Source organism: Triticum urartu, chromosome 3 (assembly GCF_003073215.2).
Source record: "Triticum urartu cultivar G1812 chromosome 3, Tu2.1, whole genome shotgun sequence".
NCBI classification, from domain to species: Eukaryota; Viridiplantae; Streptophyta; class Magnoliopsida; order Poales; family Poaceae; genus Triticum; species Triticum urartu.
The window spans coordinates 567,984,887-568,056,975 of record NC_053024.1 but is presented as its reverse complement, the minus strand read 5'-3'; the positions used below and the strand labels follow the sequence as shown (position 1 = coordinate 568,056,975).

General features: G+C 45.4%; 2 protein-coding genes, 1 long non-coding RNA gene and 2 pseudogenes across 3 annotated transcripts; 4 read left to right on the top strand and 1 right to left on the bottom strand.

The window, feature by feature from the left end:
* The first annotated feature begins 27,488 nt into the window (after positions 1-27,488).
* LOC125546966 lies at positions 27,489-28,159 on the top strand (annotated as a pseudogene).
* Positions 28,160-28,205: 46 nt separating this feature from the next.
* LOC125548725 (protein FAR1-RELATED SEQUENCE 5-like) lies at positions 28,206-30,192 on the top strand. The gene is made up of 3 exons (XM_048712273.1): positions 28,206-29,057; positions 29,139-29,312; positions 29,880-30,192. Exons 1-2 carry the CDS (start codon positions 28,206-28,208, stop codon positions 29,160-29,162), a joined length of 876 nt encoding a protein of 291 aa, XP_048568230.1. The 3' UTR covers positions 29,163-29,312; positions 29,880-30,192.
* A 9,758-nt stretch (positions 30,193-39,950) lies between these two features.
* LOC125545045 lies at positions 39,951-42,729 on the top strand. Its single transcript, XM_048708892.1, has 3 exons — positions 39,951-40,357; positions 41,476-41,696; positions 41,868-42,729. Exons 1-3 carry the CDS (start codon positions 40,042-40,044, stop codon positions 42,546-42,548), a joined length of 1,218 nt encoding a protein of 405 aa, XP_048564849.1. The 5' UTR covers positions 39,951-40,041; the 3' UTR covers positions 42,549-42,729.
* Positions 42,730-42,834: 105 nt separating this feature from the next.
* LOC125546965 lies at positions 42,835-48,122 on the bottom strand (annotated as a pseudogene).
* Positions 48,123-58,195: 10,073 nt separating this feature from the next.
* LOC125548724 lies at positions 58,196-59,342 on the top strand. The gene is made up of 3 exons (XR_007301152.1): positions 58,196-58,360; positions 58,442-58,615; positions 59,183-59,342. It is a non-coding gene; the product is annotated as an uncharacterized LOC125548724 (long non-coding RNA).
* The last annotated feature ends 12,747 nt before the right edge of the window (positions 59,343-72,089 follow it).

Genomic DNA, 72,089 nt, shown 5'->3' with positions numbered 1-72,089 from the left:
TGTTGAATCCGCTTCTCCCTCATCTTCTTCAACTTAACCACGTGTTGCTTCTGTCGTTGTTCTGCCTCATGTGGGACGCGGATCGGCTTGGTAAAGCACTGACACGTGGGACCGCATGTTAGCAAACCGCCAGGACAACGTCCTCCGAAAATAAGAAGCCTAATCCTAGACTTACAAAGGGCTACGTAGCTGCTACGTATACTTTCCATCTAATCTATATATGCCCCCCTGATTTTCAGGTGGGGTGGGCCTAATCCTCTCCTTTAATCCAATCAAATAGTCCCACATCACATCAGTTCGTAACTTTACGTAAACCATTACGTGGATGTAGCATTGCTCAAATAAGAAACCTCCCCCGCCATCCGCGCGGCAAAATCACCTCCTTTTTACTAATCTTGATTCTATAATTTTTTAGATCAATATAATTGAGATTTGTATAGATAGCACACAGGAGCAAAACCAAGTGGTACGGTTAAGGGCATCCACAATGTGTAGCCAAATGTGAAAATAGCTTTTGGCATCGTGGGAACCATTGTGGACGGTGTTGCCAAAGCGAAAAAGATGGAACCAAAGCTCCGTGATTGATTGATTGAAGGAATAGAAAAATGCAACGTCTCTCCTCTTTCTCCCATGCTTGGACACATGTAGTACTACAGTATAGAGCATAGAGTCTACTCCCCTATCCCTTCTATCACAAATCACAAAGCAGTGAGGCGTCAAATCACAAAAGCACGGACGAAGCAACCATCATTTCACTCTTCGCTGACTCCGCTTCTCCATCGTCTTCTTCGAGAAGCCATCTCACCGCATTAGTTACTCCTAGTAGTACTAGTAAAGGACTTCCTGGATGCAAATGGTGTTCTCCGTCAAACGCACTTCGCCAAACCACCACACACAAAATATCATCGACGTCACTGCAATGGGGAAGGAAGTCAAATATAGTTACTACCTCCATTTGTTTTGTACACAAGGCTAGTATATCAAAATTACAATTTGGAAAGGGCCACTAACACTAATCGAGGCAAAATTGATGGGGTTAGCAACCAAGGACATTAATATCCCCTGCATGCATGCGGAAGTGAGAAGGTTGGTTTGCATGGCGCTGCATTAATCAAGCGATGAGGAGTGAGATGGTTAGCTCTTTGGTCTTTGGAGAAGAAAATACGCATTAATTGACACGTGAAACGAGGATTTGTATCGATTAAATCCCGCGAAGGAAAACCCAGCCTTTCTTTTTTAACACTAGTAATCCTAGTACGTACTAAAAAGAAACGGAGGGAGTACATACTTATCATGTTTGGGTCTAGGCCTTGCATTGCCAAACTTCGTCACACATTTTTGCCAAGCTTGCCTAAAGTTTTCAAAATGAGGAGGTACACTTGCGCACGGCTATCGCGGTCGCACCGCACCCTCACACGGTCGCTCCTGCACGCCGCGGTCGCACCGCACCCTCACACAGTCGCTCCTGCACGCCGCAAACCCAACCAAGGGAACACACCCTCACTGACACGTGTTGTCGCATGTGAACACACCAAAATCAGCCATCCTATCGCGGACACATAATTTTCGTTCATAGAGTATGTTTATCCAACTGCATGTTGGGGAGTATCCGTACGGCCCATGCGGTGGTCTGTTGGGGAAGAAGAAGAGGTGAGGAAGAAGGAAAGAAGGGTCAGGAGACGTAGGATATTCATCCAACCGCCTGAAATGGTAGACTGACCCAAGTCAGGCGACTTGCATAACAAATATATGTTTTTACACAGCAAAAGATTCATGAAAACAACAACATAAAGAAAAACTATCACTACTCGCAGAAAGAGACGGCCTCGTCGTCTTTGGATGCCGGCGCAAACCAGCCGTCGCTGCCGACGTGTGTCTCCGCATCGTGGTTGTCCTCGGCCTCCAACTACTCATTCAAGCGAAGCATGCTGGCGCTCTGCACGGACGAGAGCACAACCCGGTTCAAGTCGAGGACGTCCGGTTCCGCCTTCAGGAGGGCCTCGATGGCAGCGGCATCCGCGCGCTCTGCGTCGAGTCAAGCCTCCGCTGCCTGGTTCAAGTCCAGGACGTCCGGTTCCGCCTGCAAGAGGGCATCGATGAGAGCGGCATCCGCGCGCTCTGTGTCGAGTCGAGCCTCTGCCGCCCGGTTCAAGTCCAGGACGTCCGGCTCCGCCTGCAGGAGGGCCTTGATGGCAGCGGCATCCGCGCGCTCCGCCTCAAGTTGAGCCTCCGCCGCCCGGTTCACATCCACGACATCCCGTTCCGCCTGCAGGAGAGCCTCAATGGCAGCGGCATGCGCGCGCTCCGCGTCGAGTTTAGCCTCTGCCTCCCGGTCCTCCTTTAGTATCGCCATGTTGAACCGATGGTCCGCCTGCACCATGCGGGACTCGGACGCCGGCACGAAGTCGACGTCCATCGTCTCATACCCATCGGGGGCCTTCTGCGCCGTGACCTCCTCCATGAACATTGGATCGGCTTCCTCCTCCTCGTAGCTTGGCTCTAGAGAACTTGGGGATTGGCCCGCCGCAAAGTGAGCTTGGGAACGGAGGTCTGTGGCGCCGACCGCCACCGCGATTTTTGCGCGGCGCTCCGGCGTCAGCATCTTGTAGTAAGTGATCTTGCGGCGCACCATGGCATTCCGGTGAACTAGGGGACGCTTGATGCGGGCTAGGGGATCGAAAGGTGGGGGAATGGGCTGGAGATTTGGTGTGGTTTTAGGGCAGTGGCTGGCGTAGGCCGAGCAGCGAAGGTTCTGGTGTGAATAGTGGTTCCGGTGGCGACCGGTCAATCGGTTTTGACTGTACATCACTCTTGTCGCGTTCGCGTTGCAGCCCGGCACGCTGGACCCTCCACGTCGCCCACCGAATGGAACGTGCTTCGTCTTGCGTTTTCGCTCGCTTGTGGGACTGCAGTTGAGAGAAAACCGACGTCCCTCCCCCTCCCCCGCCCGCGTCATTTATTATACCACCACTCCCTCCGTTTTATGTGGAGTAAATAAAAACAGAGGGAGTATTACTACGGATGAGGATCCCCTGACGTGGCCGAACCCATTGAGTAACTGACATGCGGGGCCTAGCAAGCATGGGGTCCGCCAGTAAGTGACCAAAAGGGAGGGTAAGGCAAGGATACCTACGTCAGAGGATCCACTTCCACTATACTACTTTGACCAAATGTTAGAGTAATAATATATGACATGCAACTTACACAAATGTTAGAGTAATAATATATGACATGCAACTTACACAAAGGATACAGGGTCTAATGCATTTTTCGAGGCTAACTTTGACCAAATGTTAGAGTAATAATATATGACATGCAACTTACACAAAGCATACGGTCAAATTCGTATGTGAAAGGAGTTTCCAATGATATAATTTTCACATTATACATCTCATGTACTATTAATCTTGTCAATAGTCAAATTGGAAACCATCTCGAGTACAAATCTAGGAGTACGTATGAATCTAACAATATTGATTGGGCATTGTTGAATGTTGATACCTTTTTTATCAAAGTAGATATACTTTGACTACACATAAAACTTATATGTAAACTACTCCCTCCTTCCATGTGTATAGGGCCTAATGCGTTTTCGAGGCTAACTTTGACCAAAAGGTAGAGCAATAATATATGACATGCAACTTAAATAAAGCATACCATCAAATTCGTATGTGAAAGGAGCTTCCAATGATATAATTTTCGCATTATACATGTCATGTACTATTAATCTTGTCAATAGTCAAAGGCGGTCTTGAAAAATGCATTAGGCCCAATATAGATGGAAGGAGGGAGTAGAAAGGATAGGAGGGAGTATATTGTATGTTCAAAAATGAAACGAACATTGAATACCCTTTATGATTTGCGGATGCTATGATCACCGGTTCAAAATTTTGAATCCTCCTTAGGTATCACGTGCCCCCACTCGTTCCCTCTCGATTTCATCTCGGGGTCCGGAGATCTATTGAAAGAGGACTAGGGTGGGTACATGTGAATGATACTCGGCGGAATGTTCAAATGAGGCATGCGGGAGGATGGACTCGACTGGAGGGTGACATGATCGATGGAGGAGAGGGTTGGGGAGGAATGAGGAATAAGCAAATGCCACATGATTATACTTGAACGGCTCAAATAAACAATAAGTTGTCTCGCTTGGCCTACATAGTGCAAGGCCTAATGCGCAATGCGGAGCACTGACGCTCGAATATGGCCGGGAAAACAGGGAAACAGACATGTGGGGCACACCCGCCGGGACGACGTAGCGCAGACTAGTCCAATGGAGGAGCTGGCCCACGACCTCCTCGCCACCGACAACCGTTCATGTGGGTCGTTGGGGCCAACAACGGGGCGCAGCTCTAGCACCGCCTCTGGACACAGCGACCGCGGTGAGCGACACGCTCATATCGTCGCTAGACACGGTCGGTTTCAGTTTGCCGAGGGTGGTGTTAGTGCTGTGGCACGACCAACGGTATGTTTGGTTTGTGCCCAAGGTTAGCCCATCAAAGCATTGGGTAGCCAAAATTTTGGTTGAGGTATTGGTTGCCCATGATTTGGCCGACATTGGCAAGAAAAATGAACTTGAGTTGGCTAGAGTTCATTGGCATGCCAAAGAAATGGCAACCATCCAAACAAAGACCAATCTTTGGGTCATGACCAAAATTTTGGTTGAGGTATTGGTTGCCCATGATTTGGCCGACATTGGCAAGAAAAATGAACTAGAGTTGGCTAGAGTTCATTGGCATGCCAAAAAAAAGGCAACCATCCAAACAAAGACCAATCTTTTGGTCATGACCAAAATTTTGGCAAGGTGCACTTTGGCCACAATCCAAACACACCCCAACACCCGGCTCGTCGAGGATGCACGGGGCGCCGCGACGCGTCCACGGAGTGGTGTAGCGCGGCCAACTGCATCCTCTGGACCTGAGACCATGCCGGGTCGTCTTGCTTTTTCAATGACATGCTGGGGTCGCATGTGAGCAAAGGGCATCTCCAACGTTGCCACGACCGCAGCTGACTACCCTAGCACACCAAAACCCTCGTCCCTCGCGCCGTCGCGCGGTGCGTTCCCAGCCGGCACCAGCTGCCCGCATTCATGTCGTCCATTCGTATGTCGTCATTAAGAGGCTCGGTGCCCGAGGAACAACTCCGGCAACTTAATGACGCACTCGGACGCTTGGCCTCACCGGAATGCGCTACTTAAAGCGGCAACGCCCAGCTAACCTCCACACCATAGAGCATCGTCCTCCTACCTGGAACCACATCCGCCATGACCGCAAGCGCGAACGCTCTGCGGGAGAGCTTGTCTTCGGGGATGGAGCTCGAGGTCGCCGCCCTCGCTGAAGTCGCCGCACAAGCGGTGGCCACGCTGGCGGCCGACGATGGGAGCACCACCAGCCACGCGTCCTACTTGTCGCCATCCAACGTCCGGCACCGCCGAGGTAGGGGACTCCTCCGAAGATGAGTAGGGCATGGGAGGCGGCAGGGCATGGTGTGCCAACTGGCTGGTCTGTCTCCCGTGTTCTACTTTTCCTCGCCGGAGACCGCACCTTCACTTCACGGGTCTTGAACCCCGCCCCCGTACATGGAGATCACAGATGGAGGACGTCGGTCGCCGCCGTAGAATAGGTTTAGGGTCGGGTTTCCTTTATTTTTTTGTCCTATAAAAGTTCGAAATGTAATGAAAATCTGTCGTGTTTGCATTAATCTCGGCCAGTGTATATGAACTTTCACAATAATATACATATTGTAGGAGTTCTAGCAAGATGCTCGTGCGTTGCACGGAAGATCAAGATCTTGTGGGAGAAAAGGATGAACGAGGGAAAGCCTTATCTGCAAATGTGGAGAGGAGTGCAGGTAAATTGTCATAGTTTCCTTCCTATCCGTTAGATATAGATCGGACGGCCTATATTGCAGGATCGGACACATCTTTCTACATCTACGGGAACCTACGAAAGGGTTAACGTAAATTGCCTCTCTCTCTCCTCCCCTGATTTTCATGGTGGTGGGCCCCTCCCTCCCCCCCAATCTACAAGCAACAGCTCACACGTTTCACATTACATTAATTACGTAACTGGGATTACGTAGGTGTAGCATTACTCGTCCTAAAAAACCCAACTAAGCCAACCTCCCAGCATATCGCGCGGGAAAAGACCCGGCCACGCCGTTTTAGTCGGGATTACTGGATTACTAGTAGTAGTATCGATGGATCGTGCGAAGCAACAGCTTTTTTTGTGGGGGCGAAGCACCTAGTTTAAAAGGAAAAAATGTGGTACACTCACAGCACTCCTGTCGCGGTCGCATTGCACCCCACACACGTTCGGTCCTGCACACGGCTCACCCAAACGGAACGCGCTTCAGCTTGCCTCTTCACTAACACGTGGGACTGCACTTGGAGAAACCGACCATGCACCAAACTCCCCCCGCCCACCGCGCGAAAATCCCCCCCCCCACACACACACCCAAAAATTCCCCCCAAATCCGATTCAACCGCCCTTCGGCCAACTAGCCAATAATATTCCCCAAACCCCCTCCCCCGTGTCCCCCTCCACTCCATTCGCTCCAGCAAAGCCGCCCTCCCCACCGTGCCGATACGTCGGCGCCGCGGTTCGACGATCCTCTCGCTCGCACAGTACGCTCTCGTAGACTGTCGTCCTCTAGCCGCGCCGCCACCTCTGGCTACGTTCTTGTGGAGGCACACGGCGGTCAGCGCCGCCACCGCTGGCGACGTTCGTGTGGAGACACACGGCGGTCAGCTTCTCCCATGGTACGCGCATTCTAGACTGAGGCCCCGTTCATGTCGGTGTAGCGATGAATGTTAGCTGATAGACGTTGTTAATCTCACTGTTTGCCGAAGTAGTTTACTGTCAATATGCTCTGCTTAAGAAGCTTCCTTGCCCTGTTCTGCACTCAATCTGCTTAGTTGAGATGGCATGCCAAGGCCGATTAGTTGCTAAAATATCCTGACATATATTTATTGTGACGTAGATTGCCATGGTCTAGTAGCCAATCTGTTAGGTGAAATAGCTCTACACCGTTTTATACTCGATCTTTGTTGCTGCGATGGCCTTCGATAGTTCGATGGCTGTGTGCTCGGCCTCATTGACTGCTGAAACAGCCTGCCATAATTTGGCACTCAAATCTATTTGTTGAATTAGCTTTACATATATTTCGTTACTTAGATCTGCTCATCCAAATATCTTGCCATAGCTTTAGACATCGACCTAGGTATTTTTTTTTTCTGGACTTCATAAAAAAGCATATATGTTTTTCCTGTAATATCTAGTAGAAGAACTAATTTGTATGTCTAACAGATGGACAGGACTTGGATAACTTCTGCTCGAAGATTCTCCGCTGCATATGTCGAGGGCGTTGAAAACTTCATGAACTTTATCAGAGCTGAGTACGGTGGTCCGAAATCAGATGTGCTCTGCCCGTGTAGCAGTTGTATGAATTCAGTTACAAGACCCCAGTCAACCGTGCAAAATCATCTACACTTGTATGGGATGTCGGTCACATATACTAGGTGGGTTCATCATGGTGAAGCTGTGAACGTCAATGTTATTGACTACGTGGAAGCAGTAGATCACCATCTTGATCTGCCTGATGCTCAGGTGGAAGAGGAGGAGTAGGTGGTGATGGCGGAGCCAGTGAGTTTGACCAACATTGAAACAATGCTACGAAATGCTCGTGCATTCCGTGAACTTTCACCTGCAGAAGAAAAACGGTGGGCCCACATGTTGGAACAATGCAACGTTGCTGTCACCCCAGGAAATAAGCTGTCAGTATTCTCAGCTATGGTCACATTTCTTCAGGTGAAGACATCTGAGCGGATGACCAACAAATCATTTGATGCGATCTTGGCTGCTTTCCGTGAATCTTTCCCAGATGCGTCTGAGCTGCCACACACCTACAGTAAAATGAAGAATTTCCTTCGTGCAGTTGGAATTGGATATGATATGATCCATGTTTGTAAGAATAATTGTGTTCTGTTCCGGAAGGATTATGCCAACTTAAGTGAATGCCCGAAATGCAAATCATCAAGATGGAAAGATGGCGATGCTGTGAAGAGGATTCCTCATAATGTTCTGAGACATTTTCCAATTACACCAAGATTGCAGAGGTTGTTTCATGATGCTGAAACAAGAGAGGATGTACTGTGGCATTCTAGGAACCAGGAGTACAGAGATCAGAATGTAATGAGCCATCCATCTCATGGTAGTGAGTGGAAAAGCTTCAATGATAAACACAAAGAGTTTGCTGCTGACCCGAGAAACATTAGACTTGGCTTAGCTTCAAATGGATTTAACCCATTTGGCCACCAGAGCGCCACATATAGCATGTGGCCAGTGCTTGTTATCCCTTACAACATGCCTCCAAATGTTTGCACCAAAGAATCAAACTACATGATGGCCTTGCTCATCCCAGGTCCAAAAAGTCCTGAAAAGGATTTTGATTTGTTCATGGAGCCTCTTGTGGAGGAACTTCAATAGCTATGTAAGGGTGTTCTCACTCGAGACCTATATAGCAGCCCACCAGCTGATTTCTTTCTGCGTGCTGTTATAATTTGGTGCATCCATGATTATCCGGCTTTGGACACTATGTCAGGGCGAACGACACATGGTTACAATGCATGTGTTCGCTGTGACAGGAATCCGCTGTCATACGCAATACTTAGCAAGATCTGTTATATTGGACACCGTCGTTTCCTTGCCAAGGACAAGCCTCTTCCTAGAAAATACCAAAGACATGTGTTCAATGCAAAGCATGAAAACCGTGATGTGCCAAAGAGGCTCACCGCCGATGAGTTGCAAGTGGAATTAGAGAAGGTCAGGCATATTACACTAGGAAACCATCTTGATAATGGTGGCGGGAAAAGGAAGCATGGCAGGGCAGAAGAGAGATTATTGTTTACCCGCAGGTCCACTTTGTGGGACTTGGAGTATTGGAAAGATTTGGATCTGCGGCATAATCTTGATGTGATGCACATCGAGAAAAATATATGTGACAGCATTATCGGCACACTTCTTAATATTGAAGGCAAGACGAAAGATACCTTAAAATCTAGGATTGATTTGACACACCTAGGTATCAGACATGATTTGCAGGTGCAAGATGAAGGTAAACCACGGGATATGGCACCAGCTGTGTACATCTTGGACAGGGTAAAAAGAAAAGAATTCTGCGAGGTCCTGTCACGTGTGAGATTCCCACATGAATTTGCTTTGAACCCTGAAAGGAGATTCAGTGCATATGGAAACAAGGTACAAGGGTTGAAAACTCATGACTGCCACGTCCTACTTCAAAGGGTTTTACCTGTTATCCTTAGAGGATTGGGCCGCCCTGACTTATACAGAGCAGTTGCAGAGTTGGGACAATTCTTCAGGGAACTCTACAGTAGGAATATTAGGATAGATGCTTTGGAGCGTCTTAGAGACAAGATACCAACTATCCTATGCGACCTTGAGAAGATATATCCTCCAGCCTTCTTTGATGTGATGGTGCATTTGGCTGTTCATCTACCTGATGAGGCACTACTTAGAGGTCCAGTACAGTATGGCTGGATGTACCCTATTGAAAGGCGGCTAGGCACTTTCAAGGGCTATGTTAGGAACAGAGCTAGACCCGAGGGTCCCATTGCAGAGGCCTACATTGCTACAGAAGCGTTGACATTCTGCTCAAAATACATTGAAACAGCTAATCATCTTAGCAAAGAGGTGGGTGAAGACAATCCCGGACTCAATGTTTTCGATTATTCTGTTCGAGTTACAGGGAAGAGTCGACAAGAGGACAAACCTAAAGATTTGGAAAAAATGGTTTGGTATGTGTTGAATAACTGTCCTGAGATACTACCTTATATCAAGTAAGTGCAGTACTGCAGCTTATACATCGTAATCTACCAAACTTGCAGCACATTCTTATATATTTAGATGTTTTACGCGATCACTATGTTGTGCAGCATCTACAAAGAGGAGTTACTGCCGCAAAATCCAAGAAACATTGACAAACTGGTTATGGCAGGATTTGCGAAATGGTTCAAGAACCATGTAAGCTTTTGAAGTGCACTGTCAGTTTTTTTAATATATTGAGTACATAAGATGATCAGCTTGTCTATTTTCTAACCATAGGTTAAGAAGATGCGGGAGGATGGGCAGGCAGTTGATGATGCCCTTTACTCACTAGCAATGGGTCCTGATACTCGGGTAAGACATTATGAATCTTGCGTTGTTGGAGATGTGCGCTACAACACCCTTGCACGAGACGAAGGCAGGAAGACACAAAACAGTGCCATCATGAGCACAGATACGTATGACAAAGAGACAACTGAAATGTATGCTAACATAACAGACATTGTTCAGTTGCAGTATATCTCCAGTTTCGAGGATCATCGGTGTGTGGTTCTGTTGTGCTGTCGTTGGTATAACCTGTTTTCCAGGATCGCAAAACCCGGAGCTGATGATTATTTCAAATCCATCAATGTCAAGGCGGCGTACCAGACCAACGAGCCTTTTATTTTGGCAAATCAAGCAACACAGATATTTTTCTTGGAAGACACATTTGCACGCAGCGATGACTGGAGAGTATTGCAAAGGTTTGAGGAGAGGAATTCGTTTAATGAAGTTGCACAACAAGATGATGCATACACTGCTCCTGATGTACAAGATAACATAGATGTTCCTAATATCTTTGAGAACCATCACGTCGGCGAAAATATTGCCTGTCATGCTGTGGACATACAAGAGTTGATCAAGAAGAAGCCAACGTTCGAGAACGTTGAGGACGAAGAAGAAGATGACACCATGGGGAATTACGATTCAGACTGATACACATGGCGAAGATGTTGACGCTACTGCTGCGGATGATGATTACATTGCTTTTATCGTATTTGCGTGTCAGAAGACATTTTTTATCTACTATGTGAAATTGTGTTTGCTATGACAATTGAAACCTGATGAACATGTTGTTTAGTATTTTGCTGTGAGAACATCACTTGTTATGTATGCTGATTTGTGTTTGGTGATTGTATGACAACTAAAACATGATGACATTGTTGTTTAGTTGTACTCATATTTGGCTGTGAAACTTGAATTTGATGATATAGTTTGCTATTGGACTGCAATTTGCTCGACGTCTTCGAATGAGAACAAAGCTGACCCGACGGGGCCTCTGCTATTTATTTATTTATATGAGCAAAAGGGGATACCCCCTGATTTCCGTTAATAGAAATCATTAGATGTTCAAAACACTACGTCCAGCCTGCTACACAAGTTTCATTCATTACTAGTTTCAGCAAAGTGCTCATGTCATAGCCACTGAATACATCACGAGTGCTACATACACTGCAAATAAAGAGACAGTCATCCTACAGAGCACATCGATTTAGCCCATTATCTTCACAAGCTCTTTCATCTCCTCATTGCTGTCAAGGCCGTTCAACAGCTGTTGCTTGTCCATGATCAGAGGAACTGCATCTTTAACCTTCTGCTCTGCATCTTCCTCTTCTGTCGTTCCTTCAGTTACTTGTCCAACACCCCAACCTGCTGGTATTGGGATTCCTCGGCTAACCAAATAATCAGCGTAGTTGCATTCCCCCACATCAACAACTTCCCAGAAAAACAAATCACATGAATCTTCCCTTTTTTGCACGAATCAAATTGGTAGATCATCAACCAAACTATTAAAAAATCAGCAACTGAAAGCAGCAGAACAACACTTAAACATATTATTACCCCATGAATCGAGCATTTGTAGAAGACTCGGCCAGGGTTGCGGATTGTGGTTGAGATGCGACGGATGACTCTGCGTGATTTGCAGCAGTGGCACCACACCAACGACAGCGGGTTGCGATGAGCAATTGGCTGCGGTGCACGTGCCGGGGAGGGTGTGATGAGACCCACAGGCGATGGTACGGGTTGCGACTTGGCGCATATCTGGTTGTTTCCTGCTGAAGAGCAGGTGGACGAGAAGCTAGCATACATGGTTGCTATGGACAGAGCTTCTGATGCTAGGCAGAGTAAGTAGAGAAGAGGAGAAGCGAACATTGGATATGTCAGTTTCATTACTTGCAGAGTAGCATAGCACCATATATAGTCATAGTCTAGGTTTGGATTCGAACCAGCTACAGGAGCACGTCTTTCTTTTTTCTAAAACTCGGCAACGTCTCTTTACTGGTACACTAGCTTGTTCTGTACGCCTTCCCAAGTCTTTGATTTTCTTTCCCTTTTTTTGCAAGGACCTGACAGCTGGGACCCACCGGAAGGGCCTCTGTATTTCACGAAAAAAACGTTCCCCCCGCTGACATGTCAGACCCACCAGCTATATCTTCGCACGCAAGGAAGTGCCTCCTTATTACGCACAAAAAAATGAATACTCCCCCGGCTAGCTGGGACCCACCTTGGTGGGAGGCTGACTTGTGGGCCAACAAAGTTGACGGGGACGGAGGGCTTTGTCAACTTAGTCAATATGAACGATTCTAGCTCCAGTGACTGTACGATGTCCATCCAACGGGCGTAGTGCTTCTTCAACCTCTGGTCTTCTTGCTCCAGCCGCCCAAAGCAGCGCCGGTCGTGCCGCATGCTCCTGCCTCCCGTGGCCGACTGTGCTGCCGCAGAGGCCTCACCGCCCCTACTATTCCCACCGCTGGCCAGGCCTTGCGGCGACAGCAGCCTCACACCGCAGCCGAACCAGTGAACCCTCGTACTCCTCTCCGCGCGGGCTTCCACTGCCGCGTCTTCCCCGGCTCCGCGTCGTCCCCTTCCTAGGCCTCGCCATCTTCCACCGTCGTGGTGCTCTCCGCGCGGCGTGGTCAACGTGGTCAAGGAACGACTTCCATCGGAAGAGTACTGTACGTGGAGAGGCTGACAACTGGGTCCACGGCCACAGCTCGGTTTTTTGTGATTTACCAAGTAAGTCGCTTTGTCAGGCCTGTTGGGCTGCAAATCTTTCAAGACGAGGAGAGCTTTCATTCGGTTGGCCGAGAAAATGGCCCATCAGTAATGAGAAATGGGCTGTACATTTTTAAAACACATCAAACCGGCAATTAGTTTCAAATATCTTTTTTTTATTTCAAGATTTTAAATTACATTAATTTTTATGCGTGGAGAATTTGTTGGATTTTATATTGATATACATTTATTTTTAAAATCAGTTTGAATGTGAGTCGAAATTTCGGGATTAAAAACAGTTCGGACCGCACTGAAATATGCAAAATTTCATATAATTTTTTAACCGTGGCCACAATTTGGGCTGTAATGCTAACAAAAAGAATATGGGCTCCAAAAAAACCTTAAGAATTAGCAAATGGGCTGAAAATTATTAGAAATAATGGCAGATGGGTTGTATGCTGTTTTGCACAAATTTGAGGCTTTCCTAAAAAAGGTTGACGCACAAGCAGTGACTGTTGGATGTCCATCCAACGGCCGTCGTGCTTCTTCAATCTCTGCTCTTCCTGCTCCAGCCGCTCAAACAAGCGCCGGCGGGACTGCCTGCTCCCTCCTCCTCGCGGCCGGCTCTGCTGCCGCGCAGGCCTCACCGCCCCACCGTACTCCCATCGCTGGCCTAGCCATCCCTCTACTCACCCACACCTGCTGTTATTCTCCGGCGACGGCAGACGAACCAGTAAACCCTCATACAGTCGTACTCCCCTCCGCGTGGGAAACAACTGCCGAGTCTTCCCTGCCTCCGTGTCGTTCCCTTCCTAGGCCTCGCCGTCGTCCACCGCCCTGGTGCTCTCGGCGCGGCCTGGTCAACATGGTCAACGACCGACATGCATCTGAAGTGGACTGTACATGGAGAGGCCGACAGCTGGGTCCACGGCCGCATGCAAGGAAATGCCTCCTTATTACGCGCAAAATAATGATTCCTCCACCTGACATCAGGGACCCACCGAAAGGGCCTCTGTATTTCGCAAAAAAGAAAATGTTACCGCCGCTGACAGCTCGGACCCACCAGCTATATCTTCGCACGCAAGGAAGTGCCTCCTTTTTACGCACAAAAAAATGAATACTCCCCCTGTTAGCTGGGACCCAGTATAGTGGCAGGCTGACTTGTGGGCCTACTAAGTTGACGGGGACGGAGGGCTTTGTCAACTTAGTCAATAATGGACGATTCTAGCTCCAGTGACCGTACGATGTCCATCCAACGGTCGTAGTGCTTCTTCAACCTCTGGTCTTCTTGCTCCAGCCGCCCAAACCAGCGCCGGTCGTGCCTCGTGCTCCTGCCTCCCGTGGCCGGCTGCGATGCGGCGGAGGCCTCACCGCACCCTACTACTCCCACCGCTGGCCAGGCCATCCCTCTACTCACCCACACCCCCTGTTACTCTGCGGCGACGGCAGCCTCACACCGCAGCGAACCAGTGCCCTCGTACTCCTCTACGCGTGGGCATCCACTGCCGCGTCTTCCCCGGCTCCGCTTCGTCCCCTTCCTAGGCCTCGCCGTCGTCCACCGCCCTCGTGCGCTCGGCGCGGCATAGTCAACGTGGTCAAGGAACGGCTTCCATCGGATGTGGACTGTACGTGGAGAGGCTGACAGCTGGGTCCACGGCCGCAGCAAGGAAGTGCCTCCTTATTACGTGCAAAATAATTATTTCTCCACCTGACAGCAGGGATCCACCGGACGGGCCACCAGTATTTTGCAAAAAAAATTGTTTCCCCCTGACTGCTGGGACCCACCGGACGGGCCACCATATTTCGCGAAAAAATGTTCCCCCCGCTATCAGCTCGGACCCACCGGAAGTGCCTCCTTATTACGCACAAAAAAATGAATACTCCCCCGGCTAGCTGGGACCCACCTTGGTGGGAGGCTGACTTGTGGGCCTACTAAGTTGACGGGGACGAAGGGCTTTGTCAACTTAGTCAATATGAACGATTCTAGCTCCATTGACTGTATGATGTCCATCCAACAGCCGTAGTGCTTCTTCAACATCTGGTCTTCTTGCTCCAGCCGCCCAAAGCAGCGCCGGTCATGCCGCCTGCTCCTGCCTCCCGTGGCCGGCTGTGCTGCCGCGGAGGCCTCACCGCCCCCTACTATTCCCACCGCTGGCCAGGCCCTGCGGCGACGGCAGTCTCACACCGCAGCCGAACCAGTGAACCCTCGTACTCCTCTCCACATGGCGGGCTTCCACTGCCGCGTCTTCCCCGGCTCCCCATTGTCCCCTTCCTAGGCCTCGCCATCGTCCACCGCCCTGGTGCTCTCGGCGCGGCGTGGTCAACGTGGTCAAGGAACGACTTCCATCGGACGTGGACTGTACGTGGAGAGGCTGATAGCTGGGTCCACGGCGGCAGCAAGGAAGTGCCTCCTTATTACGCGGAAAATAATGATTCCTCCACCTGACAGTAGGGACCCACCAGACGGGCCACTGTATTTCACAAAAAAAATGTTTCCCCCCTGACTGTTGGGACCCACCAGCTACACCTTCGCACGCAAGGAAGTGCTTGACAGTCGGGACCCACCTGGTCGAAGCGTACGTAGCGTTGTCATTCTGGTCGCGAACGTGTACGTACATATATACTGGTGGATGTAGAGGCGCGCACGTGTCGTAATAGAGGCGCGCACGTAACATGTACACGTACATACAGCGGCCAGGGTGCAAGGAAGAAAATACGGCCACGTATGTGTACATACGGGCGGGGTCTCGAACGCCTACTCGCGCATACATATGGCGAGGGCTCGTGTACATGGCTGGGTCGGAACGGAGAAACAGCGTCGTCGTCGTGTTCATGGGGAGGCAACGGAATGCGTCATGTTCATCGGGAGGCAACGCGGCTGGGTCGGAACGAAATGCGTGGTTGTGTTCATCGGGAGGGCTTGGACGGAAGAGGCGATGGAAACGAGGCCTGGCGTACCGCACAACGGAGGAAACGGACCTCCTACGGTCGAAACGGGGGTCCTGTTGATCGGGAGGGGTGTGGCGTACCGCAAAACGGAGGAAACGGACCTCCTACGGTCGAAATGGGGGTCCTGTTGATCGGGAGGGGTGTGGCGTACCGCAAAACAGAGGAAACAGACCTCCTACGGTCGAAACGGGGGTCCTGTTGATCGGGAGGGGTGTGGCATACCACAAAACGGAGGAAACGGACTTGTGTTGGAGCGCTACGGTCGAAATGGGGGTCCTGTTCATCGGGAGGGGTGTGGCGTACCGCAAAACGGGACTCCACGGGATACTGTTCATCTCCACCGTCGACCCCCTCCAGCCTCCACGAGCTACTGTTCATCCACCGTCGACCTCCTCCAGCCTCCACGGGCTCCTATTCATCCAGCCTCCACCGCGCGCTACTCCACCGGCTACTGTTCAACCACCCCTCCACCGTCTACTGTTCATCCAGCCCTCCACACCACGGGGTCCTGTTCAACCACCCCTCCATGGGCACCCCTCCACCATCTACTGTTCATCCTGCCCTCCACACCACGGGGTCCTGTTCATCCACCCCTCCACGGGCCCCCTCCATCGTATACTGTTCATCCAGCCCTCCACCACACCACGGGGTCTTGTTCATCCAGAGGCAACGCCACCGCTCACTGTTCATCCACCCCCCCCCCCCCCCCCCCCCCCACCCCCCCCCCCCCCCGCCCCCCCGCAACGCTCACTGTTCATCCCATCGATCGGCTTCAGTTAGCAGCAGTAGCCAAGGAATCGCTCGATCAGGTTCAGTTAACAGCCATCGATCGATCGCTCGGGTTCAGTAATGCGTAGCCTGCAGTGCAATTGCTCTGGTTCAGTTAAAGCCCAATGCCTCGCTCGGGTTCAGTTAGAGCCAACGCCTCGCACACACGCGCGTACGTGTACGAGAGAAACGTGCATCGCTCGGCCCCCGACCTCCCACCGTAACCGGGAACTCCCCGAAATTTTCCTCCCCCTCGGTTCTACCATGGTTTTTTCCGTCATGGATGGCCCAAAGAATGCCATGCAGCTGCGTCTCCGGCCCGCCCAGGACGAAAAGCCCATATTTTGTCATGATTTTTTGTCATAGAAGTATGAGCCCACCACATCTATGATGATACCGGGTTTTGTCACAATTATCGTCATAGAAGTGTCATATGTATGACAGAAAAAAAATTCGTTCGGCCCAAAATGTCACGGATGTGTCTTTTTTTGTAGTGAAGGCAAGAGTCCTTCTCAGACTCCAGGGCCAGATGCCGGGAACCGCCAGGGACCCTGGCGTCTGGCCCGTGGACTCGGCAAAACTTCCTTTTATGCTTTCCAAAAACCTTGTGGGCTTTCCCCTTTGGCCCAAATGAAGTGTTCTCGTACCCAAACATTTCGGGAAACATCTGGAACCCCTTTCGGTGAATTCCGGAACCCTTCCGGAGACCAAACACTATTATCCCATATATCACTTTATCTCCGGACCATTCCGGAGTTCCTCATCATGTCCGTAATCTTATCCGGAACTCCGAACAACATTCGGTTACCAACATACATAACTCATAAATACTATATCGTCAACGAATGTTAAGCGTGCGGACCCTACGGGTTCGAGAACTATGTAGACATGACCGAGACACTTCTCTGGTCAATAACCAATAGCGGAACCTGGATGCCCATATTGGCTCCTACATATTCTATGAAGATCTTTATCGGTTGAACCGCATAACAACATATGTTGTTCCCTTTGTCATCGGTATGTTTAGTTGCCCGAGATTCGATCGTCGGTATCTCAATACCTAGTTCAATCTCGTTACCGGCAAGTCTCTTTATTCGTTACGTAATACATCATCCCGCAACTAACTCATTAGTTACAATGCTTGCAAGGCTTATAGTGATGTGCATTACCGAGTGGGCACAGAGATACCTCTCCGACAATCGGAGTGACAAATCCTAATATCGAAATACGCCAACTCAACAAGTACCTTTGGAGACACCTGTAGAGCACCTTTATAATCACTCTGTTACGTTGTGACTTTTGGTAGCACACAAAGTGTTCCTCCGGTAAACGGGAGTTGCATAATCTCATAGTCATAGGAACATGTATAAGTCATGAAGAAAGCAATAGCAACATACTAAACGATCAAGTGCTAAGCTAACGGAATGGGTCAAGTCAATCACATCATTCTCCTAATGATGTGATCCCGTTAATCAAATGACAACTCATGTCTATGGTAGGAAACTTAACCATCTTTGATTAACGAGCTAGTCAAGTAGAGGCATACTAGTGACACTATGTTTGTCTATGTATTCACACATGTATTATGTTTCCGGTTAATACAATTCTAGCATGAATAATAAACGTTTATCATGGAATAAGGAAATAAATAATAACTTTATTATTGCCTCTAGGGCATATTTCCTTCAGTCTCCCACTTGCACTAGAGTCAATAATCTAATTCACATCGCCATGTGATTCAACACCAATAGTTCACATCACCATGTGATTAACACCCATAGTTCACATCGTCATGTGACCAACACCCAAAGGGTTTACTAGAGTCAATAATCTAGTTCACATCGCTATGTGATTAACACCCAAAGAGTACTAAGGTGTGATCATGTTTTGCTTGTGAGAAAAGTTTAGTCTACGGGTCTGCCACATTCAGATCCGTATGTATTTTGAAAATTTCTATGTTAACAATGCTCTGCACGGAGCTACTCTAGCTAATTGTTCCCACTTTCAAAATGTATCCAAATTGAGACTTAGAGTCACCTGGATCAGTGTCAAAATTTGCATCGACGTAACCCTTTACAACGAACCTTTTGTCACCTCCATAATCGAGAAACATATCCTTATTCCACTAAGGATAATTTTGACCGTTGTCTAGTGATCTACTCCTAGATCACTATTGCACTCCATTGCTAAACTCAGTGTAGGGTATACAATAGATCTGGTACACAGCATGGAATACTTTATAGAAACTATGGCTGAGGCATAGGGAATGACTTTCATTCTCTTTCTATCTTCTGCCGTGGTTGGGCTTTGAGTCTTACTCAATTTCACACCTTGTAACACAGGTAAGATTTCTTTCTTTGACTGTTCCATTTTGAACTACTTCAAAATCTTGTCAAGGTATGTACTCATTGAAAAAACTTATCAAGCGTCTTGATCTATCTCTATAGATCTTGATGCTCAATAAGTAAGTAGCTTCATCGAGGTCTTTATTTGAAAAACTCCTTTCAAATACTCCTTTATGCTTTCCAGAAAATTCTACATTATTTCCGATCAACAATATGTCATTCACACATTCTTATCAGAAATGTTGTAGTGCTCCCACTCACTTTCTTGTAATTACAGGCTTCACCGCAAGTCTGTATAAAACCATATGCTTTGATCACACTATCAAAACGTTTATTTCAACTCCGAGATGCTTGCACCAGTCCATTGATGGATCGCTGGAGCTTGCTCACTCTGTTAGCACCTTTAGGATCGACAAAACCTTCAGGTTGCATCATATACAACTCTTCTTCCAGAAATCCATTCAGGAATGCAGTCTTTACATCCATTTGCCAAATTTCATAATCATAAAATGCGGCAATTGCTAACATGATTCGGACGGACTTAAGCATCGATACGAGTGAGAAAATCTCATCATAGTCAACACCTTGAACTTGTCGAAAACATTTTGCGATAATCTGAGCTTTGTAGATAGCAACAATACTATCAGTGTCTGTCTTCCTCTCGAAGATCCTTTTATTTTCTATGGCTTGCCGATCATCGGGCAAGTCAACCAAAGTCCACACTTTGTTCTTATACATGGATCCCATCTCAGATTTCATGGCCTCAAGCCATTTCATGGAATCTGGGCTCATCATCGCTTCCTCATAGTTCGTAGGTTCGTCATGGTCAATTAACATGACCTCCAGAACAGGATTATCGTACCACTCTGGTGCGGATCTCACTCTGGTTGACCTATGAGGTTCGGTAGTAACTTGATTTGAAGTTACATGATCATCATCATTAGCTTCCTCAATAACCGGTGTAGGAGTCACAGAAACAGATTTCTGTGATGAACTACTTTCCAATAAGGGAGCAGGTACAGTTACCTCATCAAGTTCTACTTTCCTCCCACTCACTTCTTTCGAGAGAAACTCCTTCTCTAGAAAGGATCTATTCTCAGCAACAAATATCTTGCCTTCGGTTCTGTGATAGAAGGTGTACCCAACAGTTACTTTTGGGTATCCTATGAAGACGCACTTCTCCGACTTGGGTTTGAGCTTATCAAGATGAAACTTTTTCACATAAGCATTGCAACCCCAAACTTTAAGAAACGACATCTTAGGTTTCTTGCTAAACCACAGTTCATACGGTGTCGTCTCAACGGATTTAGATGGTGCCCTATTTAACGTGAATGTAGCTGTCTTTTAATGCATAACCCCAAAACGATAGTGGTAAATCGGTAAGAGACATCATAGATTGTACCATATCTAATAAAGTACGGTTATGATGTTCGGACACACCATTATGTTGTGGTGTTCCAGGTGGCGTGAGTTGCGAAACTATTTTGCATTGTTTCAAATGAAGACCAAACTCGTAACTCAAATATTCTCCTCCATGATCAGATCATAGAAACTTTATTTTCCTGTTACGATGATTTTCTACTTCACTCTAAAATTATATGAACTTTTCAAATGTTTCAGATTTATGTTTCATCAAGTAGATATACACATATCTGCTCAAATCATCTGTGAAGGTCAGAAAACAATGATCCCCGCCATGAGTCTCAACACTCATTGGACCGCATACATCGGTATGTATTATTTCCAATAAGTCAATGGCTCGCTCCATTGTTCCGGAGAACGGAGTCTTAGTCATCTTGCCCATGAGGCATGGTTCGCAAGCATCAAAATGATTCATAATCAAGTGATTCCAAAAGCCCGTCAGCATGGAGTTTCTTCATGCGCTTTACACCAATATGACCTAACGGCGGTGCCACAAATAAGTTGCACTATCATTATTAACTTTGCATCTTTTGGCTTCAATATTATGAATATGTGTATCACTACGATCGAGATCCAATGAACCATTTTCATTGGGTGTATGACCATTGAAGGTTTTATTCATGTAAACAAAACAACAATTATTCTCTAACTTAAATGAATAACCGTATTGCAATAAACATGATCAAATCATATTCATGCTCAACGCAAACACCAAATAACATTTATTTAGGTTTAACACTAATCCCGAAAGTATAGGGAGTGTGCAATGATGATCATATCAATCTTGGAACCACTTCCAACACACATCGTCACTTCACCCTTAACTAGTCTCTGTTCATTCTGCAACTCCCGTTTCGAGTTACTACTCTTAGCAACTGAACCAGTATCAAATACTGAGGGGTTGCTATAAACACTAGTAAAGTACACATCAATAACATGTATATCAAATATAGCATTGTTCACTTTGCCATCCTTCTTATCCGCCAAATACTTGGGGCAGTTCCGCTTCTAGTGACCAGTCCCTTTGCAGTAGAAGAACTTAGTCTCATGCTTAGGTCCAGACTTGGGCTTCTTTAGTTGAGAAGCAACTTTCTTGCCGTTCTTCTTGAAGTTCCCTTTCTTTCCCTTTGCCCTTTTCTTGAAACTAGTGGTCTTGTTAATCATCAACACTTGATGCTCTTTCTTGATTTCTACCTTCATCGATTTCATCATCATGAAAAACTCGGGAATCATTTTCGTCATCCCTTGCATACTATAGTTCATCACGAAGTTCTACTAACTTGGTGATGGTGACTAGAGAATTCTGTCAATCACTATTTTATCTGGAAGATTAACTCCCACTTGATTCAAGCGATTGTAGTACCCAGACAATCTGAGCACATGCTCACTGCTTGAGCTATTCTCCTCCATCTTTTAGATATAGAACTTGTTGGAGACTCCATATCTTTCAACTCGGGTATTTGCTTGAAATATTAACTTCAACTCCTGGAACATCTCATATGATCCATGACGTTCAAAACGTCTTTGAAGTCCCGATTCGAAGCTGTTAAGCATGGTGCACTAAACTATCAAGTAGTCATCATATTAAGCTAGCCAAGCTGTTCTACCAGGGAAACTTCCCTCCGGGGGGGGGGGGGAAATCATCGCCATCGTCATCACCAACGCTCCTCTCATCGGGAGAGGGCAATCTCCATCAACATCTTCACCAGCACCATCTCCTCTCAAAACCCTAGTTCATCTCTTGTATCCAATTCTTGTCTCCAAGTCTGGGATTGGTACTAGTAGGTTGCTAGTAGTGTTAATGACTCCTTGTAGTTGATGCTAATTGGTTTAATTAGTGGAAGATCATATGTTCATATCCTATATGCATATTAATACCCCTATGATTATGAACATGATTATGCTTTGTGAGTAGTTATGTTTGTTCCTGAGGACATGGGAGAAGTCTTGCTATTAGTAGTCATGTGAATTTGATATTCATTCGATATTTTGATGAGATGTATGTTGTCTCTCCTTTAGTAGTGTTATGTGAACGTCGACTACATAACACTTCACCATTATTTGGGCCTAGAGGAAGGCATTGGGAAGTAATAAGTAGATGATGGGTTGCTAGAGTGACAGAAGCTTAAACCCTAGTTTATGCGTTGCTTCGTAAGGGGCTGATTTGGATCCATATGTTTCATGCCATGGTTAGGTTTACCTTAATACTTTTGTTGCGGATTCTTGCAATAGAGGTTAATCATAAGTGGGATGCTTGTCCAAGTAAGGACAGTACCCAAGCACCGGTCCACCCACATACCAAATTATCAAAGTATTGAACGCGAATCATATGATCGTGATGAAACCTAGCTTGACAATATTCCCATGAGTCCTCGGGAGCGCTTTTCTCTATATAAGAGTTTGTCCAGGCTTGTCCTTTGCTACAAAAGGGATTGAGCCACCTTGCTGCACTTTATTTACTTTTGTTACTTGTTGCTCGTTACAAATTATCCTATCACAAAACTATCTATTACCACTTATTTCAGTACTTGCACAGAATACCTTGCTGGAAACCGCTTATCATTTCCTTCTGCTCCTTGTTGGGTTCAACACTCTTACTTATCGAAAGGACTACGATAGATCCCCTATACTTGTGGGTCATCAAGACTATTTTCTGGCGCCATTGCCGGGGAGTGAAGCGCCTTTGGTAGGTGGAAATTGGTAAGGAAAAATTTATATAGTGTGCTGAAATTTACTGTCACTTGTTACTATGGAAAGTAACCCTCTGAGGGGCTTGTTCGGGGTATCTTCACCCTGACCAGTAGAGCAAAGAGTTGCTCCTCAACCTACTGAACCTACTGAAAATGAAAATGAAAATGAAAATGTCTGCTTTGAAATTCCTTCGGGTATGATAGAAAAACTGCTAGCTAATCATTTTGTAGGAGACGGAACAACTCATCCTGATGAGCACCTAATATATGTGGATGAAGTTTGTGGATTATTTAAGCTTGCAGGTGTACCCGGAGATGTTGTTAAGAAGAAGGTCTTCCCTTTATCTTTGAAGGAAGATGCATTGACATGGTATAGGCTATGTGATGATACGGGGTCATGGAACTACAAATGGTTGAAATTAGAATTTCGTCAGAAGTTTTATCCTATGCATCTTGTTCATCGTGATCGCAATTATATATATAATTTTTGGCCTCGCGAAGGAGAAAGCATCGCTCAAGCTTGGGGGAGGCTTAAATCAATGTTATATTCATGCCCCAATCATGAGCTCTGAAGAGAGATGATTACTTCTTGTGCTGGCTCTTTTATGACAAAGACTATTGAATTCAAATGGGATTTATTGGAAAGAATTAAACGCAACTCTGAAGATTGGGACCTCTACAAAGGTAAAGAGTCAGGTATGACACCTAAGTTTGATTGTGTTAAATCTTTTATGGATACCGATGTTTTCCGTAAATTTAGCACTAAATATGGACTTGACTCTGAAATAGTAGCTTCTTTCTGTGAATCTTTTGGTACTTATGTTGATCTCCCCAAGGAGAAGTGGTTTAAATATCATCCTCCCATAGAAGTAAAAGTAGCTGCACCTATTAAAGTTGAAGAAAAGATTATCACTTATAATGATCCTACTGTTCCTACTTCTTATGTTGAGAAACCACCTTTCCCTGTTAGGATAAAGGATCATGCTAAAGCTTCAACTGTGGTTTGTAAAAGCAATATTAAAACTTATACACCTCCTGAGCAAATTAAAGTTGAACCTGATATTGCTATTGTTAAAGATCTTTTGGTTGATAATATTGATGGGCATGTTATTTATTTCTGTGATGAAACTGCTAGAATTGCTAAACCTTGTGCTAAAGATAAACCTAGACCTGTGGTAGGCATGCCTGTCATTTCTGTTAAAATAGGAAATCATTGTTATCATGGCTTATGTGATATGGGTGCCAGTGCTAGTGCAATACCTATTGACCTATATAGAGAAATTATGCATGATATTGCACCTGTTGAGTTAGAAGATATTGATGTCACAATTAAACTTGCCAATAGAGATACTATTTCACCAATGGGAATTGTTAGAGATGTTGAAGTCTTGTGTGGGAAAACTAAATATCATGCTGATTTTCTTGTTCTTGGTTCCCCACAAGATAGCTTTTGTCCCATTATATTTGGTAGACCCTTCTTAAACACTGTCAATGCTAAGATAGATTGCAAAAAGGATGTTGTTACTATCAGTTTAGATGATATGTCTCATGAATTTAATTTCTCTAAATTTAGTAGACAACACCGCGAAGAAGAATTACCTAGTAAGGATGAAATTATTGGTCTTGCTTCTATTGCCGTACCTCCTAGTGATCCTTTAGAACAATATTTATTAGACCATTAAAATGATAGGTTTATGAATGAAAGAAGGGAAATAGATGAAGTATTCTTTAAACAGGGACCTATTCTGAAACACAATTTGCCTGTTGAAATCTTAGGGGATCCTCCTCCACCCAAGGGTGATCCCGTGTTTGAGCTTAAACCGTTGCCTGATACTCTTAAATATGCTTATCTTGATGAGAAAAAGATATATCCTGTTATTATTAGTGCTAACCTTTCAGAGCATGAGGAAGAGAGATTATTGAAAACTCTAAAGAAGCACCGTGCTGCTATTGGGTATACTCTTGATGATCTTAAGGGCATTAGTCCCACTCTATGTCAACATAAAATAAATTTGGAAGAAGATGCTAAACCGGTTCGTGATCATCAACGACGGCTGAATCCTAAAATGAAAGAAGTGATAACAAAGGAAATACTAAAGCTCCTTCTGGCAGGTATAATCTATCCCGTTGCTGATAGTCAGTGGGTAAGTCCTGTCCATTGTGTCCCTAAGAAGGGAGGTATTACTGTCGTTCCTAATGATAAAGATGAATTGATTCCTCAAAGAATTATTACAGGTTATAGGATGGTAATTGATTTCCGCAAATTAAATAAGGCCACTAAAAAGGATCATTGCTCCTTACCTTTTATCGATCAAATGCTAGAAAGATTATCCAAACATACACATTTTTGCTTTCTAGATGGTTATTCTGGTTTCTCTCAAATACCTGTGTCATCCAAGGATCAATCAAAGACTACTTTTACTTGCCCTTTTGGTACTTTTGCTTATAGATGTATGCCTTTTGGTTTATGTAATGCACCTGCTACCTTTCAAAGATGCATGATGGCTATATTCTCTGACTTTTGTGAAAAGATTTGCGAGGTTTTCATGGACGATTTCTCTGTCTATGGATCTTATTTTGATGATTGCTTGAGCAACCTTGATCGAGTTTTGCAGAGATGTGAAGAGACTAATCTTGTATTGAATTTGGAAAAGTGCCACTTTATGGTTAATGAAGGTATTGTCTTGGGGCATAAAGTTTCTGAAAGAGGTATTGAAGTTGATAAAGCCAAGGTTGATGCTATTGAAAAGATGCCATGCCCCAAGGACATCAAAGGTATAAGAAGTTTCCTTGGTCACGCCGGATTTTATAGGAGGTTCATTAAGGACTTCTCAAAAATTTCTCGGCCTCTGACTAATTTATTACAAAAAGATATACCATTTGTCTTTGATGATGATTGTGTAGAAGCATTTGAAATACTTAAGAAAGCATTGATCTCTGCACCTATTGTTCAGCCACCTGATTGGAATTTACCCTTTGAAATTATGTGTGATGCTAGTGATTATGCTGTAGGTGCTGTTCTAGGGCAAAGAGTTGATAAGAAATTAAACCTTATTCAATATGCTAGTAAAACCCTAGACAATGCTCAAAGAAATTATGCTACTACTGAAAAAGAATTCTTAGCAGGTGTATTTGCTTGTGATAAGTTCAGACCTTATATTGTTGATTCTAAAGTAACTATTCACACTGATCATGCTGCTATTAAATATCTTATGGAAAAGAAAGATGCTAAACCTAGACTTATTAGATGGGTTCTCTTGCTACAAGAATTTGATTTGCATATTGTTGATAAAAAGGGAGCTGAGGACCCTGTTGCAGACAACTTGTCTAGGTTAGAAAATATTCTTGATGACCCACTACCTATTAATGATAGCTTTCCCGATGAACAATTAAATGTTATAAGTACTTCTCGTAGTACTCCATGGTATGCTGATTATGCTAATTATATTGTTGCTAAATTTATACCACCTAGCTTCACATACCAACAAAAGAAAAAGTTTTTCTATGATTTAAGACATTAATTTTGGGATGACCCACATCTTTATAAAGAAGGAGTAGATGGTGTTATTAGACGTTGTGTACCTGAGCATGAACAGGAACATATCCTACGCAAGTGTCATTCCGAGTCTTATGGAGGACACCACGCTGGAGATAGAACTGCACATAAGGTATTGCAATCTGATTTTTATTGGCCTACTCTCTTCAAGGATGCCCGTAAGTTTGTCTTGTCTTGTGATGAATGTCAAAGAATTGGTAATATTAGTAGACGTCAAGAAATGCCTATGAATTATTCTCTTATCATTGAACCATTTGATGTTTGGGGCTTTGATTATATGGGATCTTTTCCTGCCTCTAATGGATACACACATATTCTAGTTGCTGTTGATTACGTTACTAAGTGGGTAGAAGCTATTCCAACTAGTAGTGCTGATCATAACACTTCTATTAAAATGCTTAAGGAAGTTATTTTCCCGAGGTTTGGAGTCCCTAGATATTTAATGACTGATGGTGGTTCACACTTTATTCATGGTGCCTTCTGTAAAATGCTTGCTAAATATGATGTTAATCATAGAATTGCATCTCCTTATCACCCACAGTCTAGTGGTCAAGTAGAGTTGAGCAATAGAGAGCTCAAATTAATTTTGCAAAAGACTGTTAATAGGTCTAGAAAGAATTGGTCCAAGAAACTTGATGATACATTATGGGCTTATAGAACCGCATATAGAAATCCTAACTTATATGCAAACTTATATGCCTTATGTCTTCTGCTTATCCAGGGTTCAAATTAACACACTACCTGTCTAAGCGACTTACAGTTCTAAGTTGTTGCCTCTTTTAGAAAATGAATTCTATTTGTTTTTTAGGGGAATATGAATTCTAATATGTTTGCCTTGAATTTTATTTATTGCTTGCAGAGTTGCCATCAGCAGCGCATCATGCAGAGCCCCAGCAAGCTGTCTGCAGTCTTTCTCTCCGGACCACCTGCTTTCTCCGGGCCCCAAGGTTGGGCTGAGCTCCCAGATGACTTGCTTCATTCCATCGTTGCTCGCTTGGGCTCCTTGCGAGACCATCTTGGCTTCGCTGCAACATGCCCCTCTTCGTGCCCATCCAAATATGCGTTACGCACAAAATTGCCACCTCTCCTCATCCAGCCCCATGTTCGTGTACAAGGTCCTCTTCTTACTGCTACCAATGGTTGCCATGAATTATATGCATGTAGGGTACTAGGGTTATTGATCCAGCCAACCAAAACACCTCCCTTCACTGCCAGATTCATGTAGAAACTGCGGAGAAGATGGTATTATTGGCTCCTCCTATGGTAATGCCATCTACATCTGCAACGGATATTGTCACATCATTGATGTGTTCACCGGTGTGGAGGTTTCAACTCCACGTCTCCCATCCAGCGCCAAATTTATGGTATTCTACTTGAAGGGCTCTAGCAGTAACAGCCCCCCTTGCATCACCCAACTCACATCTCCTTGTCGGTACCCAGTTCTCCCTCTTTGATTTGCCTGTTGGAAACGACTCTTGGTCTGAAGAATCTGAACTCGATCTTCCTTGTCAGTTGGAACTAGACCATATTTCACCCCGCAAAAAAAACTAGACCATATTTCGGAATTCAGTGGTCGGTTCATTGTCTTGAGGGTAAGATGACATTGTTTGATATGCTAGAGCACTATGAGCGTTGCCTTTCGGGACGACGCTTGAATGAGGCGATCCTAGACATCGTGGCCTTGCAGTCCGTTCCATTTACAGACACGGATGCTTCAAGTCTTGAGAAACATGCTGCCCGAGTTTTCACTCCTTGTATGTTTGAGTTGGTCAGATGGAGCATAAATGCCGTCAGCAAATGTGTTATCAGCGAGATACTAGATGCATGGGAGTTGACTACATATGTTGTGGCTAAGATCGATAGAAGAGAGAAGAAGTTCGAAGTGTGCTGTGAGCTGAAGGAAGGTTCTTTGTACAGGATCAGTTGCTCTTGTCGTAAGCTGGAGTGCTTGGGAACACCATGCTCTCACATATTCTACATCTTGGGAATACGTCAAGTGGAACTGCTGCCTAGGTGTTGTGTTCCCATGAGGTGGACGATGAGTGCAAAGTCTGCATTCCCTCCGACCAGAAAGAGCGAGATGTATGACTATTCGGAAAGCCTTGTGAGGTACTGTGAGTTGCGGAATTTGAGTCACGCCGCATGTTTCCGGGCATGTCAATCCAGTGAGGAGTATCAGCGTCTGAAGATGGTTCGGAATGGACAAGATGGCAGCAAGGAATCAAGCCGTGGTCAGGAGGAATGCATTAGGTTTGGTCCGGTGCTGCCACAGACGACGGAAATTGATTGTGGAGATTTGGAAAAGGTTCTGGACCCAGTGCATGTGCAAGGCCGAGGTGCACCGAAGAAAAGGTTGCAGGCAAAGATGAAGAAGCAAAGATCAAAGAGGAAATGTGGCTACTGTGGGGTGACAGGTCATGATCGGCGTAATTGCACTAAACTGCAAGAGGTGTCAAATATGTCCATTTTTAATTTTTGCATCTGCTTTACTCATTAATATAGTGCACTAATTATATTTGGTGCTCTGTAGGAAATGATGGCAGCAAACTGTTAGATGCAGCTATCTCTGCAAGGGGTTTCGTGGTAGGAAACTGTTGCCCTTGTGGTCCATTTTTCAAGTATTAATTTCTGCAAGTATTTCATTTTCCACGATCTTGCCGATCCGTCCCCTGCGATGCCTCAACCTCCTCGTAGCCCTGCACATGTAAGCAATAGAGTGCATTTTTGTGATTGTTTTCCTTCTTCAGTTGATAATTTTGAAGCACTTGAATGAGTCTTTTTTCTTTGCTGGTCATCAATATACTATAGCATGTTAAGTACGAGAACGTATCCAGTGCTACGGTTGAACTCGTGCTACGAATGCTCCGAGCGATTCCGAGCCACTGGATGAAAAGTTGATGGATAGGATGTTATCATTAGGTGGTCGCCGGTACATTTTACAAAAAGGACCTTGTAAAACCATTTTAGGTGGCCGCCTGGAGTAGATTATAGTTGTTGTGTTTTTCTGCTGGTTCACTTTGTTGGTCTCAAAATGAAACTCCACTTTTGATGCCCAACTGAAATTTCTGAAAGCATTACTAGTCATTATCTTGTTCATGATTTATTTTCTTGTTGCAAATCCACACTCTAGCCATGATCTAGCATGCAAATCTTAAGTAGTATCGTTCACAGGGCCTTTAGCATAAATTAAACTTTATCCAACTAGATAATTTTGTTGACCTTTTGTCTTGGATATGCACCTGAAAATAGTTGATGTTCCTATTTTTTTCAGGTATTCTTGTCTGCATGTTCAGCTGCAAGCTCATCTGTAGAGAAAAAAAATTGTTGTACAAGCTAGTATTGAAGTTGCATCCACTTTTTCCTTGTTCTGCAGCCCAAGGTATCTTCAGATGATGATTGGAGCTGGATGGCGCTCAAGCTATTGCGTAAGCTAGGATATATTGGAGTTTGAAAGTTCTGTGTTGTAATGCATCTCTTCTGGTAAAGCGGTTGATTTATGTTTGGACATAAAAAAGTGAGATACAAGAGTTGTAGAACAAAGCTATCCTTATAAAATACTCCGTCCGTCCCATAATGTAAGACGTTTTTTGACACTACAGTAGAGTCAAAAAATGTCTTACATTATGGGACAGAGGGAGTATATTATATCAGATGTATGTACACAATGTTTGAGTCAGCCTGTGCATGTGACAGTGGTGAATAGAAATTTATATATGATCCTATCAAATTTTCTGGAGTATTTACAATACATATCCTAATTTGATAATCAGCCTAACTACTTTAGTACAACTTCTGCAAGACAATTGTAGCCTAGACACTAATTTAACTCGAAACCGCGCTTCGTTTGGTTGGCGCAGATGTGTTCCCGTTTTCCAATCAGCTCCGATCTGGGCGTCTTCAGTTTCGTTAAGTCCTGTATCGGAAACCATGGCTATGAAAGACATTGCGAGCGAAACAAATACAACCTTACGGTTTTGGAATGCATTGGAGTCAGAAGCCGCGGCTTTTCCGCGAACCAAACGCGTTGTTACTACATCTTAAAGTCTTAATGCAAGTTCTCCAGACAATATGACACTTGATATCTACTCCCTCTGTAAACTAATATAAGAGTGTTTAGATCACTAAAATAGTAATCTAAACGCTCTTATATTAGTTTACGGAGGGAGTAATTATTAACACTGCCATACAAAAGCATCTCTTAATTCTGTCATATAAATGTGCAGACCATGGAAATATCTTTCCTTTACACAGAATAGCCGTATCACAGATTCTTTGGTTCTCAATAAGCTAAAGCATCAGAAATAACCAAACTATTGTGTGAAATAACACTGGTTTGGACTAGTGCAGCATATGCAATAAAAAAATAGTAAAAGCCACAATTTAGTATGTGGCATCTAAAAATTGAGCAACAACTCAAAGTTGAAAGCCTATTATTGTAAACATAGTCTCACAATTGTCACTTGAATGAAGTGATTGTTGGATGGAAAATAATATAAACACTACTTCGGACAATAATTCAGCTCCAAAGCTTGAAATTGTAGAAAAAACAAAAGCCTACTGAAGAGGCTCGTCACTGCTGCCGAAATCCAATGCTTTCTTCGAATTGTTATCTGCAAGTTTCTTCCTTTTGGGCGATGACCCATATTCGCCCATGTCCCTCTTGCCGATATCCTTGTACCCACACGAATATATGTCTTCCTCAGACATGTCCTGTCCAAAAGCATACCAAAGGTATTTAGATTAACATGCAAATGATGTTATTATTTATTTCATTGTGTAATCTAGATTATTGACTCTAGTGCAAGTGGGAGGCTGAAGGAAATATGCCCTAGAGGCAATAATAAAGTTATTATTTATTTTCTTATATCATGATAAATGTTTATTATTCATGCTAGAATTGTATTAACCGGAAACATAATACATGTGTGAATACATAGACAAACAGAGCGTCACTAGTATGCCTCTACTTGACTAGCCCGTTAATCAAAGATGGTTAAGTTTCCTACCATAGACATGAGTTGTCATTTGATTAACGGGATCACATCATTAGTTGAATGATCTGATTGACATGACCCATTCCATTAGCTTAGCACCCAATCGTTTAGTATGTTGCTATTGCTTCCTTCATGACTTATACATGTTCCTATGACTATGAGATTATGCAACTCCCGTTTACCGGAGGAACACTTTGGGTGCTACCAAACGTCACAACGTAACTGGGTGATTATAAAGGAGCATTACAGGTGGCTCCAAAGGTGGATGTTGGGTTGGCGTATTTCGAGATTAGGATTTGTCACTCCGATTGTCGGAGAGGTATCTCTGGGCCCTCTCGGTAATGCGCATCACCTAAGCCTTGCAAGCATTGCAACTAATAAGTTAGTTGTGAGATGATGTATTACAGAACGAGTAAAGAGACTTGCCGGTAACGAGATTGAACTAGGTATTGGATACCGACGATCGAATCTCGGGCAAGTAACATACCGATGACAAAGGGAACAACGTATGTTGTTATGCGGTCTGACCGATAAAGATCTTCGTAGAATATGTAGGAGCCAATATGGGCATCCAGGTCCCGCTATTGGTTATTGACCGGAGACGTGTCTCGGTCATGTCTACATTGTTCTCGAACCGTAGGGTCCGCACGCTTAAAGTTACGATGACAGTTATTATGAGTTTTATGCATGTTGATGTACCGAAGTTAGTTCGGAGTCCCGGATGTGATCACGGACATGACGAAGAGTCTCGAAATGGTCGAGACATAAAGATTGATATATTGGATGACTATATTCGGACACCGGAAGTGTTCCGGATGAATTTCGGATAAAACCGGAGCACCGGGGGGTTACTGAAACCCCCCGGGGGGTTAATGGGCCTTATGGGCCTAAAGTGGAGAAGAGGAAGGGGCTGCCAGGGCAGGCCGCGCGCCCCCTCTCCCCCTAGTCCAAATTGGACAAGGAGGGAGGGGCGGCGCCCCCCCTTTCCTTCTCTCCCCCTCTCTCCTAATTGGACAAGGAAACGGGAGAGGAGTCCTAGGAGTAGGACTCCTCCTGCGCCCTCCTCCTGGCCGGCCGCACCCCTCCCCTTGGCTCCTTTATATACCGAGGCAGGGGGCACCCTAGGACACACAAGTTGATCCTCGTAATCGTTCCTTAGCCGTGTGCGGTGCCCCCTGCCACCATATTCCACCTCGGTCATATCGTTGTAATGCTTAGGCGAAGCCCTGCGTCGGTAGAACATCATCATCGTCACCACGCCGTTGTGCTGACGGAACTCATCCCCGAAGCTTTGCATATAAGGCAGTTACTGACCGGCGGAATGTAGTAAGTAAACCATAATGTGCTTTTATTCACAACCAAAGAACACAGTTAGCGGCATGGGGCCATCACGCACACATAAGTTTAATTGCCAGTTTTGAGATAAAGAAATTTGACTTGGAGTTTCACAGTTACCGTGCATAAATAATAACAGATATGTGACAGCCTGAGATACAATAAATGGTGATAGATAAAAGAGTTGCTAACACAACCAAGACTTGCAGGATGCAGCAGTAAATTCATATATGGATAATTAGCAAAATAATATCTGCCCAGATCAAAACAAAAAGAAGTCATATACAAAAGGCCATCACAGAGCATAACAGTAACTATCTGTAAACAACACAAAAGGATCATTTGGGTAAAGAGACAAGAATTCAGGGCAACAATTTCTCCCTTTTCAGACTGTGAACATGACAGAAACTGCATGATAGAGATGTATATGCAGACAAGATGACACAGATATATGTATATGCAGACTAACATGACAGAGAGATATATGTATATGCAGACATATGGGTTGCCAGCACAAAGCAGCAGAATTGGCAATGCCAAATCCCAGAGACATTCTCCACAATACCAAATCTCAGGGACTGCCAGCAGCACCATCGGTCGATCGATCCTGCAAACAACTAGCGCGCCGACCTCCTGCTCCATCAGGAAGAGCCCCTTCTCTCCCTGAACCTGAGGGTGAGGCAGGTTCTCCGCCCCCAACGGCGGCAGCAAGGGGAACCATCTCGCTCGAAGCGGCTGAGGTCGTGGTGGAGGCGCCTCTCGACCTAGACGTGGGGAGGCGCGGAGGCGGATTGGGCCCCTCATGGAGCCGATTGCTGGGGGCGGAGGAAAGTATCCCTACAAATACGACCTAAATCTTCGCCCGGCGGCTGGAGAAGGGGATTTTGGGAGGGAGCCGCCGCCGCTGCGCTGAAGATGAAGAAGAAGAAAACAAAACAAAAGAAGAAAATGGAGAGTAGCAGCCGTCCGTCCGATCTGATTGATCGCACGGTCCAAACCCGGCTATTGATCGGGGGAGCGACTGTGTGTCCGTACGTGCATGGCTGCAAGCCAAACCCCCCCTCTCTCTTCACCCGGCGACCGACGGCGACGGCCAGGCCTGCTGGCCGTGGATCGGCGACTGACGGCGACTGCCGGATCCACGGCATGAGCAAGAAGAACCGAAAAAACCAAAAGCAAAGGAGTGGCCTTTTGTTTCAAAATTAGGCGACAAACGCAAGAACGCATGGCTTAAAACGAAACCCCTCTCCCCTCCCGGCGGCCAGGGCCGAGGGGCGGCGGACGCTAACTGAATCCGCACCCACGAGCAAGAAGAAGCCCCCAAAGCAACCAAATGCGTGACCTTTAAGTGCAGCAAACAAAGGTAGAGAGCATGCATGCATGGATCCGTGGGTAGAGCAAGCGAGCGAGCGGCACCTTCAAGCAGCTCTGAGCATGATCCCGGGCGCGTCGCCCCGCCTCCTCGAGCGCGTCCTGCATCATGGCCTCGTCGTCGTCACCATACGCATCCGGCACCTTGATTACCCCGGCGGAAGCGTCCTGCACCCGGGCTCCGGCATCCGCCTCCTTGGTAAAGTCGGTGGCCGCGGTCACGGCGCTCACCATCCGGCGCCAGGCCAACAGGTACACCTCGGAGACGGCGACGGCCTCCTCCTCCTCCCCGGCATCCACCTCCGCCTCCTCCCCGCCCTCCATCTCCTCCCCGGCCTCGCCCTCTATCACACATCGCGCGCCGTGGATCGGAGATCCGGGCCCCGACTCCGCTGTGGCGTCCGCCGGCGGCGGCTAGAACCCTTGCCTCGGCCGCGACGAGAGCACCCCTCCCCCCTCCTCCGTCTCTGTGTGTGAGTTGCCTGCCACACTCGTCGTCTAGCGCTCCCTGGGTGGCTGGCTGAATAGCTAACATAAGGAGCTCGGCTGGGCCACGATCCGGAGCCGGTGTGTTCACAAAAGCCCAGCCCAGACCACGCAAACAAAACCCACCTGTCGGCCTGCTCTTTTGCTGCCCCTCACTCTCTCTATATGAATTTCCCTGTTACTCAAAAAACAAAATATGAATTTCCCTTAAAAAAATTCTCTATATATGAAAAACAAAAGTTATTTCACTTCATATGTCAAAATGAATCTTCTTTTTACTCCAGGCCACCCAATTGCGAATAAGCCCGGCAGAATGGGTTTGTTTAAAAGAAATGTCAAGCCGAATGAAGTAACAAATCTGATGAATTATTTGGAGAAGAAATTAACATGGCAGATCTATATCGTCCATTTGGTTAAAGTTGCGCCTTACTCCTTTCATTGTCGTTTCATATTTTACTCGTTTCATTTTATTCATTTTCGTCATCAATTTTCAAATTCTTTTTTATTTACTCCTGGATGTCGGTGATTGCACGCATGTGGTTATTACCATCTCCCGTGAGCATTGTCCTGATTGTGGCTACTATAGTTGAGTGTGTGAATGTCGCCGTCTGTGAGCACGTTGTCCTCCGCCGCCCTAGTCTTGCCGTTGACGTCCATGCCCTCATCGCCCTCCTCATAGAGAACTTCATCTTCTTCTAAAGGTTGGCCCTCTCCCCACAAACATAGATGGATTACAAATGCCTTAAAATTTTCTTCTAGAGCAAACAAAAGAAATTGTTGCCGAGTGGATTCAAGAAAAGACAGGCTGGATTTTGGACACAACGGAAAAAAATCAAAGAGGCGATTGTTGGGGTGGGGGTGGGGGTAGATCAGAAACGTATGGAAGATATGCTCTTCAAACACATCAGCGAAAAAATGTTGTTTGTTTTACAGCTCGCATGACTAAAACCTTGATTCCTTGGGATCAAAAGTTTAAATCTCAATGCGTTGAAGACCATGTGCTTTGAAGAGGAAGTTTTAGAGGTTATTAAGGGCATGTCACGGGAGAAAGCTCTTGGGCCGGATGGCTTCCTCACCATCTTCTACCAGAAATGCTGGCTAGTAATTAGAAAATATCTGGTGGAGTTGGGGGTCATGATTTTGACATGATAAATGACGCATTCATGGTTCTAGTGCCCAAGCCCCCAGGGGCTTGTTATTTTCATCCAATATTCTTTGTAAACAATCTTCGTAAGGTCTTCTATAAAACTTTATCCAGAAGGTTGGCGGTTGAGCTTTCACATACGTTGATCAACTATCAAGGCCCTTTCTCAAGGATAGGTTGTTGCATGACAACTTCTGGGTGGTAAGGGAATCAACAATAAATTGAGAGGGAAGAATTGCAATGGCATCCTACTCAAACTCAAAATAGCAAAGGCTTTTGTACTATTCCGTAGTCGTTCTCATTGAGATGATAAATAAGTTGGGCTTTGGTAGCAGATGGAAGAAATGGATAGTCATGATCCTCTCAACGACCTTTATGAAGATACTCTTGAATGGACTTCCAGGACCTTAGTTACAACATGCTAGTGGCATTCGCCAAGGGGATGCTCTCTCCCCCATCATTCTCATCATCGTTTTGGATGTACTTAGAGCTTTGTTTGATAAAGCCAATGTTGAGGGCCTCATTGGTAAGCTAGATCAGTTTGTTACTCAACACATGTTTCTATACGCAGAAGATGTTATGATCTTCCTCAATGCCTCTATTGATGATGGCCATACTATAAAAAGTCTTCTGGACATATTTGGTGGGGCTATCGGTCTGTGTTGCAACGGGAAAGAGTTTGATCTCTACCATTCTTTCTTGAGGAGACATCACACAGGAGATCAGCGGGATCTTGGGTTGTCAGGTTTGCCAATTTCGTATCCAATATCTTTGGCTCCCGTTTCACTTCAAGAAAGTTAGGAAAGAAGACCTCAGAGTTGGCATAGACATTATCCGAGGCAAACTCGCAAGTTGGATGATACACTTCTTACTCAAGGAGGATGACTTATTTTGGTCCAAGTTGTTCTAACTGCCATCCCAATTTTCCAGTTAATCGGTTGATCCTCCTCCCTGGTTCTTCAAAGCCATAGATAAAATAAGATGGGTTTTTTGTAGGATCGTAAGTACTCCCTGGTAATATAAGATGTTATAGGTCACTAAAGTAGTGATCTAAATGATCTTATATTACTTTACAGAGGGAGTAGGTCTAGAGAGGGGGATGATTAGACTACTTGCCAAATAAAAAATTGACATTTTCCCAATTTTAGTTCTTGGCAGATTTTAGAAATTATAGCAAGTCTACAAACACCCTACACATGCAAGTCTAAGTATGAGCAACAAAAAATAAAAGACATTCGCATGTGATAGTAATAGAGGAAAGGGTTTGGAGATGTGCAAACGCTATGATGACACGGAAGGTTTTGACCCGTGGTTCTGATAGCTGATGCTATCGTCAGTCTGCGTTGATGGAATAAAGCTTCAATCCATGAAGGATAATGGTTGTGCAAGTCCACGGAGGGCTCCACCCATGAAGGGTCCATGAAGAAGAAACCTTGCTTTTTCCACCATGGCTTACGCCCATGAAGGACTAGCATCACTCGGAGTAGATCTCCATGAACTAAGCAATCTCCTTGCCCTGACAAACTTCTTGGCTCACTACACAAGATTTGGAGGCTCCCAAGCCCACCTAACCAATCTAGAAGGCACCACCTTTCAAAAAGGTAATAGATGTTGTTGTTGATGATGAACTACTTGTTCTTGTGCTTCAAAAGATAGTCTCATTAACACTCAAATACTCTCTCACATATTTTGGCAATGTGGTAGGAGAGGGATTTTGGTGCAAAGAATTGAGGTGGCTAGAGATCAAAGTTCTATGGTTGGAGTGGAATCCCTTTGATCTCACACAAGGATATGGAGCTCTCTCCCAAAAAAATGGATATGGGAAGTGTATGCTTCGCTCTAGTTGCTCTCTGAGAGTTGGTGGAATGGGTGGGGGTATACATAGTCAGCACCAAAAATCCAACCGCTACACACCTTTATGCATAGTTCGGTGGGACCGGGTGAAACCACTCTCTGAGATCGACCTATATAAAGGTTTGAACTTTAGGCTTCTCGGTGAGACCGGATGAAACCTCTTGGTGAGATCGAGTCATGTTGACCTAAGAACTTTCCACACTTCGGTATCACCGGCTGAAAATAATCGAAAATTCTAATTGAATTTCAGTTGGCAACAAAAGGTTGGCAAGTGCTCTTTTGTGGACTGAAGGGTCAACTCGATGAGACCAAGATGCTAGGGTTTAGGCAACGGCTATGTCTTGTGTATCTCGGTGAGTTTGAATGGATGTTGTTCGGTGGGACCGAGACGAACTTAGGATTTTGGACATAGTGGAAAGTGGGAAAATATTTGAGGATTTTGGAGCAATATCGCTAAGCACTTGAGCAGTTAGACCATCATCACAAAACATGATCCCATTTTAATAGTACTGGCTTTTCTATGGACTTAATGAGATCTTGGATCACTTAAGTAGAAATGGAGAGTCTTGAAGCTTGGCCAACATTAGTCCTTAGTATTTTGAGGGGTCCACTTTCACATCCCAACTGTTGTATTTAAATTGAACATTCGCGAAATTTTATTTGAGTACGCTTCAATGATATATATGTTGTGATGAATTACAAAAAATACTCGGGGATTAGATGCACTTTCAATCTCCCCCTTTTTAGATGCACATATAGATCAACGACAGGAATATATCATCCTTGACCCAAGCAAGGTCAAAGCAAAACTCTCTAGGTTTCGGCGTCTCACGCCCCTCATTGTCCGATGACAACAATAATGGATGTGGTCCGAGATTTCCCGAACCAATTTCCTAACAGGAACCAGCATGAACAAGTCCTCCCAAGTCTCCGACATCAGGATACTGTCAAGTTTTTCCAAAGTGGGGTGAGCCTGGTTATTAGTCCAGGTGTACTTGCCACCACTAATGTGGATTTCTCTAAGGGCCAAGGTATTGATAATGGAATTAAAAATATCAGTGGATTTATGGCTTGACATCTTCTTATTTTTCTCCCCGTAATGCCTTAAGATATTGAATCCCCCCCCCAATATATGGGACTTGCATGCTAGTGCACACGGCAGCAAGCTCAATCAGGAATTCCTCCTTGAGTTCTTAATGGACAAAACCATAAACCACTAATAGCCCCCAATTAACCTTCTTCTTCTTTTATTCAATTTCAAAGCATTTTGAATGATTGAGGAGATAAGGAAGTTCAACATTGGGAGATAGGGAAAACCCCTTTCAACAATTTCATTTACCATATGGGGTGCGTGGAAATATGTGGCTAAGATAAGATTAGGGGAGGAAGAAGATGATAATACATGGGATTGAACCAACATAAAGGAGGTGAAGAGATATGAGGAGGCAGGTGAGTGGTTGGAAACTGGCGTAATTGGTGATGGAAGTGCATCTGGTCCTAATAAAAGCATATTGCGTAGTTGGCATGGCGGATAGCTCGTGGATGGCGGAATCAACGGGCAGCGTCGGACGAGCTTGAGCAAGAAAATGGCGGAGGGGATGGTGGCGGGCGACGGGGGTGGATCAGACAGCGGGGAGCGTGTATCCAATGGTAGATGACCATAATCGGGCGGGGTCGGGTAGGATCCTAGTGGGATCGTGCGTTGGTGTGAGCTCAGCGATGGTCGTGGGGGTCACGACGGATGGTCTCGAGCTCTGGGGCTATGGGAGACCACAAGAGTGGCTATGGCAACGGGGGTTGGGCGGCATAGTGATGGTGAAAGTTCACTCACAAGTGGTTGAGATTGGCGTCACATTTTCAGGTTTTTTTATTGGTAGTGGTAGGGAGACTCAAATATTGGTCCGAGTAGCAAAATTTAAGTGGCTACCAATTTTTTTTATATCCCCGTGCAGTTTTAGGTGTGCTGTTGAGTTTTTTTTAATAGAAAAACTCTCAAATTTCAATATTTTGTTTGGGGGAAAAATGTGGGTTTGTGGGTGGTTTGTGAGGAGGTAAAAGAATTGGAGAAAGAAGGCAGCAGAGGAAGCTTCCGGAAGAAAGATCTGGAATGACCCGCGGCTGCCGGTCCGTCCCCCCCCCCCCCCCCCCCCCCCCCCCCCCCCCCCCCAACCCCCCGGAGCGAAAAGAAAAATAACAATCCGAGCGTAGCGAAACCCTAGGCAGCGCAGCAGAGGAACCGATCCCCGGCGATGGCGGCGGCGATGGAGGAGCTGACCCGCAGCGGGTTGGCGGGGATGGATTTCTCCATCTTCCGCGGGGAGTCCGAGGCCGAGGGCGAGCGGGGTGCCGGGGGGAACCATGAGTGTATCAACATCAGGCCTCCATCCCCATCCCCATGCGCCAACGAGGAGCAGCCGCCGCCGGAGAAGATGGAGCAGGAGGAGGAGGAGGGGGAGGGGGAGAAGAAGGAGGAGTGGGTCTACAGGGAGGAGGATCGGATCACCAGGTACCGCGGGCTGTGGGAGAGCCGCTTCGCCGGCAAATACGGCTCCTTCGACGACCAGAGTAAGGACACCTCTCCCTCCCCTCCCCTGTTTCGCTCGCATCACTTCCAATTTTCCGTTCATTGGATTGTACTCCTAGCTAGGAAGTAAACAGTTGCAGCTTTCATTCATTCATGGGAACGGCTATTAACTGATCGTAATTGATCTGTGAGTGAGGTGGATTTGTGGATGTTTCTTTCTCCTCCGTGGCATCAGTGTAGCCATGTGATTACTAGTATGTCCAATTTTCTTCTTAATGTAGAAAAGGATACTAACAGAGACCCTTTCTAGCCAGATATGGAAAAAACAGTAACAAATATCAAAAATCTGAATTTGTGTGTGCGTGTGTGTGTGGATGAACATCAACAAATATTCTAAATCATGCAAGATCTTAGCTTGAAAAGACATTTGTGGAGGCATGTACAAGACAGAATAAAACCGGGACTCAAAAAGACGCATTTTGGAGCACTCGGTCTTTGGTTTTTTGGCACACATCTCTACAGATGTCTTTTCGTGGCAAAAATTTTAGAGGATGTTGTTCATAGACAAAAAAGTCTGATTCTTTTGATTTTTTATTACCTCTTTTGGGGAATTTACTGTCATGCGGGTGCATCTGTGCTCCGGATTAGAGTAAATCATTTCTTAGCTAGTTTCATTTAGCATGGATGTGTGTTGTTTGCTGATAACAAGAAGCTCTCCTTCCAAACTTAGAGGCATCTCCATCTTTGATGATTTCCAGCTGGCTATGACTCAACTGCCCCCAGATATTGCACTAGATATTGTCTCTATGGGCTGTTGGGGTATCTGGTCCATCAGAAACGATAAGATCTTTTGAGCAGCAGTTCCACACATCCAGGGCTGGAAGTTTTACCTCCAAGAAGGACTTTGGGCAGCACAGATCAAAGCAAAACATTCTAAAGCGGATAAGATTAGATCCTGGGTCACACAGAACATTTAATTAGTTTCCAGGTTTCATAAAACTGGTATTGAGTGATCTCTTTATATGAACGTTTGTATGTACATATTTTTAATATAGTTTACGGTAGAACTATTGTTCTACGGTTTTCCGGTCAAAAAAGATAACAAGAAGCTCTATTTGTTCCTGTGATACATGGCTTAACTTTGCTTCCTGCACTGCAGCAACTCTTGGTCCCATGCGCTTTACATTCGGACCCATCCCGAGCTACGCCAGACCTCATTGTACCATCCAGATCTTCGGCATCCGGGTGGCCAACCTGGAAGACGGTCTCCAGTGGCCGCTGCATGTCCACGGCTTTGTCGCCGCGAGGGACACCTCGGATCACAATCGCAACTTCCTCTTCAACCGCACCAGTGATAACTGCCAGGTCCTCACCCGACAGGCAAGCACCGTGCATCATTTGTTGTCTGTTGTTTTATGTTAAAATATACTTCCTCTGATTCTTCATCTTCATCGAGTTGGAGCATGAATTTGATATATTCACCATAGTTCTCGTCTTCGTTACATGATAGTCTGCCAGTCTTTTTGTTGACATGTGTTGCTTGCATTGGAGGATCCATACCTACTGCTGACAGGCCCGTCGCGCGCGATCGTGATCATTGACCCGATCACGATTGAGTTCCAGCTGAAGGTGAAGAGCAAGACGGACCCCGAAGAGGACGAGATGCTGGCCTTCGGGATCTTCAACTACCCCCAGACCTACCTTGCCACACATGTGATCCGCTCTGGTATCCTCTGCGACCGGTGCACGATCCAGCTTGCCTACGCGCCGCTGGACCCCTCGGGCGAGGCGACCGTCATCCATGTCCGGATCATCGACGGTGTGTGGCCAGAGGGTCTCCGTGGGCGCGTCGTCGCCGAGGTCACAACCGTGCGGGAAGGAGAGGTGCTGCTGCTCGACTCCCGGGACGGGAAGATGCCGATCAGCCCTTCAACCGGCGCGGTCGAGCTCTCGAGGCACGTCGTGTCGGTGGACCTCGAGGGGGGGAAGCTGGTTGTCTCCGTGGTGGCGTCCCCTCAGACCGCTGGCAAAGAAGACGGTGATGATGGTGGTGGCGCTGCCGTCGTTGTTGCGCGAGGCGAGGCCGTGTTCACGCCAGAGAGGGCCGGCACGAGCAATGGCACCTGCGATCTTGGCTTCTGCAAGGTGGAGGTTGCTGTTGCATGGTCCCTTGTTTCGAGCTTGTGGAATGAGTGGCGCGCCCTCGCGAAACTCGCGAAGGAGAGGGCATGAATGAGTGTTCTTTGTGTTCCTGTGTAGTGATCAGCTCAGGCGAGCACTGGAACCGAGGTTCTTCTATGTCTGTTTAGCCTTGTTTGAGAGTTGATCTAGTCTGCTAGTTTATTCAGTCTACTTAATTACTATATTTTGTGACTGGTGAAGTGCTTCTCCGTATGACCGCCTCTTTTTTTCACTTGTCTTTGTTCAGTTATAAGTAAGTTTTGTGTTGATCTACTTTGGTCTGTTACCTGTTGGCTTGCAAGATAGTCTGCCAGCAAAAAGATAACACTTGCTAACATGAAGAATTCTGCCAGTGAGTTAACCTACAGCAATTTAATCTAACCTTTCCAGGTATTTAACAAGTGATAAACAGTGATAAATGTACACACAGTTAATTTGATCCCCCCAAGTTAACCTACATATGCACTGTCTGCCTCATCATCATCTTCTCTGCATAGGCTTCAGCAGGTCTTTGAGAGTTCCTGGCCGCCTGGCGTCCTTGGCTTGCGACGACTCCTCGGCGCCGCAGCTGCAGCTGCTCGTGTTGAGGCTCGCGCCGCAGACGAGGCACATGCCTTTGCAGGTGCTGCTGCAGAAGGCATCCAGCGTGATCTCCAGGTGGATGATGTCCCCAAGGTTCTTCGAGATGTCAATCTCCTTCTCCCCAGCCGGGATGTCCCCAAGGTTCTTCGAGATGTCAATCTCCTTCTCCCCAGCCGGGAAATGCAGGCGGTCATCGTTCTCGTCCTCGCTGCCAGCCAGCGAAGGGAACTTGGTCCTGTCTACCGAGGTCGATCACATCAGGTTCCTCCATGGGGTCCTCTGTCAGTAGGAGTGAGAAGTTCGCGAATATGCCTTCGGCAGCTGGCTCGGCACACCTGAAAATGGAGCATGATAATGATGGGTTTCAGAACCAACAACAACACTGCTTAGTTGTACTACCCTCAAATCAGCCAAGTCAAAATTCAGGCCATAAACAGAATTAATGCTAGTTTTATCAGGAGAAAAACTCTGTTGCGGTCCGTTCATAAAGAGTCAACTTTGTTGCAATTAACTAGAAACAGAGTATTTCCATATCGAAAATGCCAGAATATAATATTCCCCCTTAACAGCCAACAATGGATCTAATGACCAATAACAGCCTTGATAATAATATTGTCCACAAATTACCCAAGTGAGATGTAGCTACATCAGTTACTAGAACCGAAGTATCTCCATGTTTTACAATTTAGCTGAACTATAATTTACTGTTTATCATCTCTGGCAGATGCATCATCAGTACATGCCACCATGCCAGCTCCAACTGAAAGATCAGTGTGATGCCTTTGAGCTAAAGGAAACAATACTCTACTAGATCTGTATAATGCCTGGAGAAAAATAGCACAACATATCCATGATGCCAAGGTTCAAGGAGGAATGGAAGGAATACCATGCGATTCGAGTTTACCCATATAGCCAGATTACCTTGGTCGAACGAGCTAGCTGTAAAATGTGGCAGTTTGAAACCCTGTAGGCTGTTTGTAGATGGGCAAGGGACATGGTTTCAGAAGCGCGGCGGCCCGGCGGATTAAGCAGCCGCGCCGGTAACAACGGTGCGTGGTGGTGACAACAGGGCGGTACTGGTGATTCGGGCGGCGGATGATTGGTCATTGCTAAGCAGCTAGCGCGTAATCAGAGGAGTACTTATGATGTAGTAGGATTCTGAATTTGTGTCCATGGTGCATTGCAGACAGTCAGACATACAGCAACAGCAGATGATAAGATAAGACGAAAAGCAGCAGCAGGAGGAGGTGGTTGCTCACCGGTAGCAGCCGAGGGTGATGACGGTGCGCAGGATGCCGTCGAGCCGGAGCGGCCGCGGCGCCGGGCCACGTCGACTGAGACGAGCACGGGCGTCGTCGTCGCGGCCGTGTCGCCGGCACTGGCGGAGGAGAGGATGCCCATGGCGGCGGCGCGCACCCGGGAGTGCGGGGAGGAGAGGTCGGCCAGGCCGAGGCGCTCCAGGGTGGTGGCGTACTCGACGTGCTGCGCCGCCGCGTCGCGCCGGTACACCACTGCGCCCTCCCACGGCGACGGGCCCTCCTCCCCCTCCGCCTCCCCGTCGGCGAACCCATCGAAGTCTTCCAGGTCGAGGGTGAGGAACCCGTCGTCGCCGTCCTCCGGGTCACGGCGTGGCGGCGGCCCCGGGTCCGCCGTCCAGGCGTCCAGCCGAGGAGGCGAGCGGACGGAGCTGGAGCAGGGGGTGGGGTGGGCGGCGATGGGGAGAGGTGGCCGCCGTCGCTGGCGGGGCGCGGCGGAGGAGGAGGATGGACGGGCAGTGGCAGCGCACGGCGGCGCCGACGACGACGCCGAGCGGATAATACACCATCCTCTCCTTTCTTCTCTCTCTGCATTTAGCCAAGAAAGCTTTGCTTTTCTTTTCAGGCTGATACTCCTGTAGCACTACTTCACTAAGAGCATTTACAGCCCAACATAGCAAATATGACCTCTTAAACGCCCGCGGTCAGTGACTGGGTGTGTCCATTTTAAGCCTCTATTTGTCCACCCGCACAGTCACACTCCTCATTTTCTTCGCAACATGTCTGGTCACTTTCATGTAACTAGGGAGATGAAAAAAAAGAAAGAAAAGAATGAATAAAGAAAGAAAGAGAAAAGATGGTTCGAGATGAGACCGCGCCCGCGCTCTCTCATATTCTCCCTACATTTGATATGGACATGAGGGTTCACGGACAATCCAGACGTATAGGGATGATACGAGGCGTCCGGTTGGGCCACGTTTTCCCTTCTCTCCTGTCTGGTCACTGACCGGAGCGTACGAGAGATAGTCTGCATCTGACTGCAGATGCTCGATATTTTTAACAGTTTCTTCCATCGCTTCATCAAGGCAAAGAAACTATTCTTGACAGTATTTAAGAAAAACTATTTTTTATAGTATTTTTTCTAAAAAATTGATAGTAACAAGGCAAATAATCTTTTTTTGAGAGAATTTGCTACGAAAAAGGACGGTAAAAGAATGGCATTGTATCTTGTTCTCTAGAGTTGCAGTGGTCGGCGGGATCCCTCTCGACGGCTCTCACGGTTTGGAGAGGTGGGGTGGCAGCTCGTCTCGCAGGCTCCAATGGTAGCACCCACAGGCAGTGACTGGTGTGCCAAGGGCTCCCACGGTGACAGTGCTGTTGTGGATGGTCGCCGGATCAGCGAGCCGCCGTGACCATGTGGACGCGCCCAATGGCCCGCACCACCGGAAAGAGAACTTCATCTTGAGGAGGATAGTATTAACCCAAAAGAGAAATTCATCTTGAATTTGCATGAGAAATATTTTGGATGTCTTTTTTTTATTTTGTTTAATTTTGCAAAATAGTAACAGTCCAAGAATGTAGAAGATCTAAGCTCTTGCATCAGATGAATTTTTGGTTGTTTTCTTGACGATCTGTTATGTCAAAATTTGGGCAAGCCTGGTATATGAAAGGAAATTCAGAAACGCGCCAAAATCTTGTGGACAGGCGCTAAATTCAGAAGCGCGCCTCAAAGTTGTGGACATGCGCCGGATTTGCATTGACATACTACAAGTCTACAAGTAAATGTAAATCAATCAATCAAACAAAACCGTACTTGTTAGTATATCAGTAACCTTCTCAAATTAAAGCAGCAGAACCCAACGGTTGCTTCGTGATCTAGTGTTTTCCAGAAAATGAATCAGAGGAGAATAAAGATCAACATGCCAGCACGAATCTGGAAGGAAGATATCCGATAGCAAAGATTACGGAATAGGTCTTATACGAAATAGAGTACAAATAGAGTACAAATAGATATTTGTTTTACAGCTTTGTGGAACGGCTGCAGGAAATGCAAAATTCAGTGGAAATGAAACCTGGTACAACCCGTGTACATACATAGGATGATCTGTCCAGTGCAAATCATCATCGACGAGGACTTTGTTGAATTAACAACCACAGGAAGCAAGCGATTATTCGGGACGACTACATGCATAGTAAATACCTTTGGAGATGTAGACTTGTTTCAAAAGATAGATGCGTGTGCACCCCAATCCAATTTGGCAGCACACGTACTTCCTGTCGATTGACACAGCAAGTAAACCATGAGTATAAGACGTGATAAAAGGATGAACAAAGGTACTCACTTAGTCCAATTAAATTGTGATAACGTCAGAGGTATCGATAAAACCATTTGACTTGTATACCATCATAAGGGCAACAATGGTCGTGAGCTCACTACCATTTGTCAGATTTTTGGCATGAGATTTCTGCGTCGCGCCGGTACACCACTGCGCCCTCCCACGCAGGGCCGGCCCTGGGGCATGGGCGACGGGGCGACGGCCCAGGGCCCAAGCGAGGGAGGGGGGGGGCACATGATGGAGTATATACATATACTATAGCCCAGCAAAATGACTCACGCTCGTTTTAATGTTTCTGCATTCAAATGACTCACGCTCGTTTTAACGTTTCCTTTGTAGGTTCGTCGCCCTTGCCGACCCGTCGGCCTTCTCGCTTGCTCGGCGCCTTGCCCCTTGGCCCTTGCCGCGTCGCCCTCACCTCGCCGGCTCAGCCGTCGCCGCCACACAGCAGTTCGGCAGGCAGGCGGCAGCCCGGCCAATCGGCCATCCGGCATCCGGCACCGCGGCAATACGGCAATACCTATACAAGTACGCATCCGACTGGAAGTCAAGAAGTACGCATCCATGTTCCTGTCCATCCCCAAACCTCAATTTGACAATCTCAGCAATTTATTTATTCTTTATTTAGTATGTATGTATTGTAATCCAATCTATCAATTTTTTGTCATTCTATGTAACATGTTTAGGGTTCCAATTATTTGAGGTCAACTATGTTGCAAGATAGATTGAATGGCCTGGCTATGTGCTGCATTGAGAAGGATATCTTGGACAATGTTGATCTTGATTGTGCCCTTAATGACTTCGCATCAAGAAATGCCTGAAGAAACTTCTTTTTGAAACACTGAAGTATTATTGTTGTCGATGGAGTCAGTCTAATTTCGTTCTTATTTGAGGTAATCATGTCATATTAGTTTTATTTTGCGATCTTTTTAGTACCATTGTTTTTTATGGAGTCGGTTCGAATTTGGTTATTATTGTTCTGGATGGAGTCATTTGAATTATTATACTCATATTTTAAACCAAAGATGTGTGATTGAAAGTTACTTTTAATAATTTATATATATATATATATATATATATAACACGCATACATATATATTGTCTTAGGACTTAGAACATAGGGGCCCATGTCGTCGAGTTCGCCTAGGGCCTTCCGAAACACAGGGCCGGCCCTGCTCCCACGGCGGCGGGCCCTCCTCCGCCTCCTCGTCGGCGAGCCCGTCGAAGTCCTCCAGGTCGAGGGTGAGGAAACCGTCGCCCTCCTCGGGGTCGACGGCGTGGCAGCGGCCCCGTGTCCGCCGTCCGGCCGAGGAGGCGAGCGGGCGGAGCTGGAGCAGGGGCTGGCGACGGAGCGAGGTGGCCGCCGTCGCCAGCGGGGCGCGGAGGTGGAGGAGGATGGGCGGGCAGTGGCAGCGACCGGCGGCGCCGACGCCGAGTGGATAATACACCATCTTTCTTCTCTCTCTGCACTCTGCAGTGAGCCTTTCTTTCTTTCCAAGCTGGTACTACTTCACTAAAAGAATATATTTTTAAGAGTTTCTTCCATCACTTAATCAAGGTAAACAAACTATTTCTAACAGTATACTTTAAGAAGGACCATAAATATATGACAGAAACGAGGCAAAGAGTGGAAGCGGATTTGTAGCATCCGGATGCTCCACACCCATATATGAATATTAAATCCAAAAGGATACCAAAAAAATTTGAAAAATAAATCTGGAATTTGGGGATATTAAACATGGGTTCCCGATCTACTCCTGTGTGAAATTTTTGATTTTATTTTAAGTTTTATTTTTCTGAAATGCTTGGCAACGCGGGTGTGTTTTCCAAGTGCCCGTTAAAATGCACGCGGCAAATTACTAAACGCCAGGCAGACTTGTCGATCCCAGTAGTGAATATAGGTTGTACTTAATATTAACTAGCTATGCCCGCGCGGCGTCACGCCGCGCCTATTGATACGTTATGTGAGAAATTCTATATACGGTGATATTAAACGTTATCCATTAAGTATCCTATTAATTGTTCTGTTTTTGCTTGTTCACTTTACTTTTTATGTTATGGTGTATGTATAAAAATCATGTTGGTATTAATGCTGAAATCTTTCATGAAGAAAAGCTTTATTGAATGAAAAGAGTTGGTACATTGTAGATAAATTGAATACATATTGATATTGCATGATTAATTTATTGGTTCTTTGGTAATTCATAGCATCCTTGTTCGACAGCCCGCTGGGTTTGTGCTGGTAATGAGATGATACAGAGCTATGTCGATATACTTCATGTTGAAATTACATACGTTTGTAAATGAAATCCTCATGTGTTACTTTTCCGACTGTTTGATTGGTTGCCAGTCTGGACATCAATTTTTTTGCTCGGAGCGTTCAAGAATCATTGATGTGGGTTGGTTGGTTGTATTAAAGCATAGCATTGAGTTTTTCCTTTTCTTTTAACTTTGATGTATTAGTGTTTCTTTCTCTTATTCAAGAAAACCTCAAAAGGCACTGTTGGGCAAGGTATCTATCTGTTGTCCCTGCCTGCCCTGCTTCCGTGTGACAGAATAAAACTAACTAAAGGTGTAGGATAGACGAATAAGGCACTTTGAAAAGTGGAATTATATTACATAAAACAACCATTTTTTCGGACCGAATTAAACTGAAGGCTTCAATTTTGTTACACAAAACGCTAGGGATTTTATCACAAAGAGGCTTGGTCATCAAAAATCAAGACATTGATTCTGACCCAAAGAATTAGACCTGAAGAAACATCAAAAGTAACTAAGCTTGGATGTAAGGACCATGATGTTATTAATGAATGTTGTATTATACATGTTGTGTGTCACGAAGATGGCAGCCCTATGTTCGTACCACCTCATTAACCCCATATAGGTTACCAATCTTTTTTTACTATGATGGTGTATTCTATGTAAATAACACAAAGGACTGTAAAAACAAAAATAGTATGCATAAACCAGGAAAATTCACAACATGAAATTTAGTGGACATGAACCTCAATAAAAAAGAACAATATAAATGTATTTTTGTTCAATGTTTGGTTTGCACTGGCAAACACATAGATATGTTTAATTAGTTTACTTAATGGGGTCCAACACAAAGGTAATTGCTGAAGGCTCAGTCACATGCAATGATCTAAGGTCAACCTCGTGATAGCTTCTCATGTTGAGATTGGATATTCAACTCAAACTAAAATCAATATTTTTTTCACATTTATTTTAGAAAAGGAGGATGACCCCCGGCCTCTGCATCTGGACGATGCATACGGTCACTTTATTAATTATTCTCACAAGACCTTACAAAGTCATACAACAGTAATACTAAAGCCGCCGTCTAAGCAACAAACTGCCGCTACACCTATCCCGTTGATGAAGGGGCGCAGATAGCCTGGGCCTAATACCAAACAGGCATCGCAGCCAAGCCTAACATCTAAGACCTGAGATCCCAACCTAGCCACTTGCCGGGTCTGGGGCACACACTGGTCCGGCGTGCTCTCAGAGGCCGCCACCGCCAACTGCCACCGCTCCCTCTTCAGAACTGTACTGATGCATCAACCTTGATCGGTCCAGCTATCGTCGACGCCACCACGGCGCCCAACGGCACCTCCTCCCTGCGCGCAAACAACTGTACACGTCGCGGTCGCCACTGATACACCTCAGCACCATGCTGCCACGTACCACCAGTCGACACAGCTTGAAGCCCTTGAAGGATCTGTCGTGCGTAGCACCTGCCGACCAAGCATGACCAAGCGTAACACCTGTCGGTCAGGCATGACTTGACATCTCCACCGAAGCTCCATGCAAGACGAAGCCGCTCCACCTCCTGCCTCTGACTTCCAGCACTGCTCCACAAAACGACGCTCCCAAGAGAGAAACGACACCGCAGTGCTGCCATCGTCCGGTCTGGAACACCAGATCCTAGGGTTTCCCCCGAAGCAATACGAGTGGGTCGACGGTAGTCACATGATTTATGCCCACGACGTCAAAAATGCAGAGAAAAGGAAAATCAAACTATCTGTTATTTATGCCCACCTAGTTCAATTACAGATTTCATTCTCATCAAAAGGATGATAGGTGGTCTGGATCATCTTTAAAAAAATGCAGAAACATTTTTTGCATCTCCGTTTTCCTTTCTTAAAAAAATTATATTGACTGGGTACGAAACAAAAGTAATAAAACTATTGCGCCTCGCGCGGTGTACAATACCTAGTAGCATGCCTAGAGACCACGATCAATATTCACTTCCTGACCAGAGGGACCACGTCTACCATCAGCAGGCGATCAAGCAGAACGCGGACAACCCGATCGACGCCCAGCAGAGCCACCATGCCTTTTTTTTCGCAGAGAGAGTCCCACGCCTTGCCATGAAGGAAACAAATATAACAACCAGGGAAAACCACAAACTTAAACGCAGCATATCCACACCTTGAATAGGCTCGGTCCCTATCATGACCACCATATAAATATCATAGAACACCAAAAACTACAGCAAAGCGGCAACCGACCTAAAGCAGCAAAAGGAAAAATTCAACACGACGCTGCTGACAACAATGAAATAACATATGCAAACGTGAAAACAGTAAACAAACCAGATACAGAGAAAATATCTCTTAGTAAGCATGGAGAGGCAAAAATATATATATGAAAAAAGAATAAAGAAAAGAAGCCACCCACATGAAACGCCCGAAGGAAAAATATCTCAAACGAAAAAAATATAATGCAAAAACGCTTGCAATAGCCACATGCACGTAGTCACATCGGCTGCCATGCAGGTAATCATATCCCTCCAAAATTTGCACCGGTGAGTGCAGGCACCTATGGGCGGCCAAACTACCATACCACAGAGCAAAAGGCAATTTGATCAAACAAAACAAATCCAAGGATAAATTGCTATGTCCACCCAAGGAGCGTACCACTCGATTATCCCAGATTTCAAATGGCAAACCCATAAAATTCGCTGGTCAATCCAAGAATATCTCAAATAAAAGAGTAGAAAAGAAATCCCTTGCAGGGATAGATTTTTTTTTTCTGTCAAATGATCTTTGTTGGCCATACGGGAATAGTTGCTGCATGCACTGGTTGGACGTGAATTTTGGGGTTGATGTGACCACGTGCATGGGAGTAGGAGTACCGAGTACGTGCATAGGACTTAGAAATAGTTTTGTCCTCTCACTGGGTGGTCAAGGATTAGGATTTCTTTCTGCTTGCATGCGTGCAACGTGTTGGGTATTCAAATAGTCTGGAGGACCATGGACAATGCAAACTAAAAAACTAACTTGAGTTTTTGCACCCTGCATGTTAATTTGTTGGACAGTATCCATGGGTGCAAAGGAAAGACCTCTTGGATATCAAGATGAAATTCTTGGTATCCTTGTCCTTAATGCACTGAGGCAATCATATCCCCTTAGCAGTATTTCCCTGCAAGAAATAGCACGATCTTACATATTCATATATGGAAGATGTTTTCCTGCAAGAAATTGTTTTAGTGATTACATATTCATATGAAAGAAACACCCTCATAAATCAAAGTACATGCATAAAATTCAACCAGATATATTCTTAGCATGCTTCAGCTTCTAAGAACTGTTATGTTAATATTAACTTAAAAACAAATATACTTTTTTTGAAAGAAAATATACTTGGGTAAGTTTGATTGACATGGAAATAAAGGTGGACAGTTTTTCTGCAATTTAAGTCACGACAAAAAGGTTAGTACATGTGTAGTTTAAAAGAGGAATATACAGACCAATTCACCATGAATGTTTACAATGAAAAAAGTGAAGGAGGCAGTATCGAAGAAACGACGTTTGTCCATCGCGGAGAAAGGCCATGCGGGTCGCGAGTGGTTAATCTCCAGAGGCAGCGTCCGTAGTGGTGGCGACACGGTTGTTCATGTGCTGAGCCGCGGCTGCAGCTCCAGCGAGCCACGGCGAGCGCGTGGAGGCGGCGACCGGCCACGGGAACAGCTAGACAGCGCGCAACCACATGGTCCGCGGCTTCGCGCGTTGGAGGCGTCCAGGCTTGGGACGGCCAGGCGCCCAGGCATGGTCGCGGCTTCACACATTGGTTATAGGCGACTGGGCGCTGCGATAGCAAGACGACACAATGCGGCACACATCAACTTGGCCGTGCGGCGCTGCAAGCCTGGGCTGAGGCGGCAAGGGCTGACAACCGAGACAAAAGGGATGACGAACGGGCAACATGGTGACTGACGCGAGGCGGCGTTCATGCGCTGCACGCTTCGGGAGACCATTAGTGCCGGTGGTGTCCGGCGCCAACAGCATCTGGCCGGACGCACGTCATGATCAGCACGTACCTCCCTCCGTGGACCTTGTGGGCGGTCCACCGCCAGGCCAGCATCGCTGGCGTCGCTGGGGATCCCAACCATGGTGAAGACGATGCAGGAGGCCGCGACCACTGATGCCGGTGAGTTCCAGTGGCAATCAGAGCCTCCACCTTGGCATACGCAGTAGCCGAACCAGGCATAGCGACACTCTCACCATCGCTGCCCCCCTCAAGTTGGATGCGGCTGATGTGCGGGATCACGTGCTTGACTCGCCGCCGCTGGTTAAGTTCTTCGACTCCAGCGACTGCCGACTCGCAAGCCAGGGGCACGGCCGTATGGCCGGAGGGCCACTTTCTCGTGCCCTTCTCAGTATTCGCTGACGAGCTCTCAGTCGCCGCCGCACTCCTCCGGTACATGCAGCTCCGCGCGTGATTGCTGTATTGGAACTGGTTCATTAGACGTAGTCGCCATGGCAGGGCAAATGAGCTCCATGGTTGTCGACGCTGCGCCTACAAGAGGAGGAGGGCACCGCCGGGAGGAAGGAGGGGCAGGTGAGAGGAGGCTCCTCCGTGGTGGGGTGGTCGTTGATAACGGAATGTGACGTCAATTGAACCGGACGAAGAGGCCTCGAATCGGGAAAGAAAATGCAACACCATGAATGAAAGCTGCAGCGGAGGAAGTTGAGCTTTTATAGGACCATAAAGCGGTGGGGTATTTTACCTGATCCTTCCAGAGGGAACCACTATAGCGGCGCCGAGAAATCTCGATTGCCAACGAATTAAGCCGCACCGACTATTATCATCACATGCAAAACCGCATGCAACCACGTGGGCACATCACGTGTCCATCCCAAACATGCATCAATCAATCCCACCAGATCTGGTCACGTGAGCATGCACATCCAGTCAGAGAACGTCAAGGAAGACGTTGAGAAATTGGCTACGGATCGTGCATGCAAACCAATGGGAACGGGCGATCGTGTGCGCACATGCAGCCAATAGCAAACTGAAACAGAAATCTCACCCACAATTGCTAACTGCACATGGATGTGTACCACGCCAGGTCCCCCAATAAAGCAGGTGGCATATTCCTATTGGTCAGATTTTGACTGATAAGAAAAAGTCAAAAAAACCTGGTAAACTAAACCTGGCCAGGTTTAGTATATTTAGAATATGTACACTTATTAAAATCAAAACAATTTATTTGCCAAGAATTGAATAAATATATCTCCTAACATTTGTATTAACGAGCTCTTTTAGGGTGATTGGCGGGTTACAAGTTGTACTTTCGAGTAACTCCACCACTGATTTTTCTTGACCGTTGGATCTGAAAAATCAGTTAAAAATTTAATTTTTGGTCAAAAGGGTAGAATGGTCAAAGAAAATTAGCTCGTCCGCCCCCCACCCCCCCCTCCCCCGCCCCCCCCCGTTTCTGCTCGCATAGCCGCCACCGCCGCCCTTTCCGCCGTTCCGATCAAGAGATCCGGCGGCGGCCCCGATCCAATCAAGCACCAGCGTTCCGCCGCCCTTGCCCAACGCCAGGAACTGTTGTCCGTCCGCTGCGGCGCGCCGAGCCCGACGAAGTCTCCCCTACCCCACCGCCGACTGCAGCGCCTCCCTCCGTGAAGCAGCCGGCGACGCCCAGCAACGCCAGCGAGCACTTTGTGGACAGGTGCCTTTCCCTCCCCTCCCCCCGCCCCCGCCCCATGCGTTGCTAGTCAGACAGTCCGCCGGCTGCCAGAGGAATTTTCTGATTAAAAGCCAACAACCTTGGGACAGTTTGGTATAGATGTTTTGATTTGTTTGTCTAAATTGCGTCCAGCGGCAACAAATGGTAAGAGGGATGGGGTCAAGCACTATCCACAGGTCTTGCAAGAATTCTGGAGACTCGAGAGCAGTGGTATTTCGTGTTGTTCTATCTATCTAGTTGACATCTGCATAAATGTACATGCGTCTGTTCTGATAAAACTGCAATTCTCAGGTAGCTAGCGAGACGGTAGCTTGACAAGGTCACAGCGGACTTGGTAGTAGTATATGGATTATTGCAACCGCCCACAACACAAGTTACTCCTTCCGCAAGCCTTTCACAGCCGCGTTCACCTCTCGAATATCCTCGGTGCTAGGAGTAGAGCCTGTTTTGTGAAACAGAGGTGTGTGAGAATATTGTGAGGCATATATACATACATATACGAAAAAGGAAGAGATCCAGAGGATCCTTACCAGGTGCTAAACGCTTCTGGTCTCTAAGACGATCAACATTCCAAACATTCTGATCCACCATGGCCTCAACATCAACTCCTGTCCATGGCAAAAATGTCAATAAGTAGCTAGCTAGAGAGTTTAGAGGCAGAAGAAAACAAACTGAAGTGATCACATAACAGTTGCAATGTTATTCAGTTTGCTATCAAACTTCATATGACATCATAGGATCCAAATGACCTACCTTAATTAACCAATAGTACATGAAGAGTACAAAACACACAATCAGTTTGTTGTGAAAAATAGCAAGAGATATATAGTCTAAAGAATCAGTACTAACTAGCCCCACCATGAAAAAAGCAGCCTAAATTAGGTGAGCTAGCGAGCATGCCAGCTTAATTAATCAGTTGGCGGATACAAAATTACTTGCCGCATTCAAGGTTACTACTTTTGAAGTTTGTGTATAATATAAAAATGAATGGATGTGCTATGATCTTGTGCAGAAGAGACAGATCAGTCATAATGTGGCCAAGTTCAAATTTGTTTCCCTAGACATACTTCTGTGTTGGGCCTTGCAATTGGCCAATATATAAGATGCAGGTTTGACCATTTGTACTGCTCATATCCTGGTGTACAGTTATGATGTTGAGTTATGGTCATTCTTTTTGGTACATGGAGCGAGTCGAATATTCTGATTCCGTTTTCTGTATTTTGTTAACCGGTTGCAGAGGGAAGGATGGTACTGGTGAGGAAGTAGTCAAGCCTTTTACTCTGACTAAACTGGATTTTGATATTGGATACTTTGAGCTTGTTTTAAAGGTACTTTATTGTAAACATGTTCCAACCCACTGAATATCTCTTATCATTGATTCTGATGGTAAAAAGACTATGTGGCCAGTTGACTAGAATAATTAGCTTCATTGTACACCATAGTATTAATTCACTTCCGAAGATATGCTGAACAAAATAAGCCTTGATGAACTTCTGAAACGCTGAAGCTCTTACCTTGAGGGGAATATGTGAGCATGGAAATTCTTTTACTTCCGGTGCATGATTGAGACCAGTTGTTAATTTGTATGTGATATGCAGGAATAGATGGCCGATGTAAGTGCTGAGTGTTTGGATGAGTACGTAAACATTGTCAGCAGGATGTTTCATAGCGGGGATGAAGGTTTTGAGTTTTATAACAAGTATGCTCTTGAGAAAGGCTTTAGTGTGAGAAAAGGCTATGTTGAGTGGGATGAAGCGAACGAGAAGATAATTCTGAGGAAATTTGTCTGTAGTCGTGAAGGTTGCCGTGAAGAGAAGCACATGAAGAGGAAGAGAGAAGATAGGAAGAGAAAGCCACGGAATATCACTTGTGTGGGGTGTAAAGCGAAATTTGTCATTGCAAGAGTCACCAAAACAGGGCGGTGGTTTGTGAAGGATTTCATCGATGAACACAACCATCCTCTGGCCCCACGAGACCTTGCTTGCTTTTTGCGTTCCCACAAAAGAATCAGCGACGAGCAGAAAGCGGACATTATAGAGATGGAAAGTGTTGGAATCCAGAAACACAAAATCATGGATGTGTTGTGCATGCAGTACGATGGATATGACTAGGTTGGATGCACGACGAGGGACATCTATAACTTCTGCCATCACTACAAGCAGGAAACAGTCGCTGCTAGTGATGCTCAGACGGTGATCCGTCACATGATGGCGCGGCAAGAGAGAGACCCAGATTATTTCCTCAAATACTTGGTTGATAAAGATGGGCATCTGAAGGGATTGGTCTGGTACAATACTCAATCTCGCCTTGACTATGAGGCTTTCAGCGATGTTGTGGTTTTTGATAGCACATACAGGACCAATAAGTACAATTTGCCGTTTGTGCCGTTTGTCGGGTTGAATCACCACCGCAACACAGTTATCTTTGGATGCGGGATCATTTCTCATGAAACTAACGAGGCGTACGAGTGGATGTTGCGGACATTTTCTGAAGCCATGGCGCAGAAGCATCCGATATCTGTAATCACTGACGGGGACCTTGCAATGCAGAGAGCGATCAGGGTGGTGTGGCCTGACTCATACCACAGGCTGTGTGTATGGCACATTCAACAGAACATTGTACGCCATCTGCATGATGACGAGGTTAGGGAAGAATTTAGATATTTCATATATGACTTGTCTTGTATGGAAGAGCATGAGATAAAATGGATAGAGTTCTTACAAAGGAATGAAGTGACAAGTGAGGAAGTTGTGGTGTGCTCCATACCTGGTGGGGCACTGTTTCTTAGGATTGAGCAGCAATCAGCGGAGTGAGAGCCTAAACTCCGTGCTACATACACATCTTGAGGGTAAGATGACATTGTTTGATATGCTAGAGCACTATGAGCGTTGCCTTTCGGGACGACGCTTGAATGAGGCGATCCTAGACATCGTGGCCTTGCAGTCCGTTCCATTTACAGACGCGGATGCTTCAAGTCTTGAGAAACATGCTGCCCGAGTTTTCACTCCTTGTATGTTTGAGTTGGTCAGATGGAGCATAAATGACGTCAGCAAATGTGTTATCAGCGAGATACTAGATGCATGGGAGTTGACTACATATGTTGTGGCTAAGATCGATAGAAGAGAGAAGAAGTTCGAAGTGCGTTGTGAGCTGAAGGAAGGTTCTCTGTACAGGATCAGTTTCTCTTGTCGTAAGCTGGAGTGCTTGGGAACACCATGCTCTCACATATTCTACATCTTGGGAATACGTCAAGTGGAACTGCTGCCTAGGTGTTGTGTTCCCATGAGGTGGACGATGAGTGCAAAGTCTGCATTCCCTCCGACCAGAAAGAGCGAGATGTATGACTATTCGGAAAGCCTTGTGAGGTACTGTGAGTTGCGGAATTTGAGTCACGCGGCATGTTTCCGGGCATGTCAATCCAGTGAGGAGTATCAGCGTCTAAAGATGGTTCGGAATGGACAAGATGGCAGCAAGGAATCAAGCCGTGGTCAGGAGGAATGCATTAGGTTTGGTCCGGTGCTGCCACAGACGACAGAAATTGATTGTGGAGATTTGGAAAAGGTTCTGGACCCAGTGCATGTGCAAGGCCGAGGTGCACCGAAGAAAAGGTTGCAGGCAAAGATGAAGAAGCAAAGATCAAAGAGGAAATGTGGCTACTGTGGGGTGACAGGTCATGATCGGCGTAATTGCACTAAACTGCAAGAGGTGTCAAATATGTCCATTTTTAATTTTTGCATCTGCTTTACTCATTAATATAGTGCACTAATTATATTTGGTGCTCTGTAGGAAATGATGGCAGCAAACTATTAGCTGCAGCTATCTCTGCAAGGGGTTTTGTGGTAGGAAACTGTTGCCCTTGTGGTCCATTTTTCAAGTATTACTTTCTGCAAGTATTTCATTTTCCACGATCTTGCCGATCCGTCCCCTGCGATGCCTCAACCTCCTCGTAGCCCTGCACATGTAAGCAATAGAGTGCATTTTTGTGATTGTTTTCCTTCTTCAGTTGATAATTTTGAAGCACTTGAATGAGTCTTTTTTCTTTGCTGGTTGTCAATATACTATAGCATGTTCAGTACGAGAACGTATCCAGTGCTATGGTTGAACTCGTGCTACGAATGCTCCGAGCGATTTTGAGCCACTGGATGAAAAGTTGATGGATAGGATGTTATCATTAGGTGGTCGCCGGTACATTTTACAAAAAGGACCTTGTAAAACCATTTTAGGTGGCCGCCTGGAGTAGATTATAGTTGTTGTGTTTTTCTGCTGGTTCACTTTGTTGGTCTCAAAATGAAACTCCACTTTTGATGCCCAACTGAAATTTCTGAAAGCATTACTAGTCATTATCTTGTTCATGATTTATTTTCTTGTTGCAAATCCACACTCTAGCCATGATCTAGCATGCAAATCTTAAGTAGTATCGTTCACAGGGCCTTTAGCATAAATTAAACTTTATCCAACTAGATAATTTTGTTGACCTTTTGTCTTGGATATGCACCTGAAAATAGTTGATGTTCCTATTTTTTTCAGGTATTCTTGTCTGCATGTTCAGCTGCAAGCTCATCTGTAGAGAAAAAAAATTGTTGTACAAGCTAGTATTGAAGTTGCATCCACTTTTTCCTTGTTCTGCAGCCCAAGGTATCTTCAGATGATGATTGGAGCTGGATGGCGCTCAAGCTATTGCGTAAGCTAGGATATATGGAGTTTGAAAGTTCTGTGTTGTAATGCATCTCTTCTGTAAAGCGGTTGATTTATGTTTGGACATAAAAAAGTGAGATACAAGAGTTGTAGAACAAAGCTATCCTTATAAAATACTCCGTCCGTCCCATAATGTAAGACGTTTTTTGACACTACAGTAGAGTCAAAAAACGTCTTACATTATGGGACAGAGGGAGTATATTATATCAGATGTATGTACACAATGTTTGAGTTAGCCTGTGCATGTGACAGTGGTGAACAGAAATTTATATATGATCTTATCAAATTTTCTAGAGTTTTTACAATACATATCCTAATTTGATAATCAGCCTAACTACTTTAGTACAACTTCTGCAAGACAATTGTAGCCTAGACACTAATTTAACTCGAAACCGCGCTTCGTTTGGTTGGCGCAGATGTGTTCCCGTTTTCCAATCAGCTCCGATCTGGGCGTCTTCAGTTTCGTTAAGTCCTGTATCGGAAACCATGGCTATGAAAGACATTGCGAGCGAAACAAATACAACCTTACGGTTTTGGAATGCATTGGAGTCAGAAGCCGTGGCTTTTCTACGAACCAAGCGTTGTTACTACATCTTAAAGCCTTAATGCAAGTTGTCCAGACAATATGACACTTGATATCTACTCCCTCTGTAAACTAATATAAGAGTGTTTAGATCACTAAAATAGTAATCTAAACGCTCTTATATTAGTTTACGGAGGGAGTAATTATTAACACTGCCATACAAAAGCATCTCTTAATTCTGTCATATAAATGTGCAGACCATGGAAATATCTTTCCTTTACACAGAATAGCCGTATCACAGATTCTTTGGTTCTCAATAAGCTAAAGCATCAGAAATAACCAAACTATTGTGTGAAATAACACTGGTTTGGACTAGTGCAGCATATGCAATAAAAAAATAGTAAAAGCCACAATTTAGTATGTGGCATCTAAAAATTGAGCAACAACTCAAAGTTGAAAGCCTATTATTGTAAACATAGTCTCACAATTGTCACTTGAATGAAGTGAATTGTTGGATGAAAATAATATAAACACTACTTCGGACAATAAATTCAGCTCCCAAAGCTTGGAAATTTGTAGAAAAAACCAAAACCTACTGAAGAGGCTTCGTCACTGCTGCCGAAATCCAATGCTTTCCTTCGAATTGTTATCTGCAAGTTCTTCTTTTGGGCGATGACCCATATTCGCCCATGTCCCTTCTTGCCGATTATCTTGTACCCCCACACGAATATATGTTCTTCCTCAGACATTGTCCTGTCCAAAGCATAACCAAAGGTATTTAGATTAACATGCAATGATGTTATTATTTATTTCATTGTGTAATCTAGATTATTGACTCTAGTGCAAGTGGAGGCTGAAGGAAATATGCCCTAGAGGCAATAATAAAGTTATTATTTATTTTCTTATATCATGATAAATGTTTATTATTCATGCTACAATTGTATTAACCGAAAACATAATACATGTGTGAATACATAGACAAACAGAGCGTCACTAGTATGCCTCTACTTGACTAGCCCGTTAATCAAAGATGGTTAAGTTTCCTACCATAGACATGAGTTGTCATTTGATTAACGGGATCACATCATTAGTTGAATGATCTGATTGACATGACCCATTCCATTAGCTTAGCACCCAATCGTTTAGTATGTTGCTATTGCTTCCTTCATGACTTATACATGTTCCTATGACTATGAGATTATGCAACTCCCGTTTACCGGAGGAACACTTTGGGTGCTACCAAACGTCACAACGTAACTGGGTGATTATAAAGGAGCATTACAGGTGGCTCCAAAGGTGGATGTTGGGTTGGCGTATTTCGAGATTAGGATTTGTCACTCCGATTGTCGGAGAGGTATCTCTGGGCCCTCTCGGTAATGCGCATCACCTAAGCCTTGCAAGCATTGCAACTAATAAGTTAGTTGTGAGATGATGTATTACAGAACGAGTAAAGAGACTTGCCGGTAACGAGATTGAACTAGGTATTGGATACCGACGATCGAATCTCGGGCAAGTAACATACCGATGACAAAGGGAACAACGTATGTTGTTATGCGGTCTGACCGATAAAGATCTTCGTAGAATATGTAGGAGCCAATATGGGCATCCAGGTCCCGCTATTGGTTATTGACCGGAGACGTGTCTCGGTCATGGTCTACATTGTTCTCGAACCGTAGGGTCCGCACGCTTAAAGTTACGATGACAGTTATTATGAGTTTTATGCATGTTGATGTACCGAAGTTAGTTCGGAGTTCCGGATGTGATCACGGACATGACGAGGAGTCTCGAAATGGTCGAGACATAAAGATTGATATATTGGATGACTATATTCGGACCACCGGAAGTGTTCCGGATGAATTTCGGATAAAAGCGGAGCACCGGGGGGTTACTGAAACCCCCCGGGGGGTTAATGGGCCTTATGGGCCTAAAGTGGAGAAGAGGAAGGGGCTGCCAGGGCAGGCCGCGCGCCCCCTCTCCCCCTAGTCCAAATTGGACAAGGAGGGAGGGGCGGCGCCCCCCCTTTCCTTCTCTCCCCCTCTCTCCTAATTGGACAAGGAAACGGGAGAGGAGTCCTACTCCCGGTAGGAGTAGGACTCCTCCTGCGCCCTCCTCCTGGCCGGCCGCACCCCTCCCCTTGGCTCCTTTATATACGGAGGCAGGGGGCACCCTAGGACACACAAGTTGATCCTCGTGATCGTTCCTTAGCCGTGTGCGGTGCCCCCTGCCACCATATTCCACCTCGGTCATATCGTTGTAGTGCTTAGGCGAAGCCCTGCGTCGGTAGAACATCATCATCGTCACCACGCCGTTGTGCTGACGGAACTCATCCCCGAAGCTTTGCTGGATCGGAGCCCGGGGAGCGTCATCGAGCTGTACGTGTGCTAAGAACTCGGAGGTGCCGGAGTAACGGTGCTTGGATCGGTCGGATCGGGAAGACGTACGACTACTTCCTCTATGTTGTGTCAACGCTTCCGTTGCGATCTACAAGGGTACGTAGATCATACTCTCCCCTCTCGTTGCTATGCATCACCATGATCTTGCGTGTGCGTAGGAATTTTTTTGAAATTACTGCGTTCCCCAACAGGTTTTGCTTCCCCGAGAGGCACGATTGTGCTTTCGTGAGAGTCACAGCCGTGCCTCTTGGAAACGAAAAGAAAACATGTTTTCTGGTTTTTTTCCTTCCGCGAGAGACACGGTTTTGCTTTCGCGAGAGGCACTGTTTTGTTTACACGAGAGGCACGGTTGTGATTTCGCGAGAGGCATGGATGTGCCTCTTTCGGAAGGGGAAAAAACCCGTGCTCCCAGTTTGGTTTTTTCGTCTGGTCTTTGCGTGAAAAAATGTTCGTCAAAACTTATCTACATGGGATCTACTTTTGAAGATCTCGACACGAGGAATCCAACGGTGAAAACGGTTCGAGATTTGGATGCACGATTTAAGAGAAAAAATATTTTGAATAAACGGATCTACGAAAAAAGGAAAAACTCACAGGTTACGACAAGTGGCGCACATACAACGCGCCACTCGTCGCAACCTGGGAAGGTGAGAGTGATCTTTGTAATGAGTACTCCTTAATTAATGATTTCGCACTTGCAGGGCAGCGCATATTCGGCCAGCCTAGTAACTGCGGCTCGCCGGCTGACGTCACGTTACTTTTTTTGTTTATAGTTTCTTCTTCCTCTTTTATTCACATTTTTTTACTTTTTTGCTTTATTTTTTATTTTTTGTATTCAGAAAAACCCTAAATATGTATAATACAAAATAGATGTTACATAAATATTTCAAAAAATTTAATCTTACAACTGAAAAATGTAGAATGTCTATACATAATTTTTTTTATGTTTACAAAAATATACATTGTAGAAAAATGTTTGTACAATTAAAGAAATGTATATTACTTTAAAAATGTTCGCAAGTTAAAAAAGGTTTTCAGGAGAGTTTCAAAGAAAACATTGTGCAATGTGAAACAAATATGCATAAGCCAGAATAAAATGTTTTTATCATTAAAAAACGTTCGAATTTGTTTGTAAATAATATTTAACCTGTATTTGAAAAATATTAAAAGTTTTTTAATGTAAACCTTGTATTTTAAAAATGTGAAAATTTATAAAAATATCTATACTGATAATTCTTTTTACAATATGTATGAGAAAATTAGACACCAAACTATATATTAAAAAAATATTAATAATATATTTGACATATGTTAATCATGTGTACAAAAATGTTCTTAATGTATACGGGAAAATGTAAAATACATATGAAAAAGGAAAACCAACAAGACAACCAATAATAACTGACAAAGAAACAAAAGAAAATGAAGAAGAATAAGAAAGAAGCAAAAAAAAAGTAGCACACAAAAAGAAAGAAAGGAAAACCATGAAAATCAATGAGAAAACAAAGAAAACCAAAGCAAATAGAAGAAAAAAGGAAAACCAAAAATACCGCTGGAAAAACAAATAAAACGAAACAAAAAACAAAGGAAATGTACAAAAACTATAGTAAGCCGGATCTATTCCGATCGCTTATGACTTATGTGTATAATTTTTTTACTAAATATTTATGAATTTAGATGTGTATAATTTCACTCATGACTTATGTTCAGAAAATATATATAATTTAACTATTACCACGACTAAATATGCATATCAATATTTTAGTTTTTAAATTATGAATATTTTAGTTATACAAACATTTTCTTTAAAAATATACTTATGAGTTATAATGAAAGTGCATATAATTATTAAAAAGTTTCTAATTAAAATAATAACTATGAATTTTAGTTTTTGATTTTAAATTATACAAAAAAAAAATTTATAGGTGATCATATTATTTAGAATATATGAATATTTTTAATATATGAATCATCGTTTGTATGATAAGTAAATGCTCTATTCAACATATTGTGTAAGTTAAATATGAGCCTTGAGTGGATAATACTTTTCAGATTCGTTAAACATTTTAAATCATTTTATTGACTAGACAGTTTTAGATCTAATATATGTGAGTATATTAAAAAATTATTTACTAATTAATCAATGTTTGTATCTATATAACATTTATAACACACGAATATTTGAACATTATTTTTATTGCTTACATATGTTTTAGAAATATCTTATAACAAAACTAAGGTGTGCAAAATATCTTAGCCCAGCGAGCGTCTTCGTTATATTACTTTAAGTTGCCTATCCATTCTGGACATCACATTAGCTCTGGGTGCTTTCAACTCGTTGATCACCGGTTCGAATCCAGGGTGCCCTTTTTTCGTGTGAGTTTCCTCGCTGTACTGACAGGCGGGACCCTTGCTGGGGAGCTTTTCCATGAACAATAAATCTAGGGAGGTATTTGCAAAATAACGGGCCACACCGACACGCCTTGTCGGCATTCTTTTCGTATGCAAACGGATTTCGGACCGTATAAGCACAATGCACTAAAGTGACTTTTATAGCCAAGTTTAAGCATCGATGGTGTAACTGACTCTTTGGCATATTACACGTACTTTCTTAGAATTACCGAAAATGACACGTTTCAGGATCTTCCCCAGCTATTGGACCAGGCTTCAAGTGGAAAACTCAGACAAATCAGTCCAGGGTATCGGGCTTTCAGGCCCAAACAGGACTGACCTGGGCTGAATACTAGTAAAGAATAAGTCTATGTATTGGTAGATTCGCTGGTATATTCGCTGTTGCTGGTAGTGTTACGAGAGAATTCCTTATTTAATATTGTCTTAAATTTTTATTCCCTATTTGACACTGAAAAAAAGTTTCTTCTCCATATAACACTCAGTTAAAATTTTATGCCTTATATGACACTTTCGTCCATTTTAAGTCTTAACGGTGTTAAATAATATCGGAAAAGACCTTTTTACCCCTCATAGGAAGTGTGACCAAAATTTTAAGCTAATTATTGAAAAAAAAGTCATGTCCAGCTTGCTGGACGCTGCAGTCGCGTCACCGGCTACGTAGTTAACTAGCTTTATCATGTATGCTGTGTGTATCCGGCTTGGTTTGCTAGGTGCATGAGCCAACTTCCTAGGAAAATAGATCAAGTACTTCTACTAGCTCTTGTCATGTGTACGTGCGTGTACAAGCGCTCTGTCCGGGGAGGAATCGATCCGGACAACGAAGCGCTGCTCGTTGGCGCGATGGCCGCCTTGCCGTGCCACTGCGCCGCTGCCGCCTTGTTGGCCGCCGTATAGAGCAACCAACCGCTGTAGCCGGCCCAGATGAGTCGGTTTCTCCGACCGCGTAACACAACGCCGGCGACCCAGCAGCTGCGTGCCTCTGCACAACTTTTTTTTTTTGAGAACTTGCCCCACGTGCCACAGCACCGCCGGCCAGTTACGCTGATCGTTGCACACAAACTCATTTTGCATCAGGGGCAAAAGTGACTTTTTACGTGCAACTTAACTGCGTTAGTTATGAAAATGAACGGAAGTGCCACGAAGGGCATTAAATTTAGACTCGCTGTTAGATAGAAAAGAAAAAATTGTTCAGTGTAAATAGGGAAGCAAAATTTAAAAAAGTGTTAAATAAGGAATTCTTTCTAGTGTTATCATCTCATCTGCTAGTGCTATTTGTATGCATCATACAGAAACTTCGAACCAAATGAACGAAGATCTTTTGAGATCATTATGCACTTTAAAAATCAAACATCAGATACATCGTTGATGCCATTTTAATTGTACGCCTGTCCTTACTACAAAACAATATACATCATACTTTGTTGGTGGGTTGCTACCTTTGGACAACTTCCACTTGCGCTCTAATCTGCTTAGCAATAACCAGTGCCTAAAATTAATAGTTGTGCTATATCTTCCTTTAGCAGTTGTGGCATTTTCCCAAGCAAGAAAAGTTGTGCTGTTTCCATCGAACTATGTCCTTTTTCAGGATGCTGAACCAGCTGTCAAAGGCGTATGCGTGAACTTGTCCCTCCTACTGACAGAGGACCTACTGGAGGAACCCGATGTGGTCGACCTCGGCACCGTGTAGTCGAGGAGTCGTCGCAGGCCAAAGACATCAGGCGCCCGAGAACTCTCGGAGACCTTCTGAAGCCTATGCAGAGAAGATGATGAGGCAAACAATGCATATATAGGTATCTTGTAACCTGTATGATAGTCTCCAGGATTGCCATAAGCAAGATAGGCAGCCAGGAGAAAATACAAATACTTGATTGCGGCGATAGAGGGGAACTAGACTGGCGACATTTGAGTCGTGTCTCATCCTTTGCTGCACCAACGGTGCAAATCTTTTTGGCAGTTCCTGAGAAGTTAATGATTATCATGAGTCAATTGTAAAAAACCACCACATTTACGGCTAGGTTTGCAGGAAACCATCAACTCGTTAATCCGTTGTAAAAAACACCGAAAAATCTGTTAAATCATTGCAAAAAACACTGATCAGATGATTTGGGCTGTTTAATCACTTTCTTATAAGTGAGCCAGATTCTAAGGAATTCATTTAGAAAAAAATAACATACACACCCCTAGATCTAAAAACCAAAAGCAATCAGCTCCTGACGATGTTGACCTCGTCCGCCCGCTCAGATCCGTCGCTGTTGACCTCGGTTGCGACGGGATCCACCGAGGGGAGGTGCTGCGGCCATGGCTCCTCCTCTGGCCGGGCTCCCCACCACCCTGACCATGCCCTCTGGCGAGGATGACGCCATGCTGGACCTGCTCCGGCCGCCGTGGATTTGTGGAACTCGTCCTCCGGCATCGTCCACTCGCCGGCTCTACTCGCAGGGAGGGTGTCCCCTGGGGTGCGCATCGTCTCGCCCGGCGCGGGCACGGACGGGGAGGTCTCGTCGCCGCCCGGCGAGGCCCTGGCGCGGCGGGAGGCGGCAGGGTTGGAGAAGGAAGAGAGACAGCAGAGTTGGAGAGGGAGAGCGGGCGGCGGTGGTGCTCGATGCACTGGCGAACTGGCGGAAGCGAGCTACGGGGAAGCCCGGGCGGAGCGGCGCGAGGCTATGGCGCTGCCGATGCCGGCAGCCGGAGACGGACGGAGCCGCCGGTGCGCCAGCGAGAGAGAGAGAGACGGGGGATTTGATTGCGTTTTTCTTTTTTGAGCGAGGGGTGCCTATGTAAAGAGATTGGAGAAGAATCTTTTTTTTTGCCAAGTCAGTTCTGATGATCTGGTCCCATCTGTCATAAACACGCTTAAACGAGTCAAAGTGAATGATCAGTGCTTTTTGCAACGATTTAACAAATTTTTCGGTGTTTTTTACAACGGATTAACGAGTTGGTGGTTACCTGCAAACCTAGCCGCAAATATAGTAGTTTCTTACAATTGACTCGATTATCATTTGTATTGCCTCGTCTTATACTGTTCTAAAAGTAGAAAGCTTGCAATGTGCCAGATTCTTACGTTGTACCGCAAAACTTGAAATGACACGATGAGTGGATTTGTGCGGGACTTGTGCTTTGTCTCCTGAAGGGAATAAAATTTTACATATATGTGCACTTATCACTGTATGTATGTTTTTGCTAGAACACTTGCATCTTTCAGGTTTTACACTTGCAAGCCAACAGGTAACCGACCAAAGTAGGTTAACACAAAACTTACTTATAATTGAACGAAGACAAGTGAAAATAAAAGACGGTCATACAGAGAAGCACTTCACGTCACAACATATAGTAATTAAGTAGACTGAATAAATTAGCAGACTAGATCAACTCCCAAACAAGGCTGAACAGACATAGAAGAACCTCCGTTCCAGTGCTCGCCTGAGCTGATCACTACACAGGAACACAAAGAACACTCATTCATGCCCTCTCCTCCGCGAGTTTCGCGAGGGCACGCCGCTCATTCCACAAGCTCGAAACAAGAGACCATGCAACAACAACCTCCACCTTGCAGAAGCCAAGATCGCAAGTGCCATTGCTCGTGCCGGCCCTCTCCGGTGCGAACACGGCCTCGCCTCGCGCAACAACGACGGCAACGCCACCACCATCATCGCCTTCTTCTTCCCCAGCGGTCTGAGGGGACGCCACCACGGAAACAACCAGCTTCCCCCCCTCGAGGTCCACCGACACGACACGCCTCGAGAGCTCGACCGCACCGGTCGAAGGGCTGATCGGCATCTTCCCTTCCCGGGAGTCGAGCAGCAGCACCTCTCCTTCCCTCACGGTTGTGACCTCGGCGACGACGCGCCCCCGGAGACCCTCTAGCCACACACCATCGATGATCCGGACACCGATAACGGTCGCCTCGACCGAGGGGTCCAGGGCGCATAGGCAAGCTCGATCGTGCACCGGTCGCAGAGGATGCCCGAGCGGATCACATGTGTGGCAAGGTAGGTCTGGGGGTAGTTGAATATCCCGAAGGCCAGCATCTCGTCCTCTTTGGGGTCCATCTTGCTCTTCACCTTCAGCTGGAACTCGATCGTGATCGGGTCGATGATCACGATCGCGCGCGACGGGCCTGTCAGCAGTAGGTATGGATCCTGCAATGCAAGCAACACATGCATGTCAACAAAATGGCTGGCAGACTATCATGTAACGAAGACGAGAACTATGGCGAATATATCAAATTCATGCTCCAACTCGATGAAGATGAAGAATCAGAGGAAATATATTTTAACATAAAACAAGACAACAAATGATGCATGGTGCTTGCCTGTTGGGTGAGGACCTGGCAGTTATCACTGGTGTGGTTGAAGAGGAAGTTGCGATTGTGATCCGAGGTGTCCCTGGCGGCGACAAAGCCGTGGACATGCAGCGGCCACTGGAGGCGGTCTTCCAAGTCGGCCACCCGGATGCCGAAGATCTGGATGGTACAATGAGGCCTCGCGTAGCTCGGGATGGGTCCGAATGTAAACCGCATGGGACCAAGACTTGCTGCATGGCAGGAAGCAAAGCTATCATCAGCAAACAAGATACATCCATGCTAAATAAAGCTGGTTAGATAGGGTGTCTGATCTCTTTTTCAACATTAAAAGGAACATTGGACACAGTTAATGACATGGTCTTTGGAGGACTAACCCCTGAAATGACTGATCTATGGATGAGGTGCATTAGTGGCATCAGTAGAGCAAGTTCCCATGAACAAATGAATTTGCAGGTGAATGGATGAAAAATAGGCAGTGATGCGAGCGAAACAGGGGAGCTAGAGGTGATTACTCTGGTCGTCGAAGGAGCCAAATTTGCCGGCGAAGCGGCTCTCCCACAGCCCGCGGTACCTGGCGATCCGATCTTCCTCCCTGTAAACCTCCTCCTCCTCCTCTTCCTCCTGCGTCGTCGTCTCCGGCGCCGCCGGCGGCAGCGGACATGGACATGGAGGAGGTGTGCTGTTAATATACTCATCATGGTTCTCCCTCCTCACATCCTTCATCTTCTCCTCCCTCTGCTCTCTGGTGGCACTGGCATCCTCGGCCTCGGCCTCGTCCTCGCCCTCGCCCTCGCCCCCCTGGAGGATGGATATGTCCATCCCCGCCAGTCCGCTGCTGATCAACTCCTCCATCGCCCGGGATCGAGGAATCAAACGATCGATCTATCGCCTCCTTCCTCTGCCGCTTAACTCTGTAATTCGAGCGTCTTCGTTCTAAAAAAACTCTGTAATTAGGTTTAGATATTTTTTTGACAGTTGGATCAAACGTAGAAAACACGTACGTGGTCACCAACCAAAGCAAAAGCGGCTAAAGGAATCTCTGCATGGAGACAGCGGGGGTACCAAACCTTTCTTTCGCTGAACCATGGACCATTGGACCTCCCTCCGCTTACGGTGGCGACCGCCGGCTGCTGTTACGGCAGCTCGATTCCCCTCTCGGAAACGCGACCGGCGAACGCCGGATCTCACAAAGATTGTTGCATCTCACCAGTAAGAAACATATGTGCAGTATACATAGACCTCGTGCTTTTTGTTTTTTGACAATATACATACACCTCTTGCTGATAAATAATTACAAGATCCAGTGATGGTTCCTCTCCGTTGAGATGTCAACTAGGACTTTTAGTAACACCTAGTCCCCTATATTTTACCTGATTCGATCTTGTACTCTTCGTGATGTTTCGTCTAATTCAGGTTGGTATCAAATTTGGAATGGATTCTTGGGAGGAGGAGAAATTCGATGATGGAACACTTCTCAACTTCGACGTACAGGGCCAAGGGGAAGAAAGAGTACTCCAAAAAAGAAACCCCATGGCTTCAGAAACGAATATAACATTGATTTGGCATTGTGAATGTTGATACTTTTTATAATAAGTTTGGTCAAAGCAGAGATACTTTGACTTCAGACCAAACTTATATGCAACTCTTTCTTACCTCTTGAACTAGAACATAAGGCATATTGGGCTATTAGAGAGATCAACTATGATTTTAAACTTGCCGGTGAAAAGAGGTTATTTGATATTAGTTCACTTCATGAATGGAGAACCCAAGCTTATGAAAATGCCAAGTTGTTTAAAGAGAAAGTTAAAAGATGGCATGACAAAAGGATACAAAAGCGTGAGTTTAATGTAGGTGATTATGTATTGCTATACAACTCTCGTTTAAGATTTTTTGCAGGAAAACTTCTCTCTAAATGGGAAGGCCCCTATGTTATCAAAGAGGTCTATCGTTCTGGTGCCATAAAGATCAACAACTTCGAGGGCACAAATCCGAAAGTGGTAAACGGTCAAAGAATCAAACATTATATCTCAGGTAATCCCATAAATGTTGAAACCAATGTTATTAAAACCGTAACCCCGGAGGAATACATAAGGGACACTTTTCGGAATGTTTCAGACTCCGAAAAGGAATAGGTATGTGGTACGGTAAGTAAACCGACTCCAAAACAGTTTTTAAGGCAATATTTCTCCGTTTTGGAATATTTAGAAAAATAGAAAAATAAGAAGTAGTCCGAGAAGGACACGAGGCCTTCACGAGGGTGGAGGGCGTGCCCTACCCTACTGGGCGCCCCCCTACCTCGTGGGCACCTCGTGTGCTCTCCGGACTCCGTTTTCTTACACGACACATATTTTGGTCGGTAAAAATTCATTATATAATCTCCCGGGGGTTTTGACTCCCGTATCATGCAAAAATCTCCTGTCTTTGTTTCGAGCTGTTTTCTGTCAGGGTTGTCAAGCCAGGCACTATGTCATCTCCCTCCTCCTCCAACCATGAGGGCAACGATGCTTGGCTAATGAAGATAGAGCTGAAGAGAGAAGAACCCATGGAGATCAACAAGGAGGAAGGGATCAAGAAGGCCATGGAGGACCAAGTTCTGGCAACAGAAGACATCCTTCAACTTGATCACAATCTTCTTACCCCAACTGAGATCGAAGCTTTCAAGATGATTGAGTTAGCTCGTATACAAAATAAGTATCTCACACGTGAAAATATTTTGTTGAAGGAGCATATCATCGCACTCAAAGGCATTATCCACAAGTTAGAAGACCTCCTACGCTCGATGTGTGACTATCCATCATCAACAACTCCACCTTCTTCACCAACAAAGAAGAGCTGAGCATCGGGTATGGGCACTCCCCTTGGCAACTGCCAAGCTTGGGGGAGTGCCCCGCTATCGTATCGTATCACCATCACTTTTATCTTTACCGTTTTTCTTAGTTCGATCCTTTTGGTAATATCTTGATCTAGTAGAATAAAAGTTCTTAGTATGATCCAGTTGTGAGTTTTGCTTTATGATCCTTCTACATAATCGAGTCCGTGAGCTATATAATAAAGATTAGTGTTGAGTCAAGGGCTTGATTATTTTGCCATGATCCTAAGTGAATAAAA

Bases quoted from the DNA above. Each gene is read 5' to 3' on its own strand.
- LOC125548725 (XM_048712273.1), top strand. From the start codon at position 28,206: ATGACATTGTTTGATATGCTAGAGCACTATGAGCGTTGCCTTTCGGGA. The intron at 29,058-29,138 runs GTGTCAAATATG...GGTGCTCTGTAG, and splicing joins ATTGCACTAAACTGCAAGAG to GAAATGATGGCAGCAAACTG.
- LOC125545045 (XM_048708892.1), top strand. From the start codon at position 40,042: ATGGCGGCGGCGATGGAGGAGCTGACCCGCAGCGGGTTGGCGGGGATG. The intron at 40,358-41,475 runs GTAAGGACACCT...CCTGCACTGCAG, and splicing joins CGGCTCCTTCGACGACCAGA to CAACTCTTGGTCCCATGCGC. The intron at 41,697-41,867 runs GCAAGCACCGTG...CTTGCATTGGAG, and splicing joins GCCAGGTCCTCACCCGACAG to GATCCATACCTACTGCTGAC.